Source organism: Ylistrum balloti, unplaced genomic scaffold (assembly GCF_031769215.1).
Source record: "Ylistrum balloti isolate Yb309-2 unplaced genomic scaffold, AGI_CSIRO_Ybal_v1 Utg370974, whole genome shotgun sequence".
In the NCBI taxonomy this organism is placed as follows: Eukaryota; Metazoa; Mollusca; class Bivalvia; order Pectinida; family Pectinidae; genus Ylistrum; species Ylistrum balloti.
Genome location: NW_026782546.1, coordinates 715908 through 779701, shown reverse-complemented (window position 1 = coordinate 779701; position 63794 = coordinate 715908). Strand labels below are relative to the sequence as shown.

The 63794-nt window shown below is 38.7% G+C and overlaps 1 protein-coding gene across 1 annotated transcript; it reads right to left on the bottom strand.

Moving 5' to 3' along the window:
• Positions 1-17901: 17901 nt before the first annotated feature.
• LOC132559840 (SMC5-SMC6 complex localization factor protein 1-like) lies at positions 17902-57552 on the bottom strand. The gene is made up of 18 exons (XM_060224469.1): positions 57367-57552; positions 54379-54698; positions 51411-51594; positions 50675-51053; positions 49354-49523; positions 48878-48946; positions 39527-39702; positions 36617-36730; positions 36018-36177; positions 35052-35208; positions 34484-34647; positions 31965-32026; positions 29656-29780; positions 22565-22636; positions 22201-22335; positions 20742-20861; positions 19668-19790; positions 17902-19113 (listed from the first exon to the last, which is right to left on the bottom strand). The coding sequence occupies exons 1-18, from the start codon at positions 57493-57495 to the stop codon at positions 18284-18286; spliced, it is 3489 nt and encodes a 1162-aa protein (XP_060080452.1). The 5' UTR covers positions 57496-57552; the 3' UTR covers positions 17902-18283.
• Positions 57553-63794: the final 6242 nt, after the last annotated feature.

Here is a 63794-nt window from a genome sequence, read left to right as displayed (position 1 = left end):
GTCTCCTACACGTCGACTGTTAGTACGGGATCTGGAAAGGGACAGTCTCCTACATGTCGCCTGTTAGTATGGGATCTGGAAAGGGAGAGTCTCCTACATGTCGCCTGTTAGTACAGGATCTGGAAAGGGACAGTCTCCTACATGTCGACTATTATTACAGGATCTGGAAAGGGACAGTCTCCTACATGTCGCCTGTTCCTACATGTCGCCTGTTAGTATGGGATCTGGAAAGGGACAGTCTCCTACACGTCGACTGTTATTACGTTATCTAGAAAGGGAATATTCTCCTACATGTCGACTGTTAGTACAGGATTAAGAAAGGGATCTACAGAAAGGGAAAGGGACAGTCTCCTACACGTCGACTGTTAGTACGGGATCTGGAAAGGGAACATTGTCTAACACGTCGACTGTTAGCACGGGATATTGAAAGGGACAGTTTCCTACAGGTCGACTGTTAGTACGGGATGTGGAAAGGGACAGTCTCCTAAACGTAGACTGTTGGTACGGGATCTGCACAGGGACAGTCTCCTACACATGGACAACAGTACGTTATGTAGAAAGGGAACATTGTCTAACACGTCGACTGTTAGTACCGAATATGGAAAGGGACAGTCTCCTACAGGTCGACTGTTAGTACAGGATGTGGAAAGGGACATTCTCCTACACATCGACTGTTAGTACCGGATCTGGAAAGGGACAGTCTCCTACACGTCGACTGTTAGTACCGGATCTGGAAAGGGAATTTTCTACTACTCATGGACTGTTAGTATGGGATCTGGAAAGGGAATTTTCTACTACATGTTGACTGTTTGTACGGGATCTGGAAAGGGACTGTCTCCTACACGTCGACTGTTAGTATGGGATCTGGAAAGGGAGTCACCTACACATCGACTGTTGGTACGTTATCTGAAAAGGGAGAGTCTCCTACACATCGACTGTTAGTACAGGATCTGGAAAGGGACAGTCTCCTACACGTTGACTGTTAGTATAGGATCTGGAAAGGGACAGTCTCCTACACATGGACTGTTACTACGGGATCTGGAAAGGGAACAGTCTCACTACACTGTTAGTACAGATCTGGAAAGGGACAGTCTCCTACACAGCACTGTTATAGGGATCTGGAAAGGGAGTCTCCTACACGTCGACTGTTAGTACCTCTGGAAAGGGACAGTCTCCTACATGTCGACTGTTAGTACAGGATCTGGAAAGGGACAGTCTCCTACACGTCGACTGTTAGTACAGGATCTGGAAAGGGACAGTCTCCTACACAGCAACTGTTATTACGGATCTGGAAAGGGAACAGTCTCCTACACACGACTGTTAGTACAGGATCTGGAAAGGGACAGTCGCCTACACAGCAACTGTTTTTAGGGGATCTGGAAAGGGAACGTTCTCCTACACATCGACTGTTAGTACAGGATCTGGAAAGGGACAGTCTCCTACACAGCAACTGTTATTAGGGGATCTGGAAAGGGAACGTTCTTCTACACATCGCCTGTTAGTACAGGATCTGGAAAGGGACAGTCTCCTACACAGTGTTATTACGGGGATCTGGAAAGGGACAGTCTCCTACATGTCGTCTGTTAGTACGGGATCTGGAAAGGGACAGTGTCCTACACTTCAACTGTTATTATGGGATCTGAAAAGGGACAGTCTCCTACATGTCGTCTGTTAGTACAGGATCTGGAAAGGGATGTTAGTATGGGATCTGGAAAGGAACAGTCTCCTACATGTCGACTGTTAGTACGGGATCTGAAAAGGGACAGTGTCCTACACGTCGACTGATAGTATGGGATCTGGAAAAGGACAGTCTCCTCCTACATGTCGACTGTTAGTACGGGATCTGAAAAGGGACAGTCTCCTATACATCGACTGTTATTACGGGATCTGGAAAGGGATGTTAGTACGGGATCTGGAAAGGAACAGTCTCCTACACATGGACTGTTACTACGGGATCTGGAAAGGGAAAGTCTCCTACACGCGACTGTGTGAATGTGATCTGGAAAGGGACAGCCTCCTACACGTCGACTGTTAGTATGGGATCTGGAAAGGGACAGTCTCCTACACGTTGACTGTAAGTATAGGATCTGGAAAGGGAGAGTCTCTACACGTCGACTGTTATTTCGTTATCTAGAAAGGGAACAGTCTACACGTTGACTGTTAGTACAGGATCTGGAAATGGACAGTCTCCTACACAGCAACTGTTATTAGGGGATCTGGAAAGGGAACGTTCTCCTACACACCGACTGTTAGTACAGGATCTGGAAAGGGACAGTCGCCTACACAGCAACTGTTTTTAGGGGATCTGGAAAGGGAACGTTCTCCTACACATCGACTGTTAGTACAGGATCTGGAAAGGGACAGTCTCCTACATGTCGTCTGTTAGTACGGGATCTGGAAAGGGACGTGTAAGACAATTCAAATGTTATTAGGGGATCTGAAAAGGGACAGTCTCACATGTCGACTGTTAGTACGGGATCTGGAAAGGGACAGTCTCCTACACGTCGACTGTTAGTACGGGATCTGGAAAGGGACAGTCTCCTACACGTCGACTGTTAGTACGGGATCTGGAAAGGGACAGTCTCCTACACGTCGACTGTTAGTATGGGATCTGGAAAGGGACAGTCTCCTACACATGGACTGTTACTACGGGATCTGGAAAGGGAAAGTCTCCTACACGTCGACTATTAGTACTGAAACTGGAAAGGGACAGTCTCCTACACTTCGACTGTTAGAACGTTGTCTAGAAAGGGACAGTCTCCTACACGTCGACTGTTAGTACGGGATCTGGAAAGGGACAGTCTCCTACACATGGACTGTTACTACGGGATCTGGAAAGGTACAGCCTCCTACACGTCGACTGTTAGTATGGGATCTGGAAAGGGAACATTCTCCTGTAGTTGAATGTTATTACGGGATCTGGAAAGGGATGTTAGTACGGGATCTGGAAAGGAACAGTCTCCTACACGTCGACTGTTAGTACGGGATCTGGAAAGGGACAGTCTCCTACATGTCGCCTGTTAGTATGGGATCTGGAAAGGGAGAGTCTCCTACATGTCGCCTGTTAGTACAGGATCTGGAAAGGGACAGTCTCCTACATGTCGACTATTATTACAGGATCTGGAAAGGGACAGTCTCCTATATGTCGCCTGTTAGTATGGGATCTGGAAAGGGACAGTCTCCTACACGTCGACTGTTATTAAGTTATCTAGAAAGGGAATATTCTCCTACATGTCGACTGTTAGTACAGGATTAAGAAAGGGAACATTCTCCTACACGTTGACTGTTAGTACGGGATCTGGAAAGGAACAGTCTCCTACACGTCGACTGTTAGTACGGGATCTGGAAAGGGACAGTCTCCTACATGTCGCCTGTTAGTATGGGATCTGGAAAGGGAGAGTCTCCTACATGTCGCCTGTTAGTACAGGATCTGGAAAGGGACAGTCTCCTACATGTCGACTATTATTACAGGATCTGGAAAGGGACAGTCTCCTATATGTCGCCTGTTAGTATGGGATCTGGAAAGGGACAGTCTCCTACACGTCGACTGTTATTAAGTTATCTAGAAAGGGAATATTCTCCTACATGTCGACTGTTAGTACAGGATTAAGAAAGGGAACATTCTCCTACACGTTGACTGTTAGTATGGGATCTGGAAAGAGACAGTCTCCTACACATGGACTGTTAGTACCTTATCTAGAAAGGGAACATTGTCTAACACGTCGACTGTTAGCACGGGATATTGAAAGGGACAGTCTCCTACAGGTCGACTGTTAGTACGGGATGTGGAAAGGGACAGTCTCCTAAACGTAGACTGTTGGTACGGGATCTGCACAGGGACAGTCTCCTACACATGGACAACAGTACGTTATGTAGAAAGGGAACATTGTCTAACACGTCGACTGTTAGTACCGAATATGGAAAGGGACAGTCTCCTACAGGTCGACTGTTAGTACAGGATGTGGAAAGGGACATTCTCCTACACATCGACTGTTAGTACCGGATCTGGAAAGGGACAGTCTCCTACACGTCGGCTGTTAGTACCGGATCTGGAAAGGGAATTTTCTACTACTCATGGACTGTTAGTATGGGATCTGGAAAGGGAATTTTCTACTACATGTTGACTGTTTGTACGGGATCTGGAAAGGGACTGTCTCCTACACGTCGACTGTTAGTATGGGATCTGGAAAGGGAGTCACCTACACATCGACTGTTGGTACGTTATCTGAAAAGGGAGAGTCTCCTACACATCGACTGTTAGTACAGGATCTGGAAAGGGACAGTCTCCTACACGTTGACTGTTAGTATAGGATCTGGAAAGGGAGAGTCTCTACACGTCGACTGTTATTTCGTTATCTAGAAAGGGAACAGTCTACACGTTGACTGTTAGTACAGGATCTGGAAATGGACAGTCTCCTACACAGCAACTGTTATTAGGGGATCTGGAAAGGGAACGTTCTCCTACACACCGACTGTTAGTACAGGATCTGGAAAGGGACAGTCTCCTACACAGCAACTGTTATTAGGGGATCTGGAAAGGGAACGTTCTCCTACACATCGACTGTTAGTACAGGATCTGAAAAGGGACAGTCGCCTACACAGCAACTGTTATTAGGGGATCTGCAAAGGGAACGTTCTTCTACACATCGCCTGTTAGTACAGGATCTGGAAAGGGACAGTCTCCTACACAGCGACTGTTATTAGGGGATCTGGAAAGGGACAGTCTCCTACATGTCGTCTGTTAGTACGGGATCTGGAAAGGGACAGTGTCCTACACTTCAACTGTTATTATGGGATCTGAAAAGGGACAGTCTCCTACATGTCGTCTGTTAGTACAGGATCTGGAAAGGGATGTTAGTATGGGATCTGGAAAGGAACAGTCTCCTACATGTCGACTGTTAGTACGGGATCTGAAAAGGGACAGTGTCCTACACGTCGACTGATAGTATGGGATCTGGAAAAGGACAGTCTCCTACATGTCGACTGTTAGTACGGGATCTGAAAAGGGACAGTCTCCTATACATCGACTGTTATTACGGGATCTGGAAAGGGATGTTAGTACGGGATCTGGAAAGGAACAGTCTCCTACACATGGACTGTTACTACGGGATCTGGAAAGGGAAAGTCTCCTACACGCGACTGTGTGAATGTGATCTGGAAAGGGACAGCCTCCTACACGTCGACTGTTAGTATGGGATCTGGAAAGGGACAGTCTCCTACACGTTGACTGTAAGTATAGGATCTGGAAAGGGAGAGTCTCTACACGTCGACTGTTATTTCGTTATCTAGAAAGGGAACAGTCTACACGTTGACTGTTAGTACAGGATCTGGAAATGGACAGTCTCCTACACAGCAACTGTTATTAGGGGATCTGGAAAGGGAACGTTCTCCTACACATCGACTGTTAGTACAGGATCTGGAAAGGGACAGTCTCCTACACAGCAACTGTTATTAGGGGATCTGGAAAGGGAACGTTCTTCTACACATCGCCTGTTAGTACAGGATCTGGAAAGGGACAGTCTCCTACATGTCGTCTGTTAGTACGGGATCTGGAAAGGGACAGTGTCCTACACTTCAACTGTTATTATGGGATCTGAAAAGGGACAGTCTCCTACATGTCGTCTGTTTGTACAGGATCTGGAAAGGGATGTTAGTACGGGATCTGAAAAGGGACAGTGTCCTACACGTCGACTGATAGTATGGGATCTGGAAAAGGACAGTCTCCTCCTACATGTCGACTGTTAGTACGGGATCTGAAAAGGGACAGTCTCCTACACATCGACTGTTATTACGGGATCTGGAAAGGGATGTTAGTACTGTTATTACGGGATCTGGAAAAAGGGACAGTCTCCTACACATGACTGTTAGAATGTGATCTGGAAAGGGACAGCCTCCTACACGCGACTGTGTGAATGTGATCTGGAAAGGGACAGCCTCCTACACGTCGACTGTTAGTACGGGATCTGGAAAGGGACAGTCTCCTACACATGGACTGTTACTACGGGATCTGGAAAGGGAAAGTCTCCTACACGCGACTGTGTGAATGTGATCTGGAAAGGGACAGCCTCCTACACGTCGACTGTTAGTATGGGATCTGGAAAGGGAACATTCTCCTATAGTTGAATGTTATTACTGGATCTGGAAAGGGATGTTAGTACGGGATCTGGAAAGGAACAGTCTCCTACACGTCGACTGTTAGTACGGGATCTGGAAAGGGACAGTCTCCTACATGTCGCCTGTTAGTATGGGATCTGGAAAGGGAGAGTCTCCTACATGTCGCCTGTTAGTACAGGATCTGGAAAGGGACAGTCTCCTACATGTCGACTATTATTACAGGATCTGGAAAGGGACAGTCTCCTACATGTCGACTGTTAGTATGGGATCTGGAAAGGGACAGTCTCCTACACATGGACTGTTAGTACGGGATCTCGAAAGGGACAGTCTCCTACACGTCACTGTTAGTACAGGGATCTGGAAAGGGAACATTCTCCTACACTGTTATTACGGGATCTGTTAGTACTGGGATCTGGAAAGGAACAGTCTCCTACACGTCGACTGTTAGTACGGGATCTGGAAAGGGACAGTCTCCTACATGTCGCCTGTTAGTATGGGATCTGGAAAGGGAGAGTCTCCTACATGTCGCCTGTTAGTACAGGATCTGGAAAGGGACAGTCTCCTACATGTCGACTATTATTACAGGATCTGGAAAGGGACAGTCTCCTATATGTCGCCTGTTAGTATGGGATCTGGAAAGGGACAGTCTCCTACACGTCGACTGTTATTAAGTTATCTAGAAAGGGAATATTCTCCTACATGTCGACTGTTAGTACAGGATTAAGAAAGGGAACATTCTCCTACACGTTGACTGTTAGTATGGGATCTGGAAAGAGACAGTCTCCTACACATGGACTGTTAGTACAGGATCTGGAAAGGGACAGTCTCCTACACGTTGACTGTTAGTATAGGGTCTGGAAAGGGAGAGTCTCCTACACACTCCTACACATCGACTGTTAGTACGGGATCTGGAAAGGGAACAGTCTCCTACACGTCGACTGTTAGTACAGGGATCTGGAAAGGGACAGTCTCCTACACGTCGACTGTTAGTACGGGATCTGGAAAGGGACAGTCTCCTACACAGTCGACTGTTAGTACAGGGATCTGGAAAGGGACAGTCTCCTACACGTCGACTGTTAGTATGGGATCTGGAAAGGGACAGTCTCCTACACACTGTTAGTATGACTGTTAGTACTGGGATCTGGAAAGGGAACAGTCTCCTACACGTCGACTGTTAGTACGGGATCTGGAAAGGGACAGTCTCCTACACATCGAAAGATAAAACGTCAGAACTCAATGCACATATACTACAAGACAGCTGTTAGGACGGGAGCTGGAAAGGGACAGTCTCCTACACGTCGACTGTTAAAGGGACAGTCTCCTACACATCGACTGTACGGGATCTGGAAAGGGACAGTCTCCTACACATCGACTGTTAGTACGGGATCTGGAAAGGGACAGTCTCCTACACGTCGACTGTTGTGTGAATGGATCTGGAAAGGGACAGTCTCCTACACGTCGACTGTTATTATGGGATCTGCAAAGGGAACTTTCTCCTCTAGTTGAATGTTATTACGGGATCTGGAAAGGGATGTTAGTACGGGATCTGGAAAGGAACAGTATCCTACACGTCGACTGTTAGTTTGGGATCTGGAAAGGGACAGTCTCCTATAGTTGATGTTATTATGGGATCTGGAAAGGGATGTTAGTACGGGATCTGGAAAGGAACAGTCTCCTACATGTCGACTGTTAGTACGGGATCTGGAAAGGGACAGTCTCCTACACATGGACTGTTACTACGGGATCTGGAAAGGGAAAGTCTCCTACACGCGACTGTGTGAATGTGATCTGGAAAGGGACAGCCTCCTACACGTCGACTGTTAGTATGGGATCTGGAAAGGGAACATTCTCCTATAGTTAACTGTTATTACGGGATCTGGAAAGGAAACATTCTCCTACACGTCGACTGTTAGTACAGGATCTGGAAATGGACAGTCTCCTACACAGCAACTGTTATTAGGGGATATGCAAAGGGAATGTTCTTCTACACATCGCCTGTTAGTACAGGATCTGGAAAGGGACAGTCTCCTACACAGCGACTGTTATTAGGGGATCTGGAAAGGGACAGTCTCCTACATGTCCTCTGTTAGTACGGGATCTGGAAAGGGACAGTGTCCTACACTTCAACTGTTATTATGGGATCTGAAAAGGGACAGTCTCCTACATGTCGTCTGTTAGTACGGGATCTGGAAAGGGATGTTAGTATGGGATCTGGAAAGGAACAGTCTCCTACATGTCGACTGTTAGTACGGGATCTGAAAAGGGACAGTGTCCTACACAGCAACTGTTATTACGGGATCTGGAAAGGGATGTTAGTACGGGATCTGGAAAGGAACAGTCTCCTACACATGGACTGTTACTACGGGATCTGGAAAGGGAAAGTCTCCTACACGCGACTGTGTGAATGTGATCTGGAAAGGTACAGCCTCCTACACGTCGACTGTTAGTATGGGATCTGGAAAGGGACAGTCTCCTACACATGGACTGTTACTGCGGGATCTGGAAAGGGAAAGTCTCCTACACGCGACTGTGTGAATGTGATCTGGAAAGGGACAGCCTCCTACACGTCGACTGTTAGTATGGGATCTGGAAAGGGAACATTCTCCTATAGTTGAATGTTATTACGGGATCTGGAAAGGGATGTTAGTACGGGATCTGGAAAGGAACAGTCTCCTACACATGGACTGTTAGTACGGGATCTGGAAAGGGACAGTCTCCTACACGTCGACTGTGTGAATGTGATATGGAAAGGGACTGTCTCCTACACGTCGACTGTTAGTATGGGATCTGGAAAGGGAACATTCTCCTATAGTTAACTGTTATTACCGGATCTGGAAAGGAAACATTCTCCTACACGTCGACTGTTAGTATGGGATCTGGAAAGGGAGTGTCTCCTACACATCGACTGTTAGTACAGTATCTGGAAAGGGAACATTCTCCTACACATCGACTGTTAGTACGGGATTTGGAAAGGGACAGTCTCCTACAAGTCAACTGTAAGTACGGGATCTGGAAAGGGACAGTGTCCTACATGTCGACTGTTATTTTGGGATCTGGAAAAGGATGTTAGTATGGGATCTGGAAAGGAACAGTCTCCTACATGTCGACTGTTAGTACGGGATCTGAAAAGGGAAAGTCTCCTACACAGCAACTGTTATCAGAAGATCTGCAAAGGGAACGTTCTCCTACACATCGCCTGTTAGTATGGGATCTGCAAAGGGACAGTCTCCTACACGTCGACTGTTAGTATGGGATCTGGAAAGGAACAGTCTCCTACACGTCGACTGTGTGAATGTGATCTGGAAAGGGAACATTCTCCTATACGTGGACTGTTAGTACAGAATATGGAAAGGGAACGTTCTCCTTCACATCAAATGTTAGTACGGGATCTGGAAAGGGATAGTCTCCTACAAGTCGACTGTGTGAATGTGATCTGGAAAGGGAACATTCTCCTATACGTAGACTGTTAGTACAGAATATGGAAAGGGAACGTTCTCCTTCACATCGAATGTTAGTACGGGATCTGGAAAGGGACAGTCTCCTACACAGCGACTGTTATTAGGGGATTTGGAAATGGCAGTCTCCTACATGTCATCTGTTAGTACGGGATCTGGAAAGGGACAGTATCCTACACGTCGACTGTTATTTTGGGATCTGGAAAAGGACAGTCCCCTATAGTTGACTGTTATTATGGGATCTGGAAAGGGATGTTAGTACAGGATCTGGAAAGGAACAGTATCCTACACGTCCACTGTTAGTACGGGATCTGGAAAGGGACAGTCTCCTACACATGGACTGTTACTACGGGATCTGGAAAGGTACAGCCTCCTACACGTCGACTGTTAGTATGGGATCTGGAAAGGGAACATTCTCCTACATTGACTGTTATTACGGGATCTGGAAAGGGATGTTAGTACGGGATCTGGAAAGGAACAGTCTCCTACACGTCAACTGTTAGTACGGGATCTGGAAAGGGAAAGGGACACGTCGACTGTTAGTATGGGATCTGGAAAGGGAACATTCACCTGTAGTTGACTGTTATTACGGGATCTGGAAAGGGATGTTAGTCCGGGATCTGTCTCCTACACGTCGACTGTTAGTACGGGATCTGGAAAGGGACAGTCTCCTACACATGGACTGTTAGTACGGGATCTGGAAAGGGACAGTCTCCTACACGTCGACTGTGTGAATGTGATATGGAAAGGGACTGTCTCCTGCACGTCGACTGTTAGTATGGGATCTGGAAAGGGAACATTCTCCTATAGTTAACTGTTATTACGGGATCTGTTAGTACTGGATCTGGAAAGGGACAGTCTCCTACACGTCGGCTGTTAGTACCGGATCTGGAAAGGGACTTTTCTACTACTCATGGACTGTTAGTACGGGATCAGGAAAGGGACAGTCTCCTACACATGGACTGTTACTACGGGATCTGGAAAGGGAAAGTCTCCTACACGCGACTGTTAGTACGGGATTTGGAAAGGGACAGTCTCCTACAAGTCAACTGTAAGTACGGGATCTGCAAAGGGACAGTGTCCTACATGTCGACTGTTATTTTGGGATCTGGAAAAGGATGTTAGTATGGGATTTGGAAAGGAACAGTCTCCTACATGTCGACTGTTAGTACAGGATCTGAAAAGGGACAGTGTCCTACACAGCAACTGTTATCAGAAGGGATCTGCAAAGGGAACAGTTCTCCTACACATCGACTGTTAGTATGGGATCTGGAAAGGTACAGTCTCCTACATGTCGACTGTTAGTACGGGATCTGGAAAGGAACAGTATCCTACACGTCGACTGTTAGTACGGGATCTGGAAAGGGACAGTCTCCTACACATGGACTGTTACTACGGGATCTGGAAAGGGAAAGTCTCCTACACGCGACTGTGTGAATGTGATCTGGAAAGGGACAGCCTCCTACACGTCGACTGTTAGTATGGGATCTGGAAAGGGAACATTCTCCTTGTGTACTCTGTTATTACGAGATCTGGAAAGGAAACATTCTCCTACACGTCGACTGTTAGTACAGGATCTGGAAATGGACAGTCTCCTACACAGCAACTGTTATTAGGGGATCTGCAAAGGGAACGTTCTTCTACACATCGCCTGTTAGTACAGGATCTGGAAAGGGACAGTCTCCTACACAGCGACTGTTATTAGGGGATCTGGAAAGGGACAGTCTCCTACATGTCCTCTGTTAGTACGGGATCTGGAAAGGGACAGTGTCCTACACTTCAACTGTTATTATGGGATCTGGAAAGGGACAGTCTCCTACATGTCGTCTGTTAGTACGGGATCTGGAAAGGGATGTTAGTATGGGATTTGGAAAGGAACAGTCTCCTACATGTCGACTGTTAGTACAGGATCTGAAAAGGGACAGTGTCCTACACGTCGACTGATAGTATGGGATCTGGAAAAGGACAGTCTCCTATATGTCGACTGTTAGTACGGGATCTGAAAAGGGACAGTGTCCTACACGTCGACTGATAGTATGGGATCTGGAAATGGACAGTCTCCTACACAGCAACTGTTATCAGAAGATCTGCAAAGGGAACGTTCTCCTACACATCGCCTGTTAGTATGGGATCTGCAAAGGGACAGTCTCCTACACGTCGACTGTTAGTATGGGATCTGGAAAGGGACAGCTTCCTACACATGGACTGTTAGTACGGGATCTGGAAAGGAACAGTATCCTACACGTCGACTGTTAGTACGGGATCTGGAAAGGGACAGTCTCCTACACATGGACTGTTACTACGGGATCTGGAAAGGGAAAGTCTCCTACACGCGACTGTGTGAATGTGATCTGGAAAGGGACAGCCTCCTACACGTCGACTGTTAGTATGGGATCTGGAAAAGGACAGTCTCCTACATGTCGACTGTTAGTATGGGATCTGGAAAGGGAACATTCTCCTATAGTTAACTGTTATTACGGGATCTGGAAAGGACAGTCTCCTATAGTTGACTGTTATTATGGGATCTGGAAAGGGATGTTACTACGGGATCTGGAAAGGGAAAGTCTCCTACACATGTCGTTAGACTGTTCCTACACATACTGTTAGGATCTGGAAAGGGACAGTCTCCTACACACAGCTGGAAAGGGACAGCCTCCTACACGTTACTGTTAGTATGGGATCTGGAAAGGGAACAGTTCTCCTACACATCGCCTGTTATTACGGGATCTGGAACGGCAGAGTCTCCTACATGTCGACTGTTAGTACAGGATCTGGAAAGGGACAGTCTCCTACACGTCGACTGATAGTAGGGGATCTGGAAAGGGACAGTCTCCTACACATCGCCTGTTAGTACAGATCTGGAAAGGGACAGTCTCCTACATGTGTTATTAGATCTGTTACATGTACGGGATCTGGAAAGGGACAGTTACACTAACTGTTATTATGGGATCTGGAAAGGGACAGTCTCCTACATGTCGACTGTTAGTATGGGATCTGGAAAGGGAACATTCTCCTATAGTTAACTGTTATTTATTACGGGATCTGGAAAGGGATGTTAGTACGGGATCTGGAAAGGAACAGTCTCCTACACATGGACTGTTACTACGGGATCTGGAAAGGGAAAGTCTCCTACACGCGACTGTGTGAATGTGATCTGGAAAGGGACAGCCTCCTACACGTCGACTGTTAGTATGGGATCTGGAAAGGGACAGTCTCCTACACATGGACTGTTACTACGGGATCTGGAAAGGGAAAGTCTCCTACACGCGACTGTGTGAATGTGATCTGGAAAGGGACAGCCTCCTACACGTCGACTGTTAGTATGGGATCTGGAAAGGGAACATTCTCCTATAGTTGAATGTTATTACGGGATCTGGAAAGGGATGTTAGTACGGGATCTGGAAAGGAACAGTCTCCTACACATGGACTGTTAGTACGGGATCTGGAAAGGGACAGTCTCCTACACGTCGACTGTGTGAATGTGATATGGAAAGGGACTGTCTCCTACACGTCGACTGTTAGTATGGGATCTGGAAAGGGAACATTCTCCTATAGTTAACTGTTATTACCGGATCTGGAAAGGAAACATTCTCCTACACGTCGACTGTTAGTATGGGATCTGGAAAGGGAGTGTCTCCTACACATCGACTGTTAGTACAGTATCTGGAAAGGGAACATTCTCCTACACATCGACTGTTAGTACGGGATTTGGAAAGGGACAGTCTCCTACAAGTCAACTGTAAGTACGGGATCTGGAAAGGGACAGTGTCCTACATGTCGACTGTTATTTTGGGATCTGGAAAAGGATGTTAGTATGGGATCTGGAAAGGAACAGTCTCCTACATGTCGACTGTTAGTACGGGATCTGAAAAGGGACAGTCTCCTACACAGCAACTGTTATCAGAAGATCTGCAAAGGGAACGTTCTCCTACACATCGCCTGTTAGTATGGGATCTGCAAAGGGACAGTCTCCTACACGTCGACTGTTAGTATGGGATCTGGAAAGGAACAGTCTCCTACACGTCGACTGTGTGAATGTGATCTGGAAAGGGAACATTCTCCTATACGTGGACTGTTAGTAAGGGATCTGGAAAGGGACAGTTCTCCTACACATCAAATGTTAGTACGGGATCTGGAAAGGGACAGTCTCCTACACAGTCGACTGTGTGAATGTGATCTGGAAAGGGAACATTCTCCTACACGTAGACTGTTAGTACAGAATATGGAAAGGGAACGTTCTCCTTCACATCGAATGTTAGTACGGGATCTGGAAAGGGACAGTCTCCTACACAGCGACTGTTATTAGGGGATTTGGAAATGGCAGTCTCCTACATGTCATCTGTTAGTACGGGATCTGCAAAGGGACAGTCTCCTACACGTCGACTGACAGTCTCCTACACATGTTACTGTTATCTGGGATCTGGAAAGGGAAGTACAGGGATCTGGAAAGGGACAGTCTCCTACACGTCGACTGTTAGTACGGGATCTGGAAAGGGACAGTCTCCTACCCGTTGACTGTTAGTACGGGATCTGCACAGGGACAGTCTCCTACACATGGACTGTTAGTACGAAAGGGACTGTGCGACTGTGTGAATGTGATATGGAAAGGGACTGTCTCCTGCACGTCGACTGTTAGTATGGGATCTGGAAAGGGAACATTCTCCTATAGTTAACTGTTATTACGGGATCTGGAAAGGAAACATTCTCCTACACGTCGACTGTTAGTATGGGATCTGGAAAGGGAGTGTCTCCTACACATCGACTGTTAGTGCAGTATCTGGAAAGGGAACATTCTCCTACACATCGACTGTTAGTACAGTATCTGGAAAGGGATAGTCTCCTACATGTCGACTTTTATTATGTTATCTAGAAAGGGAACATTCTCCTACATGTCGACTGTTAGTACAGAATATGGAAAGGGAACGTTCTCCTACACATCGACTGTTAGTACGGGATTTGGAAAGGGACAGTCTCCTACAAGTCAACTGTAAGTACGGGATCTGGAAAGGGACAGTGTCCTACATGTCGACTGTTATTTTGGGATCTGGAAAAGGATGTTAGTATGGGATCTGGAAAGGAACAGTCTCCTACATGTCGACTGTTAGTACGGGATCTGAAAAGGGACTGTCTCCTACACAGCAACTGTTATCAGAAGATCTGCAAAGGGAACGTTCTCCTACACATCGCCTGTTAGTATGGGATCTGGAAAGGGACAGCTTCCTACACATGGACTGTTAGTACGGGATCTGGAAAGGAACAGTATCCTACACGTCGACTGTTAGTACGGGATCTGGAAAGGGACAGTCTCCTACACATGGACTGTTACTACGGGATCTGGAAAGGGACAGTCTCCTACACGTCGACTGTTAGTATGGGATCTGGAAAGGGACAGTCTCCTACAGTTAACTGTTATTACGAGATCTGGAAAGGAAACACACACGTCAACTGTTATCTGGAAAGGGACAGTCTCCTACACAGCAACTGTTATTAGGGGATCTGGAAAGGGAACGTTCTTCTACACATCGCCTGTTAGTACAGGATCTGGAAAGGGACAGTCTCCTACACGTCGACTGTTAGTATGGGATCTGGAAAGGGACAGTCTCCTACACGTGGACTGTTAGTACGGGATCTGGAAAGGGACAGTGTCCTACACATTCACTGTTATGGATCTGAAAAGGGACAGTCTCCTACACCTCGACTGATAGTATGGGATCTGGAAACGGACAGTCTCCTATATGTCGACTGTTAGTACGGGATCTGGAAAGGGACAGTATCCTACACGTCGACTGTTAGTACGGGATCTGGAAAGGGACAGTCTCCTACACATCGACTGTTAGTACGGGATCTGGAAAGGGACAGTCTCCTACACGTCGACTGTTATGGATCTGTTCCTACACATGGACTGTTACTACGGGATCTGGAAAGGGAAAGTCTCCTACACGCGACTGTGTGAATGTGATCTGGAAAGGTACAGCCTCCTACACGTCGACTGTTATTTTGGGATCTGGAAAAGGACAGTCTCCTATAGTTGACTGTTATTATGGGATCTGGAAAGGGATGTTAGTACGGGATCTGGAAAGGAACAGTATCCTACACGTCGACTGTTATTTTGGGATCTGGAAAAGGACAGTCTCCTATAGTTGACTGTTATTATGGGATCTGGAAAGGGATGTTAGTACGGGATCTGGAAAGGAACAGTCTCCTACATGTCGACTGTTAGTACGGGATCAGGAAAGGGACAGTCTCCTACACATTGACTGTTAGTACGGGATCTGGAAAGGGGCAGCCTCCTACACGTCGACTGTTAGTACGGGATCTGGAAAGGAAATTTTCTACTACACGTCAACTGTTAGTAACAGAAGCCAATTCCTATTGTGTAACAAATGCGGGGTAGACCACTAGCTGTGGGGTATTTGAGCACTACGCCTGTTCAGGGCTTGATACTAACTTTTTTGTCTACTAGACTGGCGGACTTGTAGGTTTTCATCACAGGTAGTCCGCAGGTGTTTTCACTAGTCCGTATTGAACAAAATAAACAAAGACAATATAATCTGGTAAATCAATGCAATTTTATTTCATATTCATTGATTACAATATTTCTAAACGGAGATTGCTACATCCAGTCACTTTTTTCCAGCATCGGAGGCAGCTCGTTCTACACACCACTGGCAGAACATCTTTGAGTTTCCCTCTTCAGAATCAAAGCGAAGCCATGCACGGCCTTCAAACCATTTCTTTTGAAAAGATCGGACTCGTGTTGTTTTGTCATATTGCCGATCGCGTTCCACTTTTTCAACCTTTTTCTTCTTAGGATCGGACGGATTTGATACTCCTTCCAAGTATCGCCACGTTTCTCTCAGTCTACACAACATAGACGCTTGTAATTATTCGTACGAGAGAGATCTGTCGTGCAAACGTACTGCGGACTGCAATTTAAACCATGTGATACATGGGTTTTTACCGGCACGGCTTCGCTGTATTTCGTGCAGGATTTTTATAAATACAGTCAAGCATTGTAGATTTATTGGACAAGGTTCATTAATTTAATTGTGCACATTAGTTATGAACATCAGAAAAACAATCTGCTTGATAAAAGTTTACTAGTCAGACAGACTGACTGGATGCATATTCCATTAGTCCGTGTGGAAATTTACTAGTCACGGACTAACGGACATAGGTTAGTGTCGAGCCCTGCCTGTTGGGTAGTGCATGGTGAGGAAGGCTTTGTGGAAATCATCCCAGTTGACACGCACCTGCTTAAATTCTTGTAAATGGGAAGGTGAACTTAAATGTTTACTGTGATCGTGCTGTGTTGGACTCATATTTTGAACTTTATGTGCTGGTTAGTGGAAGTGAGAGTGAGTGTGAATGTGCTTTAGTGTGGATTGGTAGTTGTACTTAATAAACTGTAAATATTTTCTAGTACAATTGCTATGAGTTCCTGCTTTCAATTCTGAACCCCTAAATCCGACGCTTGTCCTACATTACATTAAGCCTGTTAATATTGAGATCAGTTAGAAACTGAGGAAGTTCTCAACACAAAGGAAAATTAATGCTGGACAGAAAATGCCATAACCTGATGCTACCCAAAATTGAACACTTCTCAATTGTTTATCATTTTGCTATACAAGTGATAATTAACTATTCGAAACAAAAAATATGTATTCATTAATATGTGATTTTTCAATTGGCCATGTCTTCTATTTGAAATAAAAAATGTGAACTTCTAAAATTTCCTCAGAAATGATGCAATGCGACACAATAAATATTATATCATGTTTTAAAATCATGAAAAGTATTGCTGAATAAACATTTTTGATAGATAAGTGACTGAAATTAATGAGAAAGACAAGAACTTTTTTAAAAATTCAAGATTATGTCAGTTGTTTCTTTAAACTAACAGAATATGAGAGGTGTTCCATTTCAGGTAACACTACCTGATGAATTGCATTGCTGAACCATGACACAAAAGTTGAAGATACCTGTTGGTGAAATACCAAGCATTAATACAGGATTGAAACACATTTTTTCACAGCTTCCTTCAAAAAGTGTTCCAATTAGGGCAGCGTCATGTTACAATATACTGTAAAGACAAAATCCAGAAATCAACACTGAGTAATCTTTGAAATGTGATGTGCAAATGGCTTAAATTGATTTATGTTAAAAAGTTTCACTTAAGCATGAAAACTAGGTCAAAGTAAGGACATGTTTTGATACTTCTGCCTGTAGATTAGTTCTGAACACATCAATTTTTTTCATATCCAAATTACAATTTATATCAAGATGTCAAGAATGAATGACAAAAATAAGTGGGACATCACAATCTGACCATTTAGAAATAAAGAAAAAACTTATTGTTTCAACATTTATTATGAAAACTTTGGAAACACTTCAAAAAATTATTAGAAACTTTTCTTTGACTTTGAATACCTGAAACACATACCTGTCTCAACACATGAAAGAATTGAAAACTTGGTATTTTTGGAAGGAAGTTTTCTGTAAAGACCTCATTAGACCATATCTGAACGCATGTTATAATGCTTCAATAATTTTGGCGCAAGCAATATATATAAAAGTAACGAAAAAGATCTTGACATCTGAATACGATATACAATTGTGCTAACAACCTGAAGCGTATGTTTATCAGGTGATTTTTGATGAAACCTATTTGACCAGATAACTATATAATTGTACCACATCACAGTCTGGTTGTATTAAGGAATTATCTGTGATTTACATTTACCACTGGACTCTGCTAAACACCACAAACACATGATCTGAAATTTTAGTGGTGCATGGTCGACTGGACAACTTATTCTCATCACATGATTTTCAAATTGCTGGACATATTGGTCTAATTTTTTTACAATCCTCAAGTCTGACTTCACTCTGTCGACTAAATGAGTATTAATGTTGGTCAACCCCTGCTTTCCTTTTTCTAATGTTACATTTTTACTTCCTGCTGATTGTTTGAAATCACAATCATTGGTGTTACTGGTAGTAACTCCTTTTAATACACTGACCACTCCTGTCAGCAATGACACACCTTCTCTGGAGGAGGACACACCCCCTTCCACAGGTACCTTACTGTCACTAAGTGATGAAATGCCTCCTGTGCTGGGATCTCTGGAGGAGGACACACACCCTTCTTCCACAGGTACCATACTGTCACTAAGTGATGAAATGCCTCCTGTGCTGGGATTTCTGGAGGAGGACACACACTCTTCCACAGGTACCATACTGTCACTAAGTGATGAAATGCCTCCTGTGCTGGGATCTCTGGAGGAGGACACACCCCCTTCCACAGGTACCATACTGTCACTAAGTGATGAAATGCCTCCTGTGCTGGGATCCATGCTTCTAGTGAGGGAGATTAGTGTTGAGATATCAGCTGCCTCAAGATAGGATCTGACTGTGGTAGTCACCAAACAGATGTATTTAGCACAATCATCGCGGTTGCTACACTGTTCTGCTCCCTCTTGTCCCAGTACCTTGTCATAAAGGTAATCACTTGGCCCATGACTGTCCTGAGAACAGTTGCTGCCTATCATGCAATGAGAAAAAAACCAGCCCTCACATTCAATGTCTGAACACTTGACATGAAGTACAATAAGAATGGAATGCTCCAGCCTCACACCTCCAAAGATTTAGCAGTACATGTGATAATACAATTTACAAATCATTTCAATAATACATTGTTTAGAATGACATATACCATATTTCAAATATTAAACAGGACAACATTTTTTGAATCAGAAAATAAAGAATATGCTTTAAAATTGTAATAAATGTATCAATGATATAGTGAAACACAGCTAGAAATGTTATACAGGTAAAGTTTCGTATAGAAACGCGAGGAGGCTCACCAGAACTAGGAAGGAAAGGGAGATCTAGTTGCTTATACATATGAGGTTAACTGACTTTTCTGATCTTTGTGATTCTGATCATGTTTCATGGTTTGTACGACATCTGTTTATACCAGTAATTGTTTGTGGATCACAACAGATGACATATGAAAGAGAATGATCAAAGTTCACAAAGTGACTTAGTTGATTTTAAAATGTCTTTAAACACTGAAATGTAAACTAATAGTTATACCTTGTGAACTAATGATATGTTCCTCTTTTTCAAAAGAAAGCAGCAGGTTCCTCATATTTGTTGTTACTGCCAGGTCCTGGGGGGTAAGATTATTGATGGTCTTACTTTGCAGAAGTGGCCAACCTAAAACAGCAATAAAATTATATACTAGGTAAATGGCTCTGAACATAAATTAAATATTTAACTCTACAACACATAAATAATTATGTAACTTGTAAGTTGGGCTAAGCCTTAGTGACTACAACATATATTTGATAACTGTAAAATATGATAGAGATATATTGAGAAATGTTAACATTTTAAAGCAGGTCATACTTTATAAAGATGAACAATTAGACGTAATTTATGCCTAACCATCCACAAAGGATGGAACAAGAGTTCCTCAGAACTGTATGTGTCGCCTGCATAAAGTGTCACGGTCACCCAGAAATTGAACTGGATGTGCAACGATCAACCATAAAGTTGTAATACTAAATTTCATTTCTATAACTTGAAGCATAAAGGAAAAACTGCGCAAAGCAAAATTCCTGAGAAATTTTCCAAGTTCAAAGGGATATATCACTGCCAAGAAGGGTTACAGACAGCCAGGAATCAAACTTAATCTGTGACCTTGCAACAAGAAGCCATATACCAAATTTCATTTCGATAACTCAAAGCATTAGCCAAAAAAGTCCGGAAAACAATATTCCCAGGAAATTTTCTGAGTTGAAAGGGGCATAACTCTGCCAATAAGGGTCACAGATAGCCGGGAATCAAACTTAATCTGTACCCTTGCAACAAAAGCCATATGCCAAATTGCATTTTGATAACTCAAAGCATTACCGAAAAAAAGTCTGGAAAACTTTGGTATGGACGACGCCGATGCCGACGCGAGACGACTGACAAAGTGATCCCTAAATGTCTGCCAGCTCTGCAGGCGACACAAAAATACTATTTATCGGCGAAGGCACAAAGGCAGCAACACAAAAAGTACATGTATCATATGGGTAAAATGGTCATCATCCGAGACAAAAGTGTGATGTAAAATTTTATCTTATCATTTAAATAACACAAACTCATTTCAAACAGTCTTACCACCATGTTGAAGCAACAGACAACACACATCCAGTCTCTCATTCATGACAGCATCATGTAGGGGAGTGACTCCCTCAGTATTACTTAGTAACAGGTCTGCCTTTCTACAAAGATTCTCTCCTGTAAATCAAAGCAACAGCAATACCACAAATATGCCACTATGGAGCAGCCATTTGTTTCTTGTCATATATCTATGATAGAGGGATTGTGGTTCAATGTAAAGTTGATCTTTCTTCTCTTCTTTGTTCTAACATTACATTTTTCTCACATCATATGGCATAAACCATGAATTAATGTTTTTTAATTTGGTGTGTTATATTCTCTATTTTCACCATAAGACTGGATATTGAAATGGAAACGAGTTATATAATTATAGTTCCTGATTGTCAAAGGCTAGAATATCAGATGGGTAAAATGTTTTGAAACCAAAAACCTGAATTTGTACATAGCAAATAAGCCTGTTATACAGTAAATCATGTGGTAGAGCAATTACACAGGAAATTTCTAAATGATCTCTCCAGTTATTTACAACAAATAAGGATAAGCCTTCTGGTGTCAAAAATCAAATGGCTGACTTTCAGTTATAATTTTCCCAACTTAGTCTCAAAATAACACAAGCACAAAAAAGAACCAAACAAAATCTATATAATATGAAAACAGCAGCAGAAATGATTCATTATCATCTTAGCTGAAATCCAAGAAGTCAATTTGTTACCATTTCACTGATTATCACCAAAATGAAACTTACAACTATCAGCCATTTTGTATTTCCAATCAGGCACAACGTAGAACAAAAGGGCATCTACATTTGAAATTTCTGACTGATCCTTTCAATACCTCACAACAGGGACAAGAATTTTCATAATTGAAAAATCTATAAAAAAATCTACCAAAATAACAAAATGGATTTGTGACAGAACAGGATGTAATGTTTGAATAAAACTAGACAAGCTAAGAGACATGGCTTACACTACGTGATATTTTGAGGTCTTGATTAACAATCAAATTTTATGTCTAAGGTTCCTGCATTTGCTATTCACTAATGAAGTGTTACATTTTTATTTCAACAAAAGTATCAGTGAAACTAATGAATGCTCCCCCAAAATGACCTTATTTGACACAAAATTTAATTAAATGGCAATAATTTCGTACTTAAGAAGTTGCAGACCCTGAATTTGGTATACTGCACACTCTCATAGTATGACCAATGTATACACCAAGTTTCAATAACTCCTAAATTATGCAAAAGAGAGACATGGTTCTTGTATACTGCACTATTCCTTATCAAGATCTATCTACCTTTTAAGTTTAATGTTGATGCCTCTTATAGTTATTGTGATATGCTCCAGATAGAATTTTGACCAATGGACAGACGGTCAGACAAACAAATGGACGAACACACAGACAAAGCAATGACTATGTGACCTCCCATCAAGGAGCATGAAAATGACTCCGATACCTGAACTGAAGAAAGAGCCCACTGTTTTTGAGGGTACAAAGTTCAGTAGTTCCTTCACACACTGTATGTGTCCATGGTTACAGGCTTCATGGAGAGGTGTCCAGCCAGCATTGTCTTTAGCATTGATGTCTATTCCTAAACAAACCAAATATTATTATTATTATTCTATTACCACTTTACTGTGTCTCCAGTAATATCTCTTCTCTATTGATCTGATAGTTATAACAATAGATGATAAGTGTAAATACTACTTACATGGTACTGTAGCTAAATTATGTTGGAAGTTAATTTCTTTCCATGAACAATCTACTACTGGTACATATATATGAGCCTGTAGCTTAAAATATTTCAGTTTTTAATTTACCTGGAATCTTGAGCAGTTTTCTCAAGCTGAACACATCGTTTCTGATACAGGCTCTATGAAGTGCTGTCTCCCCTACAACAGTATTACAGTATTAACACTCAACAACACCAAAGACACAACACATGCTAGAAAACTAGACTTAGAAGGAGGAACTCACTCAACAACATCACAGATACCAACACATGCTAGAAAACTAGACTTAGAAGGAGGAACTCATTCAACAACATCACAGATACCAACACATGCTAGAAAACTAGACTTAGAAGTAGGAACTCACTCAACAACATCACAGATACCAACACATGCTAGGACACTAGACTTGGAAGGAGGAACTCACTTAACAACATCACAGATACCAACACATGCTAGAAAACTAGACTTAGAAGTAGGAACTCACTCAACAACATCACAGATACCGACACATGCTAGGACACTAGACTTGGAAGGAGGAACTCACTTAACAACATCACAGACACCAAGACACCAACATATGCTAGAAAACTAGACTTAGAAGGAGAAACACATGCTAGAAAACTAGACTGAGAAGTAGGAACTCACTTAACAACATCACAGATGCCAACACATGCTAGAACACTAGACTTAGAAGGCAAAACACATGCTAGAAAACTAGACTTGGAAGGAGGAACTCACTTAACAACACCACAGATACCAACACATGCTAGAAAACTAGACTTGGAAGGAGGAACTCACTTAACAACATCACAGATGCCAACACATGCTAGAACACTAGACTTAGAAGGAGAAACACATGCAAGAAAACTAGACTGAGAAGGAGGAACTCACTGAACAATACCACAGACACCAACACATGCTAGAACACTAGACTTAGAAGTAGGAACTCACTTAACAACATCACAGATGCCAACACATGCTAGAACACTAGACTTAGAAGTAGGAACTCACTCAACAACATCACAGATACCAACACATGCTAGGACACTAGACTTGGAAGGAGGAACTCACTTAACAACATCACAGATACCAACACATGCTAGAAAACTAGACTTAGAAGTAGGAACTCACTCAACAACATCACAGATACCGACACATGCTAGGACACTAGACTTGGAAGGAGGAACTCACTTAACAACATCACAGACACCAAGACACCAACATATGCTAGAAAACTAGACTTAGAAGGAGAAACACATGCTAGAAAACTAGACTGAGAAGTAGGAACTCACTTAACAACATCACAGATGCCAACACATGCTAGAACACTAGACTTAGAAGGCAAAACACATGCTAGAAAACTAGACTTGGAAGGAGGAACTCACTTAACAACACCACAGATACCAACACATGCTAGAAAACTAGACTTGGAAGGAGGAACTCACTTAACAACATCACAGATGCCAACACATGCTAGAACACTAGACTTAGAAGGAGAAACACATGCAAGAAAACTAGACTGAGAAGGAGGAACTCACTGAACAATACCACAGACACCAACACATGCTAGAACACTAGACTTAGAAGTAGGAACTCACTTAACAACATCACAGATGCCAACACATGCTAGAACACTAGACTTAGAAGGCAAAACACATGCTAGAAAACTAGACTTGGATGGAGGAACTCACTTAACAACACCACAGATGCCAACACATGCTAGAACACTAGACTTAGAAGGCAAAACACATGCTAGAAAACTAGACTTGGAAGGAGGAACTCACTTAACAACACCACAGATACCAACACATGCTAGAAAACTAGACTTGGAAGGAGGAACTCACTTAACAACACCACAGACACCAACACATGCTAGAACACTAGACTTAGAAGTAGGAAATCACTTAACAACATCACAGATACCAACACATGCTAGAACACTAGACTTAGAAGTAGGAAATCACTTAACAACATCACAGATACCAACACATGCTAGGACACTAGACTTGGAAGGAGGAACTCACTTAACAACATCACAGACACCAAGACACCAACATATGCTAGAAAACTAGACTTAGAAGTAGGAAATCACTTAACAACATCACAGATACCAACACATGCTAGAAAACTAGACTTAGAAGGAGAAACACATGCTAGAAAACTAGACTGAGAAGGAGGAACTCACTGAACAATACCACAGACACCAACACATGCTAGAACACTAGACTTAGAAGGCAAAACACATGCTACAAAACTAGACTTGGAAGGAGGAACTCACTTAACAACACCACAGATACCAACACATGCTAGAAAACTAGACTTGGAAGGAGGAACTCACTTAACAACACCACAGATACCAACACATGCTAGAAAACTAGACTTAGAAGGAGAAACACATGCTAGAAAACTAGACTTAGAAGGAGAAACACATGCTAGAACACTAGACTTAGAAAGAGAAACACACGCTAGAAAACAAGACTTAGAAGTAGGAAATCACTTAACAACACCACAGACACCAACACATGCTAGAACACTAGACTTAGAAGTAGGAAATCACTTAACAACACCACAGACACCAACACATGCTAGAACACTAGACTTAGAAGGAGGAAATCACTTAACAACACCACAGACACCAACACATGCTAGAACACTAGACTTAGAAGTAGGAAATCACATAACAACATCACAGATACCAACACATGCTAGAACACTAGACTTAGAAGGCAAAACACATGCTAGAAAACTAGACTTGGAAGGAGGAACTCACTTAACAACACCACAGATACCAACACATGCTAGAACACTAGACTTAGAAGGAGAAACACATGCTAGAACACTAGACTGAGAAGTAGGAAATCACTTAACAACATCACAGATACCAACACATGCTAGAACACTAGACTTAGAAGTAGGAAATCACTTAACAACATCACAGATACCAACACATGCTAGAACACTAGACTTAGAAGGCAAAACACATGCTAGAAAACTAGACTTGGAAGGAGGAACTCACTTAACAACACCACAGATACCAACACATGCTAGAAAACTAGACTTAGAAGGAGAAACACATGCTAGAAAACTAGACTTAGAAGTAGAAAATCACATAACAACACCACAGACACCAACACATGCTAGAACACTAGACTTAGAAGTAGGAAATCACATAACAACATCACAGATACCAACACATGCTAGAAAACTAGACTTGGAAGGAGGAACTCACTTAACAACACCACAGATACCAACACATGCTAGAAAACTAGACTTGGAAGGAGGAACTCACTTAACAACACCACAGATACCAACACATGCTAGAAAACTAGACTTGGAAGGAGGAACTCACTTAACAACATCACAGATACCAACACATGCTAGAACACTAGACTGAGAAGGAGGAACTCACTTAACAACACCACAGACACCAACACATGCTAGAACACTAGACTTAGAAGTAGGAAATCACTTAACAACATCACAGATACCAACACATGCTAGAACACTAGACTTAGAAGTAGGAAATCACTTAACAACATCACAGATACCAACACATGCTAGAAAACTAGACTTAGAAGGCAAAACACATGCTAGAAAACTAGACTTGGAAGGAGGAACTCACTTAACAACACCACAGATACCAACACATGCTAGAACACTAGACTTAGAAGGAGAAACACATGCTAGAACACTAGACTGAGAAGTAGGAAATCACTTAACAACATCACAGATACCAACACATGCTAGAACACTAGACTTAGAAGTAGGAAATCACTTAACAACATCACAGATACCAACACATGCTAGAACACTAGACTTAGAAGGCAAAACACATGCTAGAAAACTAGACTTGGAAGGAGGAACTCATTTAACAACACCACAGATACCAACACATGCTAGAAAACTAGACTTAGAAGGAGAAACACATGCTAGAAAACTAGACTTAGAAGTAGAAAATCACATAACAACACCACAGACACCAACACATGCTAGAACACTAGACTTAGAAGTAGGAAATCACATAACAACATCACAGATACCAACACATGCTAGAAAACTAGACTTGGAAGGAGGAACTCACTTAACAACACCACAGATACCAACACATGCTAGAAAACTAGACTTGGAAGGAGGAACTCACTTAACAACACCACAGATACCAACACATGCTAGAAAACTAGACTTAGAAGGAGAAACACATGCTAGAAAACTAGACTTAGAAGTAGAAAATCACATAACAACACCACAGACACCAACACATGCTAGAACACTAGACTTAGAAGTAGGAAATCACATAACAACATCACAGATACCAACACATGCTAGAAAACCAGACTTAGAAGGAGAAACACATGCTAGAAAACTAGACTTAGAAGTAGGAAATCACTTAACAACACCACAGACACCAACACATGCTAGAAAACTAGACTTGGAAGGAGGAACTCACTTAACAACACCACAGATACCAACACATGCTAGAAAACCAGACTTAGAAGGAGAAACACATGCTAGAAAACTAGACTTAGAAGTAGGAAATCACTTAACAACACCACAGACACCAACACATGCTAGAAAACTAGACTTGGAAGGAGGAACTCACTTAACAACACCACAGATACCAACACATGCTAGAAAACTAGACTTAGAAGGAGAAACACACGCTAGAAAACAAGACTTAGAAGTAGGAAATCACTTAACAACACCACAGACACCAACACATGCTAGAACACTAGACTTAGAAGTAGGAAATCACATAACAGCATCACAGATACCAACACATGCTAGAACACTAGACTTAGAAGGCAAAACACATGCTAGAAAACTAGACTTGGAAGGAGGAACTCACTTAACAACACCACAGATACCAACACATGCTCGAACACTAGACTTAGAAGTAGGAAATCACTTAACAACACCACAGACATCAACACATGCTAGAAAACTTGGAATGATTTCCATTGGTGATCCTGTATGTATTACTTCTAGATATCTCGAAATCACTGAAAGTCATCAGCTTGAATAAGCAGCACATTTTCTTCTAATTAACAAAAAATAGCCTGTGTTCTTCTTAACAGCTGAATTATTGCAGGTGCATTTGCAAAAAGAAAAAAAAAACACTTGGTGGGTCTTCATGGTTGTCTGAATGTAGACCTTTATCTGATACAACAGCAGTAGCAGGACAAGCTATTTAACTATTAAACAGTTCAATTTTACAGCATTTGAACACTTAAGGCAAAGAAGAGGTCCAATAGGCCTAGATTGTTCATCTGTTCAATAGCCTATATAGAAGACTGTTGGTTCATAAGGTAAATATCTGCAAACTTTTAACCCTAATCCTCAAGCATGGCACTAAACAAATACTATGACCAAGGACCTCTTTCTTGTTTTAAGATGAGATTTGAAGTTCTCAACCTTGTAACCTTGTAAGTGTGTCAAGGTCAACCATCTGAATTGACTTGGTAGCCCTTTACCCAATTGTTTCATCATTATATATGATCAAATGTTTTATCAAAGTTGCATCATTTGAAACTTCCCTTGTAACAAGAGATTCGAGAGAGATCTCGATACCTACTATTGCTTGATCTTTATTTGTTTTTTAAAGTTGGATCTTTCCCTTCTTTCCTCTTCAGAAACAGTGATAATGATGTCTGTCCAATCTATAGATGGTCATCTGTTGGCCATTTTGCTTCTCTGATCAGTCCCAGAATCCCAAAATTCCCCCCAAAAAGATGTTACTCAGGACAAAGGGGAATATATGAAATTTGTTTTGGGAAAGATCTATCTAGTTCTTCTCAAGTAATAGTGAAAAAATAGTTATTTGGCAGTCAAATCCACCATCTTCTGATAAGTCGTAAAATCAGTGTGAGGAACCTAGCCATACATTACGAATTTGAGAACGATCCATCTAACACTTCTCCAAAAAGAGCAGTACTTTTAAGGACTGACAACAGATGTACAGCAATGACAACAAAATAAGTGGGTACCGTTAAAAAACCCCACATAATGTGCACAGGTTTTTTTCAAGAAAATAAAAGTCTAAAGTGGGGGGTGCACACTTTACTTAGCTATAGGATTTGAAATACTCAAAACTGTCACTAAAAAGATTTGAGGGTTTATTTCTGAACAACAATAACAAATATGATAATTACTGTATATATTAAAGCCAACTATCAGAGTCAATATCATGCAAAATCGGGACTAAGTATATATAAACAGCAGCTGGCAAGACCAAATGATCAGTAAGGACAGTACCCTGTTTTGAAATTGAAAAATATGTTGATTATAATATAATTATCTTTTGAAACACTTACATGTCCTAATGTCAAGGAATTGACATGTCTCGTATTCTGCTTCACGTCTGATATTGCGACAAACCAGAGGCTATGAACACATGGTCTGTTTTCATGTGTAATGGTGGACATTGACATTATAGTATGCAGAGTGTTGATTGAGCTTTATCATCTGACTATGGATTTAATTAAATATTTATTACAATTGGTCTTATTGGTGTTTACTAATGATATCTTTACGTCTAATAATAAAAAGGGAATAGCATTGGCGCAATTCTCAAAATGTGTAATGATACACAATTCTTTATTCGACAATACTCTTATGCATGCACATTCTGTGTTCTGTATATCAATTGCTTGCATATACAGAGTTGAGGCCTCAATTTAGGTCAGCTGGCGCAGCATGATGTGACAGCCAGACATGAAAGAAAAATTCACTTGCAGAGATCGTAATTACCTGAATTGGTCATTAATAGGTAGATAATGACTTGTACCTGTGCCTTCAACTCTGAACACTGTTGATTAGGGCTAGTGTGAAGACAAGGGTTTGTGTACGTAAGATTAATAATTGATAATTGATGGACAGGTAAGTGAATGTCAGCAAGACGTGTCAAACAAACAAACAAGAAGATGTACAAACATTAGGCTGTAATTAAACAGAAAGATATTAAAAGTCAGTAAATGAGATGAAAACAAATTTTGAAGAGAATACTTTCAAATTTTGGACTTTATATCATTGGTCCGAGGTGTAAGCTGAACATTCTGAGATGGATTTCTTGGCTCCCAGAGATCTATTTTGACTTTCATCATCTTTACTTGGAGCTAAACATAAGATCTCTGGTTTACCAACACTACCCAACTCAACTGGATTAGAGTAACTATACTCACCTTTTATGTTGCGCTTATTTGCCTTACAAGCATTCCTAACAGCTTTGTTCTCTTTAGAGAGGTTAATGCTTTCATTTTCTTTTACTTCTGTTGTTTTCTTCAGAGTAAAGACAGATGTGTTTGGCCTTCAAATTGTCAACAAATCTATTTCAGGATAACCAACAGCAATAAAAATCAAACACAGAAGTGTTCATTACTTAGCAGATAGTTCAACAAGGAGAATTCATGTGTGATATAGATATTCTACTAGAAGGTTCTGAATTTGGGTCAGATCTGAGGTTCTGAACCCAAATTCTGTATCCAAGATTCATCAGAGAGATGACCTGTTGTAACAATAACCTCTGAAAACTGACTTATTTTGAAAATTAATTCCAAGAGATTTCTTATTGTAAAACTTACTTCAGAGAGATTTCTTATTGTAACAATTACTTCAGAGAGATGAATTATTGTAACAATTACTTCAGAGAGATGAATTATTGTAAAACTTACTTCAGAGAGATGAATTATTGTAACAATAACTTCAGAGAGATGAATTATTGTAACAATTACTTCAGAGAGATGAATTATTGTAAAACTTACTTCAGAGAGATGAATTATTGTAACAATTACTTCAGAGAGATGAATTATTGTAACAATTACTTCAGAGAGATGAATTAATGTAACAATTACTTCAGAGAGATGAATTATTGTAAAACTTACTTCAGAGAGATGAATTATTGTAACAATTACTTCAGAGAGATGAATTAATGTAACAATTACTTCAGAGAGATGAATTAATGTAACAATTACTTCAGAGAGATGAATTATTGTAACGATTACTTCAGAGAGATGAATTATTGTAACAATTACTTCAGAGAGATGAATTATTGTAACGATTACTTCAGAGAGATGAATTATTGTAACAATTACTTCAGAGAGATGAATTATTGTAACAATTACTTCAGAGAGATGAATTATTGTAACGATTACTTCAGAGAGATGAATTATTGTAACAATTACTTCAGAGAGATGAATTATTGTAACAATTACTTCAGAGAGATGAATTATTGTAAAACTTACTTCAGAGAGATGAATTATTGTAAAACTTACTTCAGAGAGATGAATTATTGTAACAATTACTTCAGAGAGAGAGATGAATTATTGTAACAATTACTTCAGAGAGATGAATTATTGTAACAATTACTTCAGAGAGATGAATTATTGTAAAACTTACTTCAGAGAGATGAATTATTGTAACAATTACTTCAGAGAGATGAATTATTGTAACAAGAGATGAATACTTCAGAGAGATGAATTATTGTAAAACTTACTTCAGAGAGATGAATTATTGTAACAATTACTTCAGAGAGATGAATTATTGTAACAATTACTTCAGAGAGATGAATTATTGTAAAACTTACTTCAGAGAGATGAATTATTGTAACAATTACTTCAGAGAGATGAATTATTGTAAAACTTACTTCAGAGAGATGAATTATTGTAACAATTACTTCAGAGAGATGAATTATTGTAAAACTTACTTCAGAGAGATGAATTATTGTAACAATTACTTCAGAGAGATGAATTATTGTAACAATTACTTCAGAGAGATGAATTATTGTAACAATTACTTCAGAGAGATGAATTATTGTAACAATTACTTCAGAGAGATGAATTAATGTAACAATTACTTCAGAGAGATGAATTATTGTAACGATTACTTCAGAGAGATGAATTATTGTAACAATTACTTCAGAGAGATGAATTATTGTAAAACTTACTTCAGAGAGATGAATTATTGTAACAATTACTTCAGAGAGATGAATTATTGTAAAACTTACTTCAGAGAGATGAATTATTGTAAAACTTACTTCAGAGAGATGAATTATTGTAACAATCACTTCAGAGAGATGAATTATTGTAACAATTACTTCAGAGAGATGAATTATTGTAAAACTTACTTCAGAGAGATGAATTATTGTAACAATTACTTCAGAGAGATGAATTATTGTAACAATTACTTCAGAGAGATGAATTATTGTAAAACTTACTTCAGAGAGATGAATTATTGTAACAATTACTTCAGAGAGATGAATTATTGTAACAATTACTTCAGAGAGATGAATTATTGTAAAACTTACTTCAGAGAGATGAATTATTGTAACAATCACTTCAGAGAGATGAATTATTGTAAAATTATTGTAAAACTTACTTCAGAGAGATGAATTATTGTAACAATTACTTCAGAGAGATGAATTATTGTAACAATTACTTCAGAGAGATGAATTATTGTAACAGTTATTTAACAAATAACTTTTTGTCACAATTACCTCAGAGAATTGTTCCCCTTACACAGGTGAAGTTTTGGCAGAAGGAAAAAGTATTTGTTCACCTAAAAGAAATAATAAAAAGCCAATTAGTCTGTTAGACAGATTAGAGTGTGTAGAGAGCTAATCAATCAGTATCATTATACACATACTTTAGTGAGTCTTCTTGACGATCCCTTCCTTCACAATAACATACCTACTATAGCATGTGGACCTGTCCTCTCACTGGGCAACCACTCAAGGACCATTATATTTACACTATAGTGTGTGGACCTTTCCTGTCTCTGGGCAACCACTCAAGGACCTTTATATTTACACCATAGTGTGTGGACCTTTCCTGTCTCTGGCAACCACTCAAGGACCATTATATTTACACTAAAGTGTGTGGACCTTTCCTGTCTCTGGCAACCACTCCAGCACACTATAGTGTGTGGACCTTTCCTGTCTCTGGGCAACCACTCAAGGACCATTATATTTACACTATAGTGTGTGGACCTTTCCTGTCTCTGGCAACCACTCAAGGACCATTATATTTACACTATAGTGTGTGGACCTTTCCTGTCTCTGGGCAACCACTCAAGGACCATTATATTTACACTATAGTGTGTGGACCTTTCCTGTCTCTGGCAACCACTCAAGGACCATTATATTTACACTAAAGTGTGTGGAACTTTCCTGTCTCTGGGCAACCACTCAAGGACCATGATATTTACACTAAAGTGTGTGGACCTTTCCTGTCTCTGGCAACCACTCCAGCACTCTATAGTGTGTGGACCTTTCCTGTCTCTGGCAACCACTCCAGCACTCTATAGTATGTGGACCTTTCCTGTCTCTGGCAACCACTCAAGAACCATTATATTCACACTAAAGTGTGTAGAACTTTCCTGTCTTTGGGCAACCACTCAAGGACCATGATATTTACACTATAGTGTGTGGACCTTTCCTGTCTCTGGCAACCACTCCAGCACACTATAGTGTGTGGACCTTTCCTGTCTCTGGGCAACCACTCAAGGACCATTATATTTACACTATAGTGTGTGGACCATTCCTGTCTCTGGGCAACCACTCAAGGACCATTATATTTACACTATAGTGTGTGGACATTTCCTGTCTCTGGGCAACCACTCAAGTACCATTATATTTACACTATAGTGTGTGGACCTTTCCTGTCTCTGGCAACCACTCAAGGACCATTATATTTACACTAAAGTGTGTGGAACTTTCCTGTCTCTGGGCAACCACTCAAGGACCATGATATTTACACTAAAGTGTGTGGACCTTTCCTGTCTCTGGCAACCACTCCAGCACTCTAGAGTGTGTGGACCTTTCCTGTCTCTGGCAACCACTCCAGCACTCTATAGTGTGTGGACCTTTCCTGTCTCTGGCAACCACTCAAGAACCATTATATTCACACTAAAGAGTGTAGAACTTTCCTGTCTTTGGGCAACCACTCAAGGACCATGATATTTACACTATAGTGTGTGGACCTTTCCTGTCTCTCGCAACCACTCCAGCACACTATAGTGTGTGGAACTTTCCTGTCTCTGGCAACCACTCAAGGACCATTATATTTACACTATAGTGTGTGGACCTTTCCTGTCTCTGGGCAACCACTCAAGGACCATTATATTTACACTATAGTGTGTGGACCTTTCCTGTCTCTGGCAACCACTCAAGGACCTTTATATTTACACTATAGTGTGTGGACCTTTCCTGTCTCTGGGCAACCACTCAAGGACCATGATATTTACACTACAGTGTGTGGACCTTTCCTGTCTCTGGCAACAACTCAAGGACCATTATATTTACACTAAAGTGTGTGGACCTTTCCTGTCTCTGGCAACCACTCCAGCACTCTATAGTGTGTGGACCTTTCCTGTTTCTGGGCAACCACTCAAGGACCTTTATATTTACACTATAGTGTGTGAACCTTTCCTGTCTCTGGCAACCACTCAAGGACCATTATATTTACACCATAGTGTGTGGACCTTTCCTGTCTCTGGCAACCACTCCAGCACACTATAGTGTGTGGACCTTTCCTGTCTCTGGCAACCACTCAAGCACACTATAGTGTGTGGACCTTTCCTGTCTCTGGGCAACCACTCAAGGACCATTATATTTACACTATAGTGTGGCCCTGTCCTCTCTCTGGGCAACCACTCAAGGACCATTATATACATACTATAGTATGTGGACCTGTCCTCTCTCTGGACAACCCCTCTGGGACAATTTATATTCACACTTTCACGTTTGGAGATGTCGAACCCCTCCTATCATTATATACAAACTATTGTGTGTAAAAATGTCCTTTCCCTGAGAACCCATTCCAGCACCATTCTATAATACTTATGTTGCAAAGACGTCCCCTCCCAAGGGACCCTCTCCAATACCATTATATTCATACTATAAAGTAAAATGATTTCTCCTCTCTCTGGACCTCCTTGAGTAAAATTATATACATACTTTTGTATACAGAGAATTTCCCTCCAAGTAAAAACATTCCATCACCATTATATACATACGATAGTGTGTAGAGATATCCTCTCAACGCTGTCCCTAGAGACCCCTTCCAGCACCAGGTAATCATCCATATTGTTGAGTAAGAGAAGACACACACTAAGGCATAACCAGGCTGGCTGAAGGGAGTGAAGGATCATTTCCAACAACTGTTCATCTGTGTGGCCCACTATAGGGACATCAAAACACATTTCTACATGCACTTGGCTTCATTTAAAACATAATTGGAAATACAGAGGTATACAGATATTTTGAAACAATTCCTTGGATAATGCAACATGACAGTTAACCATCTCACCATTTGCCCATATTATCTTTTTAAATGTCTACTCTACGAAGCACTTATAGATATCTAGATATAGACAAGACAAAACCTAATGTGGCAATACGGGTGTGACCTATTTACATCTGCCTAGTCAATCCTGTGCAGTTAAAAAATCAAATTTAGCAATTGCTACAATGTTTGTGATAACTTGTGCGTAAATATTTTTACCGTCAATAATTTGTAACAAATTATGTATAATTTTTCTTACCATCTATATTTTGTGACAAATTATGTATAAATTTTCTTACCATCTATATTTCGTGACAACTCATGTATAAATGCAATCGCTCTTTCCTCTTTAGTTGTCAGAATGCTGTCAACATGGTCACTAAAGAGATTCTCTGTCAGTCGACAACATTCTGCAGCCATCGATATCAGACTCAGTAGCAATGGCAATATCTGAATCTGGAAAATAAAATGAATAAATCATCCTTATCATTTGTTTTAATCGGTCAGAAATTTAGACACACAATGAAGTTATTCTTCAGTCTGGTTATATGAAAAAACATTTACAATGATAACTAGCTGATACTTTATCAGAAATATTACTGGTAATAAATATATATTATAATATTAAATTCCTTCAACAGAACTCTAAATCACACTGGATCACACACAACAGACCTCTCAATCATACTTGATCACACACAACAGAACTCTAAATCATACTGGACCACACAACAGAACTCTAAATCACACTGGATCACACACAACAGAACTCTAAATCACACTGGATCACACACAACAGAACTCTAAATCACACTGGATCACACACAACAGAACTCTAAATCACACTGGATCACAAACAACAGAACTCTAAATCACACTGGATCACACACAACAGAACTCTAAATCACACTGGATCACACACAACAGAACTCTAAATCATACTGGATCACACACAACAGACCTCTAAATCACACTGGATCACACACAACAGAACTCTAAATCATACTGGATCACACACAACAGAACACTAAATCACACTGGATCACACACAACAGAACTCTAAATCACACTGGATCACACACAACAGAACTCTAAATCACACTGGATCACACACAACAGAACACTAAATCACACAGAATCACACACAACAGAACTCTAAATCACACTGGATCACACACAACAGAACTTTAGATAACACTGGATCACACAACAGAAAAAGAAATCACTGGATTATATTAATCTCAAGATAAACATGAGTCACACACCTTCTGCATCATGTCTAATTCACTTGACAGACAGCTGCTCAGAGAAGCCAGGAGTTCATGGCACTTGTTATTGACGATGAATTGGGAAGTTCCCGGCCAAAGTACCTGAGTGACCATACAACCTACCATCTTCTTGGTGCTGGTTTCATTTTCAGTATATCTGTTATGGGTGAGAAGCTAAATTTTGTATTTCATCTTTCCAGGAATATTCCAGATATGTTATAGACTGCAGAAAAGAAGTTTTTACAACACAATCAGTAAAAGATTATAGAGTCTGACATTTTGATGACTACATGTCCCTTTATCGGACAAATAACCAGTGTGCAGCATACCAGCACTGACGTATGTAGTGTATGAGATAGTACGGAATCAACCAACTTTTTAAGCTGTATAAGTAACAATGTGCTGTAGTCAATGTGCTGTAGTCGACTACGTTTAACACACAGACTCAATTGTTTGTGGATATATGTCATTCACACCACGTTGAGGATCTGTCTTCAATATACATACCTGTATATATCTGTGTCAAATGTATTATTATTAAACTTTTTGTTTTCAAGAAATATATACAAGAAATTTCAAGTCTGATAAGACTATACCTTTGCAGACAGAACTTGAAATTTTGTTCCAGTAAAGCAACCAGGAACTTCAGTAGCATGATATTGTGATTAAAATCATGATTCCTAGAATCCTTTGGTGTTTCTATGATTTTCCTGTCAACAACAAAACAGAAATAGTTTATTTAAACATCAACAAAACTAAACATCAACCCAATACTTGCAGACAGCAACAATGTATAACTTGACATCAACAGTATATCACCAAACAGCAACAATGTATAACATCAACCGTATATCAACAAACAGCAACAATGTATAACTAAATATCAACAGTATATCACCAAACAGCAACAATGTATAATATCAACAGTATATCACCAAACAGCAACAATGTATAACTAAATATCAACAGTATATCACCAAACAGCAACAATGTATAATATCAACAGTAGATCACCAAACAGCAACAATGTATAACTAAATATCAACAGTATATCACCAAACAGCAACAATGTATAATATCAACAGTATATCACCAAACAGCAACAATGTATAACTAAATATCAACAGTATATCACCAAACAGCAACAATGTATAACATCAACAGTATATCACCAAACAGCAACAATGTATAACATCAACAGTATATCACCAAACAGCAACAATGTATAACATCAACAGTATATCACCAAACAGCAACAATGTATAATATCAACAGTATATCACCAAACAGCAACAATGTATAACTAAATATCAACAGTATATCACCAAACAGCAACAATGTATAACATCAACAGTATATCACCAAACAGCAACAATGTATAACTAAACATCAACAGTATATCACCAAACAGCAACAATGTATAATATCAACAGTATATCACCAAACAGCAACAATGTATAACATCAACAGTATATCACCAAACAGCAACAATGTATAACATCAACAGTATATCACCAAACAGCAACAATGTATAACATCAACAGTATATCACCAAACAGCAACAATGTATAATATCAACAGTATATCACCAAACAGCAACAATGTATAACTAAATATCAACAGTATATCACCAAACAGCAACAATGTATAACATCAACCGTATATCACCAAACAGCAACAATGTATAACTAAACATCAACAGTAGATCACCAAACAGCAACAATGTATAACTAAACATCAACAGTATATCACCAAACAGCAACAATGTATAATATCAACAGTATATCACTAAACAGCAACAATGTATAACATCAACAGTATATCACCAAACAGCAACAATGTATAACTAAACATCAACAGTAGATCACCAAACAGCAACAATGTATAACATCAACAGTATATCACCAAACAGCAACAATGTATAACTAAACATCAACAGTAGATCACCAAACAGCAACAATGTATAACTAAACATCAACAGTATATCACCAAACAGCAACAATGTATAACTAAATATCAACAGTATATCACCAAACAGCAACAATGTATAATATCAACAGTATATCACCAAACAGCAACAATGTATAACATATCAACAGTATATCAAAAACAGCAACAATGTATAACTATCAACAGTATATCACCAAACAGCAACAATGTATAACTATCAACAGTATATCACCAAACAGCAACAATGTATAACTAAATATCAACAGTATATCACCAAACAGCAACAATGTATAATATCAACAGTATATCACCAAACAGCAACAATGTATAACTAAATATCAACAGTATATCACCAAACAGCAACAATGTATAATATCAACAGTATATCACCAAACAGCAACAATGTATAATATCAACAGTATATCACCAAACAGCAACAATGTATAATATCAACAGTATATCACCAAACAGCAACAATGTATAACTAAATATCAACAGTATATCACCAAACAGCAACAATGTATAATATCAACAGTATATCACCAAACAGCAACAATGTATAACTAAACATCAACAGTATATCACCAAACAGCAACAATGTATAACATCAACAGTATATCACCAAACAGCAACAATGTATAATATCAACAGTATATCACCAAACAGCAACAATGTATAACTAAATATCAACAGTATATCACCAAACAGCAACAATGTATAACTAAATATCAACAGTATATCACCAAACAGCAACAATGTATAATATCAACAGTATATCACCAAACAGCAACAATGTATAACTAAATATCAACAGTATATCACCAAACAGCAACAATATCACCAAACAGCAACAATGTATAGCTAAACATCAACAGTAGATCACCAAACAGCAACAATGTATAACTAAATATCAACAGTATATCACCAAACAGCAACAATGTATAATATCAACAGTATATCACCAAACAGCAACAATGTATAACTAGTATATCACCAAACAGGATAACTACAACAGTATATGCAAACAGCAACAATGTATAACTTCCATATATCCAAACTTGCAATGTATAACAAAATCAACAGTAATCAAAACAGCAACAATGTATAACTAAACATCAACAGTATATCACCAAACAGCAACCCATTGTATGACTTTTTAAAGTTGTAACAATTTTAAAAGAAAAAAATCTTCAAAAGATAGGAAGCAGCACAGAGGCAAACTGACTGAAAACCTCATCATCTGATTATAATGGACGAAACACTGTAAAATAGATGGTTGATGTTATACATTGTATATCACCAAACAGCAACAATGTATAACTAGTAAAAAGGATAGTACATGTAAATGCAACTGCAAAATTGAACTTCCATTGCCAAACTTGCCAAAATAAGAAAAGCAGTGAACTTGCTGCCAGCCCCATTGACTTTTTAAAGTTGTAACAATTTTAAAAGAAAAAAATCTTCAAAAGATAGGAAGCAGCACAGAGGCAAACTGACTGAAAACCTCATCATCTGATTATAATGGACGAAACACTGTAAAATAGATGGATACCTACTGAGTAACACTTTTGATAAACTGCCAAGGCTTGTTTAAATCTTCTATCTCTTCAGTTGCAAAAGTCAATGACTTCATATACAGGGCAGTGAAGAGTGGAGATGTTGGTGGGTGTACTTGTAATAACCTCATCAGAACTGTGTAAGACTTGATGGCCAGACTTTCATTTACAGCATGCTACAAACATCACAACATATGTAGGAGTTTGTATGTTTTCTTGCTTACTTAAGGTATTCCTAGCTACCTGCAGGAGTTTGTATGTATGTTTTCTTCCTTAATTAAGGTATTCCTAGCTACCTGTAGGAGTTTGTGTGTATGTTTTCTTGCTTAATTAAGGTATTCCTAGCTACCTGTAGGAGTTTGTGTGTATGTTTTCTTGCTTAAATAAGCTATTCCTAGCTACCTGTTGGAGTTTATGTGTTTTCTTGCTTAATTAAGGTATTCCTAGCTACCTGTAGGAGTTTATGTGTATGTTTTCCTGCTTAATTAAGGTATTCCTAGTTACCTGTAGGAGTTTTTATGTTTTCTTACTTAAATAAGGTATTCCTAGCTACCTGTTGGACTTTATGTGTTTTCTTGCTTAATTAAGGTATTCCTAGCTACCTGTAGGAGTTTATGTGTATGTTTTCCTGCTTAATTAAGGTATTCCTAGCTACCTGTAGGAGTTTATGTGTTTTCTTGCTTAATTAAGGTATTCCTAGCTACCTGCAAGAGTTTGTGTGTATCTTTTCTTGCTTACTTAAGGTATTCCTAGCTACATGCAGGAGTTTGTGTGTATGTGTAGGAGTTTGTGTGTTTTCTTTGCTTAATTAAGGTATTCCTAGCTACCTGCAGGAGTTTGTGTGTATGTTTTCTTGCTTAATTAAGGTATTCCTAGCTACCTGTAGGAGTTTGTGTGTATGTTTTCTTGCTTAATTAAGGTATTCCTAGCTACCTGCAGGAGTTTGTGTGTATGTTTTCTTGCTTAATTAAGGTATTCCTAGCTACCTGTAGGAGTTTATGTGTATGTTTTCTTGCTTAATTAAGGTATTCCTAGCTACCTGCTACCTGTAGGAGTTGATGTGTATGTTTTCTTGCTTAATTAAGGTATTCCTAGCTACCTGTATTAGTTTGTTTGTTTTCTTGCTTTATTAAGGTATTCCTAGCTACCTGTAGGTGTTTGTGTGTATGTTTTCTTGCTTACTTAAGGTATTCCTAGCTACCTGTAGGAGTTTGTGTGTATGTTTTCCTGCTTAATTAAGGTATTCCCAGCTACCTGTAGGAGTTTGTGTGTATGTTTTCTTGCTTAATTAAGGTATTCCTAGCTACCTGTAGGAGTTTGTGTGTATGTTTTCTTGCTTAATTAAGGTATTCCTAGCTACCTGCAGGAGTTTGTGTGTATGTTTTCTTGCTTAATTAAGGTATTCCTAGCTACCTGTATTAGTTTGTATGTTTTATGCTTAATTAAGGTATTCCTAGCTACCTGTAGGAGTTGATGTGTATGTTTTCTTGCTTAATTAAGGTATTCCTAGCTACCTGTAGGAGTTTTTGGTATTCCTAGCTACCTGTTTTGTATGTTGTTTTCTTGCTTAATTAAGGTATGTCCCTACCTGTAGGAGTTTGTGTGTATGTTTTCTTGCTTAATTAAGGTATTCCTAGCTACCTGCAGGAGTTTGTGTGTATGTTTTCTTGCTTAATTAAGGTATTCCTAGCTACATGCAGGAGTTTGTGTGTATGTTTTCTTGCTTAATTAAGGTATTCCTAGCTACCTGCAGGAGTTTGTGTGTATGTTTTCTTGCTTAATTAAGGTATTCCTAGCTACCTGCAGGAGTTTGTGTGTATGTTTTCTTGCTTAATTAAGGTATTCCTAGCTACCTGCAGGAGTTTGTGTGTATATTTTCTTGCTTATTTAAGGTATTCCTAGCTACCTGTAGGAGTTTGTATGTTTTCTTGCTTAATTAAGGTATTCCCAGCTACCTGTAGGAGTTTGTGTGTATGTTTTCTTGCTTAATTAAGGTATTCCTAGCTACCTGTAGGAGTTTATGTGTATGTTTTCTTGCTTAATTAAGGTATTCCTAGCTACCTGCAGGAGTTTGTGTGTATGTTTTCTTGCTTAATTAAGGTATTCCTAGCTACCTGCAGGAGTTTGTGTGTATGTTTTCTTGCTTAATTAAGGTATTCCTAGCTACCTGTAGGAGTTTGTATGTTGTTTTGCTTAATTAAGGTATTTCTAGCTACCTGTATTAGTTTGTGTGTATAATTGTTTGCTTAATTATGGTATTCCCAGCTACCTGTACGAGTTTGTATGTTTTCTTGCTTAATTAAGGTATTCCTAGCTACCTGCAAGTGTTTGTGTGTATCTTTTCTTGCTTACTTAAGGTATTCCTAGCTACATGCAGGAGTTTGTGTGTATGTTTTCTTGCTTAAATATGGTATTCCTAGCTACCTGTAGGAATTTGAGTGTATGTTTTTATGCTTAATTAAGGTATTCCTAGCTACCTGCAGGAGTTTGTGTGTATGTTTTCTTGCTTAATTAAGGTATTCCTAGCTACCTGCAGGAGTTTGTGTGTATGTTTTCTTGCTTAATTAAGGTATTCCTAGCTACCTGCAGGAGTTTGTGTGTATGTTTTCTTGCTTAATTAAGGTATTCCTAGCTACCTGTAGGAGTTTGTATGTTTTCTTGCTTAATTAAGGTATTCCCAGCTACTTGTAGGAGTTTGTGTGTATGTTTTCTTGCTTAATTAAGGTATTCCTAGCTACCTGTAGGAGTTTGTGTGTATAATTGTTTGCTTAATTAAGGTATTCCTAGCTACCTGTATTAGTTTGTATGTTTTCTTGCTTAATTAAGGTATTCCTAGCTACCTGTAGGAGTTTGTGTGTGTTTTCTTGCTTAATTAAGGTATTCCTAGCTACCTGCAGGAGTTTGTGTGTATGTTTTCTTGCTTAATTAAGGTATTCCTAGCTACCTGTAGGAGTTTGTGTGTATGTTTTCTTGCTTAATTAAGGTATTCCTAGCTACCTGTAGGAGTTTGTGTGTATGTTTTCTTGCTTAATTAAGGTATTCCTAGCTACCTGCAGGAGTTTGTGTGTATGTTTTCTTGCTTAATTAAGGTATTCCTAGCTACCTGTAGGAGTTTGTGTGTATGTTTTCTTGCTTAATTAAGGTATTCCTAGCTACCTGTAGGAGGTATTTTTCTTGCTTAATTAAGGTATTCCTAGCTACCTGTAGGAGTTTGTGTGTATGTTTTCTTGCTTAATTAAGGTATTCCTAGCTACCTGCAGGAGTTTGTGTGTATGTTTTCTTGCTTAATTAAGGTATTCCTAGCTACCTGCAGGAGTTTGTGTGTATGTTTTCTTGCTTAATTATATTCCTAGCTACCTGGTATGTTTTCTTGCTTAATTAAGGTATTCCTGCTACCTGGGAGTTTGTGTGTATGTTTTCTTGCTTAATTAAGGTATTCCTAGCTACCTGTGTGGAGTTTGTGTGTATGTTTTCTTGCTTAATTAAGGTATTCCTAGCTACCTGCAGTGTATTTTTCTTGCTTAATTAAGTATTCCTAGTACCTGCAGGAGTTTGTGTGTATGTTTTCCTGCTTAATTATGGTATTCCTAGCTACCTGTAGGAGTTTGTGTGTATAATTGTTTGCTTAATTAAGGTATTCCTAGCTACCTGTAGGAGTTTATGTGTATGTTTTCTTGCTTAATTAAGGTATTCCTAGCTACCTGCAGGAGTTTGTGTGTATGTTTTCTTGCTTAATTAAGGTATTCCTAGCTACCTGCAGGAGTTTGTGGGTATGTTTTCTTGCTTAATTAAGGTATTCCTAGCTACCTTTAGGAGTTTGTATGTTGTTTTGCTTAATTAAGGTATTTCTAGCTACCTGTATTAGTTTGTGTGTATAATTGTTTGCTTAATTATGGTATTCCCAGCTACCTGTACGAGTTTGTATGTTTTCTTGCTTAATTAAGGTATTCCTAGCTACCTGCAAGTGTTTGTGTGTATCTTTTCTTGCTTACTTAAGGTATTCCTAGCTACATGCAGGAGTTTGTGTGTATGTTTTCTTGCTTAAATATGGTATTCCTAGCTACCTGTAGGAATTTGTGTGTATGTTTTTATGCTTAATTTTTTATGCTTAATTAAGGTATTCCTAGCTACCTGCAGGAGTTTGTGTGTATGTTTTCTTGCTTAATTAAGGTATTCCTAGCTACCTGCAGGAGTTTGTGTGTATGTTTTCTTGCTTAATTAAGGTATTCCTAGCTACATGCAGGAGTTTGTGTGTATATTTTCTTGCTTATTTAAGGTATTCCTAGCTACCTGTAGGAGTTTGTATGTTTTCTTGCTTAATTAAGGTATTCCCAGCTACCTGTAGGAGTTTGTGTGAATGTTTTCTTGCTTATTTAAGGTATTCCTAGCTAACTGTAGGAGTTTGTATGTTTTCTTCCTTAATTAAGGTATTCCCAGCTACCTGTAGGAGTTTGTGTGTATGTTTTCTTGCTTAATTAAGGTATTTCTAAGTACCTGTAGGAGTTTGTGTGTATAATTGTTTGCTTAACTAAGGTATTCCTAGCTACCTGTAGGAGTTTGTGTGTATAATTGTTTGCTTAATTAAGGTATTCCTAAGTACCTGTAGGAGTTTGTGTGTATAATTGTTTGCTTAATTAAGGTATTCCTAGCTACCTGTAAGAGTTTGTATGTTTTCTTGCTTAGGTATTCCTAGCTACCTGTGTGTATGTTTTCTTGCTTAATTAAGGTATTCCTAGCTACCTGTTTGTGTGTAGTTTGTGTGTATGTTTTCTTAATTAAGGTATTCCTAGCTACCTGTAGGAGTTTGTGTGTATGTTTTCTTGCTTAATTAAGGTATTCCTAGCTACCTGCAGGAGTTTGTGTGTATGTTTTCTTGCTTAATTAAGGTATTCCTAGCTACCTGCAGGAGTTTGTGTGTATGTTTTCTTGCTTAATTAAGGTATTCCTAGCTACATGCAGGAGTTTGTGTGTATAATTGTTTGCTTAATTAAGGTATTCCTAGCTACCTGTAGGAGTTTGTGTGTATGTTATGTTTTTGTGTGTATGTTTTCTTGCTTAATTAAGGTATTCCTAGCTACCTGTAGGAGTTTGTGTGTATGTTTTCTTGCTTAATTAAGGTATTCCTAGCTACCTGTAGGAGTTTGTGTGTATAATTGTTTGCTTAATTAAGGTATTCCTAGCTACCTGTATTAGTTTGTATGTTTTCTTGCTTAATTAAGGTATTCCTAGCTACCTGTAGGAGTTTGTGTGTATGTTTTCTTGCTTAATTAAGGTATTCCTAGCTACCTGCAGGAGTTTGTGTGTATGTTTTCTTGCTTAATGTGTACCTGTAGGAGTTTGTTTCTTGCTTAATTAAGGTATTCCTAGCTACCTGTAGGAGTTTGTATGTTTTCTTGCTTAATTAAGGTATTCCCAGCTACCTGCAGGAGTTTGTGTGTATGTTTTCCTGCTTAATTAAGGTATTCCTAGCTACCTGTAGGAGTTTGTGTGTATAATTGTTTGCTTAATTAAGGTATTCCTAGCTACCTGTATTAGTTTGTATGTTTTCTTGCTTAATTAAGGTATTCCTAGCTACATGCAGGAGTTTGTGTGTATGTTTTCTTGCTTAAATATGGTATTCCTAGCTACCTGTAGGAATTTGAGTGTATGTTTTCTTGCTTAATTAAGGTATTCCTAGCTACCTGCAGGAGTTTGTGTGTTTTCTTGCTTAATTAAGGTATTCCCAGCTACCTAGCTACCTGTAGGAGTTTGTATGTTTTCTTGCTTAATTAAGGTATTCCCAGCTACCTGCAGGAGTTTGTGTGTATGTTTTCCTGCTTAATTAAGGTATTCCTAGCTACCTGTAGGAGTTTGTGTGTATGTTTTCTTGCTTAATTAAGGTATTCCTAGCTACCTGTAGGAGTTTGTGTGTATGTTTTCTTGCTTAATTAAGGTATTCCTAGCTACCTGCAGGAGTTTGTGTGTATGTTTTCTTGCTTAATTAAGGTATTCCTAGCTACCTGTAGGAGTTTGTGTGTATGTTTTCTTGCTTAATTAAGGTATTCCTAGCTACCTGTAGGAGTTTGTATGTTTTCTTGCTTAATTAAGGTATTCCCAGCTACTTGTAGGAGTTTGTGTGTATGTTTTCTTGCTTAATTAAGGTATTCCTAGCTACCTGTATTAGTTTGTATGTTTTCTTGCTTACTTAAGGTATTCCTAGCTACCTGCAGGAGTTTGTGTGTATGTTTTCTTGCTTAATTAAGGTATTCCTAGCTACCTGCAGGAGTTTGTATGTTTTCTTGCTTAATTAAGGTATTCCCAGCTACCTGTAGGAGTTTGTGTGTATGTTTTCTTTCTTAATCAAGGTATTCCTAGCTACCTGTATTAGTTTGTATGTTTTCTTGCTTAATTAAGGTATTCCTAGCTACCTGTAGGAGTTGATGTGTATGTTTTCTTGCTTAATTAAGGTATTCCTAGCTACCTGTAGGAGTTTTTGAGTATGTTTTCTTGCTTAATTAAGGTATTCCTAGCTACCTTTAGGAGTTTGTATGTTGTTTTGCTTAATTAAGGTATTTCTAGCTACCTGTATTAGTTTGTGTGTATAATTGTTTGCTTAATTATGGTATTCCCAGCTACCTGTACGAGTTTGTATGTTTTCTTGCTTAATTAAGGTATTCCTAGCTACCGGCAAGTGTTTGTGTGTAGTGTTTGTGTGTATCTTTTCTTTCTTGCTTACTTAAGGTATTCCTAGCTACATGCAGGAGTTTGTGTGTATGTTTTCTTGCTTAAATATGGTATTCCTAGCTACCTGTAGGAATTTGAGTGTATGTTTTTATGCTTAATTAAGGTATTCCTAGCTACCTGCAGGAGTTTGTGTGTATGTTTTCTTGCTTAATTAAGGTATTCCTAGCTACCTGCAGGAGTTTGTGTGTATGTTTTCTTGCTTAATTAAGGTATTCCTAGCTACCTGCAGGAGTTTGTGTGTATATTTTCTTGCTTATTTAAGGTATTCCTAGCTACCTGCAGGAGTTTGTATGTTTTCTTGCTTAATTAAGGTATTCCCAGCTACCTGTAGGAGTTTGTGTGTATGTTTTCTTTCTTAATTAAGGTATTCCTAGCTACCTGTAGGAATTTGAGTGTATGTTTTTATGCTTAATTAAGGTATTCCTAGGTATTCCTAGCTACCTGTAGGAGTTTGTGTGTATGTTTTCTTGCTTAATTAAGGTATTCCTAGCTACCAGTAGGAGTTTGTATGTTTTCTTGCTTAATTAAGGTATTCCCAGCTACCTGCAGGAGTTTGTGTGTATGTTTTCCTGCTTAATTAAGGTATTCCTAGCTACCTGTAGGAGTTTGTATGTTTTCTTGCTTAATTATGGTATTCCTAGCTACCTGCAGGATTTGTGTGTATGTTTTCTTGCTTAATTAAGGTATTCCTAGCTACCTGCAGGAGTTTGTGTGTATGTTTTCTTGCTTAATTAAGGTATTCCTAGCTACCTGTAGGAGTTTGTGTGTATGTTTTCTTGCTTAATTAAGGTATTCCTAGCTACCTGTAGGAGTTTGTATGTTTTCTTGCTTAATTAAGGTATTCCTAGCTACCTGTAGGAGTTTGTATGTTTTCTTGCTTAATTAAGGTATTCCCAGCTACCTGTAGGAGTTTGTGTGAATGTTTTCTTGCTTACTTAAGGTATTCCTAGCTACCTGCAGGAGTTTGTATGTATGTTTTCTTGCTTAATTAAGGTATTCCTAGCTACCTGCAGGAGTTTGTGTGTATGTTTTCTTGCTTAATTAAGGTATTCCTAGCTACCTGCAGGAGTTTGTGTGTATGTTTTCTTGCTTAATTAAGGTATTCCTAGCTACCTGTAGGAGTTTGTATGTTTTCTTGCTTAATTAAGGTATTCCCAGCTACCTGCAGGAGTTTGTGTGTATGTTTTCCTGCTTAATTATGGTATTCCTAGCTACCTGTAGGAGTTTGTGTGTATAATTGTTTGCTTAATTAAGGTATTCCTAGCTACCTGTAGGAGTTTGTGTGTATGTTTTCTTGCTTAATTAAGGTATTCCTAGCTACCTGTAGGAGTTTATGTGTATGTTTTCTTGCTTAATTAAGGTATTCCTAGCTACCTGTAGGAGTTTTTGTGTATGTTTTCTTGCTTAAATATGGTATTCCTAGCTACCTGTAGGAATTTGAGTGTATGTTTTCTTGCTTAATTAAGGTATTCCTAGCTACCTGCAGGAGTTTGTGTGTATATTTTCTTGCTTATTTAAGGTATTCCTAGCTACCTGCAGGAGTTTGTGTGTATAATTTTTGCTTAATTAAGGTATTCCTAGCTACCTGCAGGAGTTTGTGTGTATGTTTTCCTGCTTAATTAAGGTATTCCTAGCTACCTGTAGGAGTTTGTGTGTATAATTGTTTGCTTAATTAAGGTATTCCTAGCTACCTGTAGGAGTTTGTGTGTATGTTTTCTTGCTTAATTAAGGTATTCCTAGCTACCTGTAGGAGTTTGTGTGTATGTTTTCTTGCTTAATTAAGGTATTCCTAGCTACCTGCAGGAGTTTGTGTGTATGTTTTCTTGCTTAATTAAGGTATTCCTAGGTATTCCTGCTAGGGAGTTTGTGTGTATGTTTTCTTGCTTAAAGGTATTCCTAGCTACCTGCAGGTTTCCTAGCTACCTGTAGGAGTTTGTGTGTATGTTTTCTTGCTTAATTAAGGTAGCTGTAGGAGTTTGTGTGTATGTTTTCTTGCTTAATTAAGGTATTCCTAGCTACCTGTGTATGATACTTTCATGCTGTAATTAAACTCCATTGGAATATGTTTTCTTGCTTAAAATTATTCACTTTTACCTGTAGGAGTTTGTGTATGTTTTCTCGAATGTTTTCAAAACTTGAAGCTCATCCAATATGTATTATTCATTTGTTTTGATAAGAAGCTGTAATGTTTCTAATAAAATGACACGGTTATCTCAGATTTCTTATCCACCAAAAAATAATCCTCACGTAATTAGAGCTACAATCTAGGATTAACTTGATACACTGAAACTACCCCTCATCTCACCCATACTGAGTAACAATGCAAGCATAATGCACTGCAAAATCAAACTGAAAATAGATAACTAGTGCATAAACACTGAAAGTATTTATTGTGTTCACCAAGTTCCATGAAAGATTATAGATAGAGTTAGGACAGGATAAACTTTACTTTTTATGGATCAAAAAGTGCAAGTTATAAACTCCAAGATTGAGGAAAATGACTCTCATTATGATAATTATTTTTGTTTCCAGCTCTTCAATGACAAAATCTTACATTTTCCAGTTTTTATTGTGAACTTTGCACATGGCAAAAAGAACCATTATACAGTTGTTTTAGGACAATTGTACCTGCTGCTGGTCTTCATTATTTGTCAACACACATCTGACAGGCTTCCAAAGAAATCTTCTCTCAGAAACCTATCAAGACAGACAAACATAGCCCACATCAAAACATTTTGTTCTCTATCTTTGACACATATTATGACAAACATAATTCAAGATTTTTCTTATGTGTTCTTGATATGTATTAGAATAAACAAACATACCACACATATCAATATTTTCTATTCTGTCCTTCAACACCAACCAAAATTAATATCTTTAAAAACACGATTGATTTGTATCTTGTCCCTCATCATATAAACAGTTGAATTCTACTGGCTGTTTGTATCACATATATAACAAAACAGGGTTACTATTTATTTTCACATTTACTCAGGCCCTTTTTATCTTTTTATGTCCCCTTTCAACATACAATGTTTAATAAAGACTAAATTTCATTCTGCTACATTCTTGATATGATATAATCAATAAACCAACATTACTTTAAGTTTCTTTAGTTGCTTCAGTGCATCTTCAACTCCTAGGATTTCACTAAACTGTCGTTTCTTTTGGTTGCTGAGTTGGACTGGCTGAGTGGGATTAGGTACATTTACTTCTATACAAACAGAAGGAAGTACTTCCTTGCTTTTGCTTCTTGTTCCTCTGTATGTTCCTGTAAAAAAAGAATATGGAAACAATTATTTAACAATGTTTACTCAGAGTAGTATTGTATAACATATAGAGGAAAGGGGGGGAGCATTGTTTGACACAATGACATGGTGGGGGAGGGGTCATCTTTCACCCACTATCCAATTTGGAGGAAGGCTTCTGTGACATATTGACAAAGGGGAAGGGTCAAATTTAACCCACTATCCAATGAAGAGGGAGGCTTGTTTGACACACTGACAAGGAGGAGGGGGTCATCTTTAACCCACTTTCCTACAGGGGAGAGGGCTTATTGAACACATTAACAAGGAGTTGGGTTATCTTCATCCCACTATGCAATGGGAAGGGGGCTTGTTTGACACACTGACAAGGAGGAGGAGGGGTCAAGTTTAACCTACTATCAAAAGAGGGGGACTTGTTTGACATATAATAATCAAGTTGAGGGGTCATCCTTAACCCATTTTCCAATGGGAAGGGGGCTTGTCTGACATCTTGGAAAGGAATCTTGTTTTGTTTAATATATTTGACATTGGGGTGGTGGATTGGGTGGGAGTGGTGTTGTTTAATGCAATAACAAGTGAAGATGGAGGTCTTGCTTGCCACATGACAAGAGCACTTAAGATGTAGAGGGACAGTCTCAATTAACAAATTGACAAGCAGTAGGGGAGTTTGTTTAACACATTATACAGGAGGATGGTGGCTTCTTTGACACATTGATATGTACAGCGGGGCTTGTCTCGTACAGTGACAAGACAAGGAGGGAAAGGGAATATTGTTTAAGATATAATGACATTGGGGAGGAACTATGTTTGATGTGTACACATTAACAAAAGAAGAGGAGTGTTGTTTGGCAGACATTTGGGATGGGGGTATTCTTCAAAGAATATCTACAGTGGACAAAACATTTGCAGTATATCGAAATAAATTTATAAGAAATAAAAACATAATGAGCTCATCATATATATACCTATTGCTACCTGATCATTTTTTTATAAATCTGTTGGATAGGCTTCAAGATTTCAATATTGTACACAAGTTTTTTTATTTTTTAACTTGTGGTAAAAAGGTGGTTGGATTCTTGTACAAATAAGGCACTATATAATCACTGGGTGGAATCTCAGAACAGGTAAGGCCATGGCGGGAAGGTTTTATACTCACTTGAAGTTACTTGGCTATTAGAGGCAGTATCATCAGGCTGGTGTAAAAGTTGTTTAGGACAACAACTATAGCCAGAGGAAGAAAGATTCCCTTTATCCTGTGACCTGCGACTACTGGGTGGTCTACTCTGACTTTGGTCTGACACTGATGTTAACTGGTTGTTGGTGGTGGATAGAGGTAATAATACAGGACTACTTGTATCAGTAAGGCCTGGGAGAGACAGGTACTTTTTCCCTGGTGAGTTTCCACTACTAGGTGGTCCAGACTGAGTGAGGTCTAGATCTGACATCTGACTATTCCTGTCATTCTGAGATACATCCAGGAATATGGAATCCTCAGAAACATTTATTAAATAGTCCAGTGGATCAGGAGGGGGATCCTGCCAATAACAATTCACCGACAAGATATACATCACTACCCTCTCCAATATAGATTACTGTTATCAAAGCTAAACATGTGAATCTGTCAAATTTACATTGAATGCATTCAGCTTTTAGGCTAATGATCTAGACCATTATTACACTGCTGAGCTTTCCACAGATGTGATAAGCCCTTTTTTCGGAAATAAAGTAAACAAGCATTAAGTAATATTTTTTACACAATATCTACATGATTTAGTTTCAAAGCACTTTAATATTATTATTGTTTAGAGTGCCAAAAAAATGGCCATCAGATTTTGTAGCAATCAGGCCAACCCTGTGAGCTGCATATGATTTTAGACAAAGACTATGCTTACCTTGATGAGGTAGTCACCTATGTAATCTGGTTGTAGACAAAGCACACCAAACTCTATGAGGTGAGCTACGTGCACAGCACACTTATCATTGGCAAATACATAGGTCAGGGTATTGGTCACTTTCTCTGGCTGTGTGACAGGCAGTTTTAGGTTGTACACCTGAGCCCCACCACTATGCAGTAAACTGAAATTTCAGATTTATGTTCAATACAGGTTAAGCATAGACTGCATATCTATTCTTTTGCATGTATTAATTATTATTCCAAACAAACAAGTCTCAATATCATTAATCTGATAAGGCAGACAACTCGTATAGTCAATGCACAATTGTGTCAAATTAAGACATAGAAATTATCCTGACTTTGGAGTTGCTTGCCAATATTCTAAAACAAAGGTACAATATTATATACATTTAACTATATTGATAGCATTTACATTTTTCTCATAAAGATATACAAAGCTATCTTTAACTAATTCACAAAGTCATATTTAACTGATACACAAAGCTTTATTTAACTGATACACAAAGCTATATTTAACTGACATACAAAGTCCTATTTAACTGACAAACAAAGTCTTATTTAACTGACACACAAAGCTATATTTAACTGATACACAAAGTCCTATTTAACTGATACACAGTCCTATTTAACAGACACACAATGTCTTATTTAACTGACAAACAAAGCTCTAGTTAACTGATACACAGTCCTATTTAACTGACACACAAAGTCATATCTAAATGATGCACAAAGTCATATTCAATGATACTCAAAACAAGAGTTCCTCGGAAATGTATGTGTCGCCTGCATAAAGTTTCACAGTCACCCAGAAATTGAACTGGACGTGTAACGATCAACCATAAAGTTGTAATACCAAATTTCATTTCTATAACTTGAAGCATAACCAAAGAAAGTCAAGAAAACAATATTCCCAGAGAATTTTCTAAGTTAAAAGGGGCATAACTCTGCCAAAAAGGATAACAGACAGCAGGGAATCAAACTTAATATGTACCCTTGCAACAAGAAGCCATATACCAAATTTCATTTTGATAACTCAAAGCATTACAGAAAAAAGTACCGAAAGCTTTCGTTCGGACGCCGCCGTGTGACGACAGACAAAGTGATCCCTAAGTGTAGGCCAGTTCTTCAGGCGACACAACAAAGTTATATTTAACTGATACACAAGGTCTTATTCAATTGATACACACTCATATTTAACTGACATACAAGGTCCTATTTAACTGATACACAGTCATATTTAACTGATACAAGGTCTTATTTAATGACATACAAGGTCTTATTTAACTGATACACAGTCCTATTTAACTGATACAAAAAGCCATATTTAACTGACATACAAAGTCCTAATTAACTGATACACAAAGTGTTATTTAACTGATACACAAAGCTATATATAACTGACACACAAAGTCTTATTCAAGTGACACACAAGGCTATATATTTAACTGATAAACAAAGTCATATTTTGCTGACACACAAAGTCATATTTAACTGCCACACAATGTCTGATTTAACTGACACACAAAGCTGTAATTAACTGATACACAAAGTTATATTTAACTGACATACTAAGTCCTATTTAACTAACAAACAAAGTCTGATTTAACTGACACATCAAGCTGTAATTAACTGATACACAAAGTTATATTTAACTGATATACAAGGTCCTATTTAACTGATACACAAAGCTATATTTAAGTGATACACAGTCATATTTAACTGACATACAAGGTCTTATTTAACTGATACACAGTCATATTTAATTGACACAGAAAGCTGTTATTAACTGATATACAAAGTCCTATTTAACTGATACACAAATCTATATTTCACTGATAAATAGTCATATTTAACTGACATACAAAGTCCTATTTAAGTGATACACAAACCTTTATTTAACTGATACACAAAGTTATATTTAACTGATACACGGTCATATTTAATTGACACAGAAAGCTGTTATTAACTGATATACAAAGTCCTATTTAACTGATACACAAATCTATATTTCACTGATAAATAGTCATATTTAACTGACATACAAAGTCCTATTTAAGTGATACACAAACCTTTATTTAACTGATACACAAAGTTATATTTAACTGATACACAGTCATATTTAACTGACATACAAAGTCCTATTTAACTGACAAACAAAGTCTGATTTAACTGACACATCAAGCTGTTATAAACTGATATACACAGGGTCCTATTTGATATACACCAAGACATTTTATCTGTAGGTAAACACAAAAGAATTAATTAATTTTTTGCAAAAGAAATATAGGAATATCAATTTGGTTAAATTTTCATTCATCATCAGTGGAGTGATGACATAAGAAATGTTTAGGGATGATATAATTTTTCAAGTGATGACATAACTTTTGTAGTTTTGACCAAGAAAGCGGTTCTCTCTAGTCACTGCATAAAAGATTGGTAGTCTTTTTGTTCAGACATGAACTAAGTGAGGGTTGTATTTTAAGTTCTCTAATCTAGTACCTAAAAACAGTTTGCAAATGATTCTTACCAGGCATAAAATGGTAGAATACCAAGCAGAGCAAGTTTAAAATGATGTTGTCTTGTTGTCAAGAGTATTGTGCTAATACACCTGTATTTGTTTAACTTTATGAAAACTATTTGTTTTAATGTTTGTATCAGGGTTTTGAGATTTTTTTTCCTTTCTTTGTTTTTCTGTTTTTTATTTGAAAAAATTAGTGAGTGCCTGTTAAAAATATCATATAAGAAATATAGGTATATTTTTCACATGTAATAAATATTGTGTCAATCTTGTGAAATACCTATGATATTAAATAGGAAACGATTAATTATCCCTTATACTGTTATTTCCTCTTTCACAAAAACATTTCGATCATCAAAATGTGACCCCCTCCTAGACCTTTTTATCATAAGACAATGGCAACAAAACTGCAAAGAACTGGTCTAACCTTTTATACACGGAAGCCTTTTTTGCACTACTGACAACTACAGCAGTTTTCCAGCCAGCAAATGCAGTTGTTCCAAAAACTTCAAAAAGATAGCGCCATCTTCGAGGTGCTTCCTTAATATCTGCAGGGACATTTTTTGCATCAGCTGTATCAATCTGGCTCCAGTCAAAGTATTTCTCATCAAGCCAATGGCCCATCTTTGATGACTCTCGGATGTAACTTGGATGCAAGATCCACATGGCAGTAGCACATCCCCCAAGAAATTTTTCACTCCTTGATAATTTCTTACACACAATATGTGTGCAATTTGCCCTAAAACTCTGTAAAAGAAGACCTTTTTACATAATGTTCTAAGATTTGATCATTTTACATAATAGTTAAACTTATGCCATACTCTATTGTTTGAGATGGCACTACTTTGACACATTGTCTTGTCATTATATATATATGACATAACAACAACCACATCACCTGACCAGACAAATACAACCAGAATCCAACATTTCATACATGAATTCAAACAGTTATTACAGTATTTTTACTAAAAAGGCATGCATCAAGATCATATTTCTTAATTGCAATTACATGATAACTATTATTTCACATACAAAACATCCAATCTCTGTGGCAATGCTAACATATATATGAGTAGGGGTGGGGGCTTTTCTTTATTGGATGTGATAAAATATTGCTGACTAGAGAACCTTACATATTCTCCTCCCTTTAAAGGGGTTAGAGAGACAGAATGAGAACATTCTAACTAAACTATGACCCTGACCATAGTATTTAATAAGAGGAGAATTACTTACCTATCAGTATCCTATACATCTGACCCCAAGTAGGTCAAAGTTTGATTAGCATTAAGTGGTTAGTAAACATTTTCAAATACAAGGGGTCCAACCTAAACCGTAGGTCACGGCCTAACTATCCCCGGTCACAACCAATATGGCGGCGACCATCCGCTTCACGACACAGCGGTGAGTAAAATAAGTGTTTTGTCTGCTTACAGAGAACGTTCCGTATCACATCAATATTGCGTTTCGGATCTAGAGGAATTTATCTTTATATTCGTGCAACGAATTCACAATATAAGCCAGTCCTGTAAAAATAAACGTGAAAAAACCTCAGTGTTTTGACGGTCAAAACTGGTATCGAGGTCGGTTTTCCTACTTATTTGACTAATATATTACATATCAAACATTTGTATGGTGTAACAATAACAGAATATGCAATATAAAACCCGAATTGTATAACATAATTGCAAATTATGGCTTATGAATAACACACTGTTTCAATTTCGGACTTATTAGGCACACCTTCGTTGGTCCAATAGAGGTTAGGATGTCATTTTCGTCATTCCCATTTTTACAGGCAAATTATATCTTCCCAATTGTCACTCTTGTGAGTGCTGGAACTATGTTTTCTAAAGGACAAGTCTAGTCTTTTTCGAAAACGGCGTGACCGAATGGGCGAGCCATTTAAAACAGTCGGACTTCGAGATGATTGTAGTCCTTTTGGTAATATTAGGCTGCAGGGAGATGAACTGATTGGTGGGATTAAACCGGGAGAACAGATTATTGGTCTAAATTTCTTCGATGTTGATCTACTTGGTGTAAACATGATTTTCCTTTTCCTTGCCCTATGAAGGGACAGTGACAGTTTACGTTTTTTTCTTTTCATTTCTGAAATTAACCAAAGATAACATGCGTGAGAAGATCATTTATGGACATTGTGGTAGACTATACATTGTCCTAAACTCGGCGTGACCGACGAAGGTTTTCCTAAACTAACAAAAATCGAACCAGTGGGTGTTTCATATACCAGTACCCGTATTGCTTTTACACAATTCAGGTTTTATATTGCATATTCTGTTATCGTTACACCATACAAATGTTTGATATGTAATATATTAGTCAAATAAGTAGGAAAACCGACCTCGATACCAGTTTTGACTGTCAAAACACTGAGGTTTTTTCACGTTTATTTTTACAGGACTGGCTTATATTGTGAATTCGTTGCACGAATATAAAGATAAATTCCTCTAGATCCGAAACGCAATATTGATGTGATAAGGAACGTTCTCTGTAAGCAGACAAAACACTTATTTTACTCACCGCTGTGTCGTGAAGCGGATGGTCGCCGCCATTTTGGTTGTGACTGGGGATAGTTAGGCCGTGACCTACAGTTTAGGTTGGACCCCTTGAAATAAGAATTAAACAAAATATGGGTCATTCTTTATCATAGTATTTTACAAATTTGTTGAGACCAGCCAGATTGATATTTTTTTTAATGTCCTTGTTTTCTCAGTGGAAGCAATCAAATTATTTCAGTAACCAGTGGCTAACTCTAACCAAGCTTTGAGGGACTGAAACCAGACTTAGTTACATGATATTACAGTATAGATGTACAGGGATATTGGCATTAAAAACAGGTTGTGTTAAGCTAATAGGACTTGTTACGTCAGCCCAAACAAATAATGATGGATCAAAGGGGTCCTCAATGATGGGCAATGAAACTTGAAATAAAAACTTTACAGGATATAAAGCTTGCCTTCTGTATAATCATATATTTTCTTTAGACAAAATTTAGTGATCTTACAAACTTGTACATGTTCAGTTGACCAGTGGGGGTGTTCACTGACCTGTTAAGTCATCTAAATCCCCTCTTCTTACTGGTGTTATATAATCGTATCTACCTGTGCTCCATACATTTCTATGGTACCATTAGTGTGGACTATGAGAAGTGAATCTCGTTTTGGCAGTGAATATAATTTCCATAACAATAATAACACTAATAAATTTAAGAGATTTAAAAAACTAACAGGTGTGGATGGGAAAAGCGTTCAAAAATTAAAACGTCGAGACGAGTAGGCCTATAGGCAGCATTCTACACAGCAATCTCAAATTCACTCGTCAAACTTCAACCATATGCAAAGTTAAAGTACACGCATTGCAAAATACGGAAAAGTAAACTAAAAATAAGGCAAACCTGAGAATCGAAGTCGATTCCACCCAATCTCGTGATCATCTTTCCCATTTCCTTCCTTTCCACATCAGCAAAGCCAGACAGCTGAAATACTCGTTTGCTATTCTGTCTGGTCCTCCGTTTTGTCGACATTTTTGTTGCGTTTTGAAAAGTTTCAGAATCAGATGTGGATTTCAATGTTTACTTCACTTCGAATTCCTCAACCTTCCCGCTTACGTCTAATGGACAAACTACTAGATGCAAGTGCGCAGGTACCAACAATACTTTATCGCTTATAATAACTAAGGATATTTAGGGGATGTCCATTAGACGGATAAGAACAATAACTAAGGATATATAGGGGATGTCCATTAGGCAGATAGGAACAACTGCTAAGGAGATATAGGGGATGTCCATTAGGCGGATAGGAACAATAACTAAGGATATATAGGGGATGTCAAATAGGCGGATAGAGACAATAACTGAGGATATATAGGGGATGTCCATTAGGCGGATAGGAACAATTACTAAGGATATATAGGAGATGTCCATTAGGCGGATAGGAACAATAACTAAGGATATTTAGGGGATGTCCATTAGACGGATAAGAACAATAACTAAGGATATATAGGGGATGTCCATTAGGCAGATAGGAACAATAAATAAAGATATATAGGGAATGTCCATTAAACGGATAGGAACAGTAACTAAGGATATATAGGGGATGTCCATTAGGCGGATAGAAACAATTATTAAGGATATATAGGGGATGTCCATTAGATGGATAGGAACAATAACTAAGGATATATAGGGTCCATTAGATGTCCATAGGATATATAGGGGATGTCCATTAGGATAGGAACAATAACTGAGGATATATAGGGGATGTCCATTAGGCGGATAGGAACAATAACTAAGGAAATATAGGGGATGTCCATTAGGCGGATAGGAACAATAACTAAGGATATATAGGGGATGTCCATTAGACAGATGTGAACAATAACTAAGGATATATAGAGGATGTCCATTAGGCGGATAGGAACAATAACTAAGGATATATAGGGGATGTCCATTAGGCGGATAGGAACAATAACTAAGGATATATAGGGGATGTCCATTTGGCGAATAGGAACAATAACTAAGGATGTATAGGGGATGTCCATTAGGCGGATAGGAACAATAACTAAGGATATATAGGGGATGTCCATTAGGCGGATAGGAACAATAACTAAGGATATATAGGGGATGTCCATTAGGCGGATAGGAACAATAACTAAGGATATATAAGTGATGTCCATTACGGGGATAGTAACAAGAATTCAGGATATATAGGGGATGTCCATTAGGCGGAGAGGAACAATAACTGAGGATATATAGGGGATGACCATTTGGCGGATAGGAACAATAACTAAGGATATTTAGGAAATGTCCATTAGGCGGATAGGAACAATTACTAAGGATCTTTAGGGGATGTCCATTAGGCGAATAGGAACAATAATTAAAGATATATAGGGGTTGTCCATCAGGCGGATAGGAACAATAAATAAGGATATTTAGGGGATGTCCATTAGGCGGATAGGAACAATAACTAAGGATATATAGGGGATGTCCATTAGGCGGATAGGAACAATAACTAAGGATATATAGGGGATATCCATTAGGCGGATAGGAACAATTGCTAAGGAGATATTGGGGATGTCCATTAGGCGGATAGGAACAATAACTAAGGATATATAGGAATGTCAATTAGGCTAACTAGGATATATAGGGATATGTCCATTAGGCGGATAGGAACAATAACTAAGGATATGTTGGGGATGTCCATTAGGCGGATAGGAACAATAACTAAGGATATATAGGATATATAGGGATGTCCATTAGGCGGATAGGAACAATAACTAAGGATATATAGGGGATGTCCATTAGGGGATGTCCATAGGAACAATAACTAAGTATATATAGGAGATGTCCATTAGGCGGATTGGAACAATTACTAAGCATGTATAGGGGATGTCCATTAGGCGGATAGGAACAATAACTAACAATATACGTGGGATGTCCATTAAGTGGATAGGAACAATAACTAAGGATAGATAGGGGATGTCCATTAGGGGGAAGGAACGAAAACTAAGGATATATAGGGGATGTCCATTAGGCGGATAGGAACAATTGCTAAGGAGATATTGGGGATGTCCATTAGGCGGATAGGAACAATAACTAAGGATATATAAGTGATGTCCATTACGGGGATAGTAACAAGAATTCAGGATATATAGGGGATGTCCATTAGGCGGATAGGAACAATTACTAAGGATATTTAGGGGATGTCCATTAGGCGGATAGGAACAATAATTAAAGATATATAGGGGATGTACATTATGCGGATAGAGACAATAACTAAGGATATATAGGGGATGTCCATTAGGCGGATAGGAACAATATCTAAGAATATACAAGGGATGTCCATTAGTCGGATAGGAATGATAATTAAGAATATATAGAGGATGTCCATTAGGCGGGAGGAACGATAACTAAGGATATATAGGGGATGTCCATTAGGCGGATAGGAACAATAACTAAGGATATATAGGGGATGTCCATTAGGCGGATAGAGACAATAAATGAGGATATATAGGGGATGTCCATTAAGGGGATAGGAACAATAACTAGGGATATTTAGGGGATGTCTCTTAGGCGGATAGGAACAATAATTAAGGATATATAGGGGATGTCGATTAGGCGGATAGAGACAATAACTGAGGATATATAGGGGATGTCCATTAGGCGGATAGGAACAATAACTAAGGATATATAGGGGATGTCCATTAGGCGGATAGGAACAATAACTAAGGATATATAGGGGATGTCCATTTGGCGGATAGGAACAATAACTAAGGATATATAGGGGATGTTCATTAGGCGGATAGGAACAATAGCTAAGGATATAAAGGGGATGTCGATTAGACGGATAGAAACAATAAATAAGTATATATAGGGGATGTCCATTAGGCGGATAGGAACAATTGCTAAGGAGATATTGGGGATGTCCATTAGGCGGATAGGAACAATAACTAAGGATATATAGGGGATGTCCATTTGGCGGATAGGAACAATAACTAAGGATATATAGGGGATGTCCATTAGGCGGATAGGAACAATAACTAAGGATATAAAGGGGATGTCCATTAGGCGGATAGGAACAATAACTAAGGATATTTAGGTGATGTCCATTAGGCAGATACGAACAATAACTAAGGATATATAGGGGATGTCCATTAGACGTATAGGAACATTTGGTAAGGATTTATAGGGGATGTCCATTAGGCGGATAGGAAGAACTACTATGGATATTGAGGGGATATCCATTAGACGGATAGAAACAATAATTAAAGATATATTGGGGATGTCCATTAGGCGGATAGGAACAATAACTAAGGATATATAGGGGATGTCCATTAGGCGGATAGAGACAATAACTGAGGATATATAGGGGATGTCCATTAGGCGGATAGGAACAATTACTAAGGATATATAGGAGATGTCAAATAGACAGATAGGAACAATAACTAAGGATATATGGCATATGTCTATTAGAAAGATAGGAACAAAAACTAAGTGTATATAGGAGATATCCATTAGGCGGATAGGAACAATTACAAAGGATATATAGGGGATATCCATTAGGCTGATAGGAACAATAACTAATGATATATAGGGGATGTCCATTACACGATTAGAAACAATAACTAAGGATATATAGAGGATGTCCATTAGGCAGATAGGAACAATTGCTAAGGATATATAGGGGATGTCCATTAGGCCTATAGGAACAATAACTAAGGATATTTAGGGGATATATAGGGGATGTCCATTAGGCGGATAGGAACAATAATTGAGGATATATAAGGGATGTCCATTACGGGGATAGTAACAAGAATTGAGGATATATAGGGGATGTCCATTAGGGGCATAGGAACAATAACTAAGGAACCATTAGGTGGATAGGAACAATAACTGAGGATATATAGGGGATGTCCATTAGGGGGATAGGAACAATAACTAAGGATATTTAGGAAATGTCCATTAGGCGGTTACAGAAAATAACTGAGGGTATATAAGGGATATCGATTAGGCGGATAGAGACAATAACTGAGGATATATAGGGGATTAGGTGGATAGAAACAATAACTAAGAATATATATGGGATGTCAATTAGACGTATAGAAACAATAACTAAGGATATATAGGGGATGTCCATTAGACGAATAGGAACAATAACTCAGGATATATGGGATATGTCCATTAGGAAGATAGGAACAATAACTAAGGATATATAGGGGATGTCCATTAGGCGGATAGGAACAATTGCTAAGGATATATAGGGGATGTCCATTACACGGATAGAGACAATAACTGAGGATATATAGGTGATGTCCATTAGGCGGTTAGGAACAATAACTAAGGATATTTAGGGGATGTCGATTAGACGGATAGGAACAATTACTAAGGGTATTGAGGGGATATCCATTAGACGGATAGGAACAATAACTAAGGATATATAGTGGATGTCCATTAGGAGGATAAGAACAATAACTAAGGATATTTAGGGGATGTCCATTACACGGATAGGAACAATAACTAAGGATATTTAGGGGATATCCATTAGGCGGATAGGAACAATTGCTAAGGATATAGAGGGGATGTCCATTAGGCGGATAGAAACAATAACTAAGGATGTAAAGGGGATGTCCATTAGACGAATAGGAACAATAACTGAGGATATATAGGGGATGTCCATTAGGCGGATAGGAACAATTACTAAGGATCTTTAGGGGATGTCCATTAGGCGGATAGGAACAATAATTAAAGATATATAGGGGATGTCCATTAGGCGGATAGGAACAATAACTAAGGATATATAGGGGATGTCCATTAGACGGATAGGAACAATAATTAAGGATATATAGGGGATGTCAATTAGCCGGATAGGAACAATAACTAAGGATATATAGGACATGTCCATTAGCCGGATAGGAACAATAACTAAGGATATATAGGGGATGTCCATTAGGCGGATAGGAACAATAACTAAGGATATATAGGGGATGTCCATTAGACGTATAGGAACATTTGGTAAGGATTTATAGGGGATGTACATTAGGTGGATAGGAACAATAACTAAGGTTATATAGGGGATGTCCATTAGGAGGATAGGAACAATAACTGAGGATATATAAGGGATGTCCTTTACGGGGATAGTAACAAGAATTGAGGATATATAGGGGATGTCCATTAGGTGGAGAAGAACAATAACTAAGGATATATAGGAGATGTCCATTTGGCGGAGAGGAACAATAACTACGGATATTTATGGGATGTCCATTAGGCGGATAGGAACAATAACTAAGGATATATGGGAGATGTCCATTAGGCAGATAGGAACAATAACTAAGTTTATAAAGGAGATGTCCATTAGGCGGATAGGAACTATAACTAAGGATATATAGGGGATGTCCATTAGACGGATAGGAACATTTGCTAAGGATTTATAATGGATTTCCATTAGGTGGAGATGAACAATAACTAAGGATATATAGGGGATGTCCATTAGACGGATAGGAACAATAACTAAGGATATATAGGGGATGTCCATTAGACGGATAGGAACAATAACTAAGGATATATAGGGGATGTCCATTAGCCGGATAGGAACAATAACTAAGGATATATAGGGGATGTCCATTAGGCGGATAGAAACAATAACTAAGGATGTAAAGGGGATGTCCATTAGACGATTAGGAACAATAATTGAGGATATAAAGGGGATGTCCATTAGGCGGATAGAAACAATAAAAAACAACTAAGGATATAATGGGGATGTCCATTAGACAGATTAGGAACAATAACTGAGGATATATGGGGATGTCCATTAGGCGGAGAGGAACAATAACAAAGGATATATAGGGGATATCCATTAGGTGGATAGGAACAATGACTAAGGATATATAGGGGATGTCCATTAGGCAGATAGGAACAATAACTAAGGATATATAGGGGATGTCCAATAGACGAATAGGAACAATAACTAAGGATATATAGGGGATGTCCATTAGACGATTAGAAACAATAACTAAGGATATATGGGATATGTCCATTAGGCAGATAGGAACAATAACTAAGTTTATATAGGAGATGTCCATTAGGTGGATAGGAACAATAACTAAGGATATATAGGGGATGTCCATTAGGCGGATAGGAACAATAACTAAGGATATATGGGATATGTCCATTAGGAAGATATGAAGAATAACTAAGTTTATACAGGAGATGTGTATTAGGTGGATAGGAACAATAACTAAGGATATTTAGGGGATATCCATTAGGCAGATAGGAACAATAACTAAGGATATATAGGGGATGTCCATTAGGCGGATAGGAACAATAACTAAGGA

Coding starts and splice junctions, on each gene's coding strand:
- LOC132559840 (XM_060224469.1), bottom strand. CDS start 57,495: ATGTCGACAAAACGGAGGACCAGACAGAATAGCAAACGAGTATTTCAG. Junction 35,209..36,017: donor AATTAGACATGATGCAGAAG/GTGTGTGACTCA, acceptor TTTATTTTCCAG/ATTCAGATATTGCCATTGCT. Junction 19,791..20,741: donor TCTGTTGCTTCAACATGGTG/GTAAGACTGTTT, acceptor TTGCTGTTTTAG/GTTGGCCACTTCTGCAAAGT.